Source organism: Bidens hawaiensis, unplaced genomic scaffold, assembly GCF_021521415.1.
Source record: "Bidens hawaiensis isolate Kalapana, Puna unplaced genomic scaffold, B.hawaiensis_p1.1 tig00006295_1, whole genome shotgun sequence".
Lineage (NCBI taxonomy): Eukaryota > Viridiplantae > Streptophyta > Magnoliopsida > Asterales > Asteraceae > Bidens > Bidens hawaiensis.
This window is the reverse complement of record NW_027491420.1, coordinates 64,687-120,415: the sequence shown is the minus strand read 5'-3', so window position 1 is coordinate 120,415 and position 55,729 is coordinate 64,687. Positions and strand designations below refer to the sequence as shown.

Genomic DNA, 55,729 nt, shown 5'->3' with positions numbered 1-55,729 from the left:
AATGCATGGAGATCTTGATTTGATCACGCAAACATATCAAAGTTAGAAAGAATCATTAAGATGATTCAATATGATAAAAGGAAATCTACCCAATCTTCTGATATAGTTTGTTCAATTTATAATACAACTATTTAATTCCTTTTTAACCCATTCAGAAAAACATGAATAATCATGTTTAAGTTCCGATTAGGGATGTTCAAGAAATCCGAACCGAAACCGAAATAAACCTATCCGAATTCTTTTTCGGATATTCTGATCTGATCAATCCGAATATCCGAATAAATAATTCAGATTCGGATCGGATTCGGATATGGAATTTTAAAAAATTCGGATTATTCGGATATCCATTTAATCCGAATAAAAAATATGTTTTTAGTGATATTTTCCCGTTTAGTATATTTATTTAACTATTATATGAAGTTTTAATTTTAAATTTGTGTTCAAGAGTAATTCGTATTTTCTGGTTAGTATATTTGTTTTGATTCTAAACCATTAATTGTTAGGAATAAAATATTAGGAAATTTTTTTAGATTTATTTCGGATTATTCATATATTATCCGAATCCGATCCGAATTGATTCGGATAGATTCGAATCGGATATGAATATTCCTAATTCGAATCGGATCGGATTTCGGATAGGGACCTAAAGTTTTTAAATTCGAATAACCCGAACCGAATAAATCGAATAATCTGTTATCCGATCCGATTAACACCCTATTTCCGATTCTGAGAAATGCCGACCTCAAGCTTCAGGCCTCCGTCGGTAAGATGATGGAATTCTGAAGCTAATATTTAAATACTTTCAACGACACTTGCCATCAGAGATTCCATAGTTCAGAACAGAAGGCCATTGTTTACTGGTTGACAATGGCTGTTGGACTATATTAAATTAAAGCCATTGACTTTCCAAATCCTTTTTATTGGTACCCGTACATTTTATACATTCAATATTATAGCTAGCTTTTGAATCATAATTGTCAAAGAAACTGGTTCTTGTTAAAGGAAGCATGCTCATCTCTTTATTTTATTTAAAAATACATAAAATAAAGAATGCCGACAGAATTTTGAGATGTGATCGTTTTTTCTATTTACTTAATTAACGAGCTAGAGTAGGGTTTGTTGTACATTTGAGGAGTTATATCCAACACTCTAGCTTACTTGTAGTTGGACACTTTGCCAATAAAATAGTAAAAAGTAAATATGCAGCTATGTATTTATATATATACTAACCAAACGCATGGGTATAGTTTACCAGCTATTTTCTAGGTAATAGTGTAATGCATGCATATATCTTACACGGAATAATCATTCTTTTTAACGACTAGTTCACACCCTCTGCACCCTACTATTAAATCTGCACCATTACCACTCGAACCCTCAACATTATGAGAAGGCATTACAAGGAACATGGGCTTTGTTACGTATATGCCGCCGCTATTGCGCCACCACTAATGCTCCTCTGAACGTTTTAATTTTTCGCCCCGTATTTTCGATATTTCTAGTTTCCCATAACTGCAAAACCTGTGTGTTTTCCAATTTCTAGGCCAAAATTACACAAATCTTGACATAGAAAATTAGAACATAATGTGTTAGTTTTTGTGTCCACCCTTATCCTCGCAACAACTAATCTTCATCCTAAACTTAAAACATCATAAAAACTAAACAACTAATCTTCATCGTTGTCCTCCTTGCTGTCATCGTCTTCAACCTCATCTTCATCCCTACTACTACTTTGCCCCTTTTGTGAATTACTGAACTTGTTGAGTTGATCTTTAAAATTGGGGTCTTGAAACAACACGCTGATTAGTTTCTACAATTTAATAAAGGACCTAGGTAACAATTGATGAGGCAAAGGATACGTTACCATTTCCACGTTTGAGGTTTAACCATTGTTTATCATGATATGATTTTACCCTACTACACTAAAGGATAGTGGTCAGTAGTTAATCTCGCTAACAATCTAGAATGTGAAATCATGAATAATAATCACATGTACGCACTCTACATTTAATAATCTATTGCATCTAAAAATCTAATAATTAATATGATTAAAATACGACAAAATTATTTGAAACAAAAGAGAGAGAAGATCGCACGCTAAAGAGATTGATTTTAATTAAATTGTATACTGTCTATTTCACCAAGATATTGTTTATATTAAAAAGAGGCAGGGAAGTTAATATTCAATTGAATTTGCAAAAAAAAATAAATAAGTCAAGTTTTTGATTGGCAACGACCTGTTGGACTTCATAAAATGGGAATCATTGCAATAAACTATCATTCCTGTTACGATTGTCAAAACATATAATATATCAATTCCATGTGCAGCTTCTTTGATTTTGTTTGCTTTCGGGTTTTGAAAGTTTATATTGGCATATTCCTTGATCCAAACACGTCTAATGAGATACCAAGTTTTCCCGATAGTCGGTAAACTCTCAAAAGAGGGCATAAGTTTGCATGCGTCATTGATGGAGTTAGGGCCCGTGAAGCCATAAGAATGGAATATGGATGAAATGGTGTATGTGCGCTTGTAAAAAAATAATTATGGTTTTCAAAAACTTATTGCAATTGTCAAATTTAGACTTAGAAAATTAGATATTCGTATAATAGTATAGGCATTTTGTATAATAAATATTAAACTTTTACACAATAGTATTCTTTTTATTACAAATTTGACTTTTTATTAACGATGATGACTAGATATATAATTAGACATTCAAGAATTGTAATCATACAATAATGAAAACCCAATCGTAATCTCTTTTAAAATTAAAAACTCGAGAACTAATAAAGAAAAATATTTTTAATTTTTTTAAATAAAATATTTCAAATTTTTTTCTTTAGTTATTCTTACATATTATTATTCTTCACAAGAAAAGAAAAATAAAAATATTTTTTTAATAGGTCGATTATTGCACATATATAATGGTGTGATATTATACATAACAATAGTGTGTATTATATATGTGAAATAACGTTGTATTATATGCAAAAATATAAAAATAATAAATAAAATTTGATGTAATGAATATGTGCAATAACGTTTTATTACATATATGAAATAGTGTGTATCCCATAATGTGCAACGGTGTTATATTGCATATATGCGATATTGTGCATTGTAATGTGCAAAAGTGTTGTATTATATGCAATATAACACTATTGCATATATTTAATATACACCGTTGCACATATACGCTACACTGACGGTATCAACATATAAGAAGGATAAACGAAAAAACAAATTATAACATATTTTTTTTAAAAAGTTAACTATAATTCTTTATTATTTATGAGTTCTCACTTTATGAGGAATTTTCTCCTGATCCTATATATATATATATGTGTGTGTGTGTGTATCAAAAAATCCAATATGTCACTTTCTTCTTGTTCTCCATCCTGGCATGCCCTCTCAAGCTACCAGGTTGTTTGTTTTGTGTTTTGAGACTTCTTATGTATTGGACCTGAATTCGTAGGTATGGGTCTCACCAAACTCAGATAATCCTTAAATGGGTTATAACACATCACTTATTTGGAAAAAAAAAAACGTATCATCATCAAACAATAATTTTCACGGGTCATTGGTCTCACCTAACCCGAATAGCCCTTAACTGGGTTGTAACATCTAATTTATTTGTGAAATAATCTCTTAATCATCAAACAATAATTTTCATTGGTCATTGGTCTCACCAAACCCGAATAACCCTTAAACGGGTTATAACATCTCATTTATTTGTGATACATTTTCATCACCAAACCCTAATTTAATTTATCTCCTCTACATATTCTCCTTGCCCCTCCATAACCGGCTAACTTCCGATTATCACTTATCATTGTCAACCTCCCCTCTCATGCATCAACCACTATCATCACATACATCCATCACCCTTTTTTAATAAAACAAATATTTGTGTTCATGTTTGTTCGTTTAAAAAAATCGACGTATGCATGTTCATTTATGTTCGTTCATTAAAAATCTAAAAAATCCTCCACATCTCAATTGAAATCTATCAGGATTGGATTTCTTGATAACAATTAGAAATCGGACAAGATCACATGAAACACAAAGTATGAAGACTTGTAGAATGTGGCCGGTGGAATGAACCATAAACAGTAAGTTGCTAAATTAGGAAAGGACTAAATAACATATTCAACTCAAAAGATTTCCATTAATAATAATATTCAACGAAATACAACGGAAATGCTAGGGTTTTAAGGAATGTCGGCTCTTAATACAATGTGCTCATATGAAAAGTGTACTAGATCAGAGGAAACTAAGTATGCTCGGAATGTTACCTCGAACAAACTTATACTTAGAATATTTTTAAGTGAAAATATTCCTCTCAAGTAGACTTCAGTTTTCACAAGCAATCGAGCATACCAAACTTTGTTCAGAATTCTCCCACGAGAAAACATGTTTTGCTCGAATCTCTTCAGCCTTCACTTAGGATTATTAGAGAAAACTTAGTATACTCGAGTACTGTAGCTTGCTCGAGACTCATCTTTGCAGAGAGTAAGACTTAGTAGAATTTCATAAACTCCCTACCAGCATACTTAAGATTCATCTTTATTCCATCCTTGCTCGGCCCACTAAGTTGCTCGGGAACTTAGTTTAAGCAAAGGTACATCAAGGGTTTGCTCGGTAGTAAACCATGCTTGATGCAAGAATATCCTCGCTCGAAGAAGTGCAGCATGCTCGAAACTAACACTTGAAATATTTTCTGAAGTAAAATCCTGCTTGGATAGGATATCTTGCTCGAGGAAGTAAAAACCTTGCTCGGAGTGTTTGAGTTTGCTCAAGTTCTTTACTTAGACAATATCTAAAAGGTTGAGAAGATTTCAATCTTTCCTTTAGATCCAACAAAAACACCCAAATATTAAAAAGTATAATAAACTTAACAAACTAATATATACGTATTAAATCAAAACAAGGTTACGTTAAAAAATAAAACATATTGTTACAAAATATAAAATAGCAAAAGATTAAAACAAAAACTTAAATAAACCTCCGTAACACGAAGGGTTAAATAAAGAAAGAGAAGAGAGAGAGAACATAATAAGAATTGTTATAAAGGAAATCTACAAAAAATAAAATTATAGTAATTAAAAAAAGACTAATAAATCTCGTAATTACAATAGAATAAACACATGTAATACATTGTACCTCATGATTTATGAAAAGCAATGAACGTTGAAACTTATAAACTTATAAACTTAAAAAGAAAAAAAGAAAACACCGGCTTTTAAAAACTCATGGTTTATGCATGATTGACCTCAGGGGCGGTCCCTAATTTATAAAACCACCGTTCACAAAATTAATCAACAACAATAAACAAATAATTATTCATTAAAATTGATTACAATACATAATTGAAGAAACACTAAGTGAACCCTGGACAGATTATAGATAATCTGGGGGTTAAGTAATGTTTCCCACGAGAATGAGGTCCAACAGAGACGGTTGTTCTTCAGGGGACCTGCAAAACAAACACCGTAAGCTCGTCACTGAGAAGGGGGGGGTTCCTCCTTGTGACCACCCTCCGGCGTGAGAATCAGACTAGATTTCTCTGAATATAAGTGTATATTAAGAGATTGCTAGATAACAGGATAGCAGATGATCTTACCATTCCAAGATGTTGGAGTATTTATAGCCGAAGGTAGGTTTCCTAGAAGGTACAGCCGGCTGAATAGTATTCCTGTTCTACCAACAGTGGACTATGCACAGGCCATACTGGTTGGTGGATAGGTTACGGCCAACAGTAACAAAGTCGGCTGCACTATTCCACCAACTGTAGATTATGCACGTCCCACCTACTGTGGATTATACGCAGGCCATGCTGGTTGGTGAGTAGGTTACGGCCAACAGTAACACTATTCCACCAACTGTAGGCTGCGCACGCCCCGCAGTAAGGGTTGGTGAGTAGGCAGCGGCTAATAGTGACAAACAGTACTAGAGGGTGCTCCTCCTCGTACTGTTGTCGGTGAGCTGTCACCCTGTGATTGGCTCATGGGCTGTTCTGGTCAGATTGTCTGTCCTATCCATACCTTGGTAGGTTACAGAAGATCTTTCAGAATCATACGGACTGGCTCATTTTGGCGGGATTGTTCCCGCCTTGCTCATTCCTTCATGTGACTACTGAAGTATCTATTGTCTTGTGCGTGTAGCCCTGCTGTCTGCGGGTAGCCTTCCCTGATGGCTTGTATCCGCAACTGCGGGAACAGGCGGGGTACTTCACCATTGGGAGGCTTTCCCTGCGTGTACAGCTTGCGTACTGCGCGTAAGGTTCTCTGAGCATGGTGGGTCCTGCGGGAGCAGATGGCCTTTGCGCAGACGTCCCTGTTCAAGGTGAGTCTTGCGGGACCAACTGGGCTCTGCTGGGACCTACATCTTCAAGTCCCCCCAGTCCAATGTTCTTCTCATGAATGTTTAATAAGGTGAGGTGAACTTTTGGACTTTAAGCAAGGGGTTTTGAAAAGGGTTTTTAGTTTTAAGGTTCTCCGTGGGGATTCTTCCCGCGGGTTTCCTAATGTCACTTGCAAAAATTCCCGATTTTTTTGCTTGATCTTTGGGTATGATGCGGGTAGGTATGTAACCTTCTCGCAAGTCAGGAGCGTTGAGTCTTACTTGTATATAGTCTCCATGGGGTTCTGGTGGTTTTCAACATAGTGATCAATTATGCTAAGACCACCAATTCCATCACGGAGTTTCAAACAATATAATTCTCGACGTTCCCGTTATGCGGGGATGTTACTCCTCTATCCGCAAGCATTGCCCAGAAGATCCTTCTTGGTTTCAATTTTCTGCGGGGCGCTAGGTATGTGAAGGGTTTTGCCTTAACACTACCCGCGCTCGTCTTACGGTTACTTTACTTCCAAGGTATTCTTTGCTTCAATTCCCTGCGGGTGCTAGGTATGTGAAGGGTTTTGCCTTAACACTGTACCCGCACCCGGCTTATGGTTACTTGGTTGCCAAGGTATTCTTGGCTTCAATTCCCTGCGGGTGCTAGGTATGTGAAGGGTTTTGCCTTAACACTGTACCCACATCCGTCTTACGGTTATTTGTTTGCCAAGGTAAGGGGTGTTTTCCCGCTTACTTTTGAATCTTTTTGAATTTTGAATTTCGAAATTCGAAGAGTTGGTGGAAAGATAGGAACAGTCCAAACATCTGAAACGTCGTGCGACGGTTTCTTCTGACTGTGTCAGGACGTGCAGGAAGTTATGGTGACGTGACAGTACATGGTCATTCCAGACGCTTTTTCAGGCGCGTGGGCGCGATTTTTCGGGCGCGTGGCCGCGAAATTACTGGCACGCGTCCTTTTGACAGCTGTTGCCAGCTTGCTTTTTGCCACGCGTCATAGTTTCATTGCACCCTCGATTTCTCTCTCCTCCGCATTAAATTCACCGCATTAATTGCGATTAGTATATAAAGGGGGAGAGGGTCCTTTGTAATTCACACCTTCACCCTTCTCTTCTTCTTCTTAGCGATTTCCGGCAAATACTCCCCTTTTCAGGCAAGCATTTTCCCGAAATCGCTTTCTTTCTGCAAGATGTCTTCACATGATCTCGAGTCTACCACCGATGACAGGAGTACTGCTGGCGAGTGCCAGTGTGCTCTGCCCGGCGATCAGTACCGGTATGTTGTTAGGAAGTTCATGCTCGATCCTCTCGAGCCTGAGTTTCCTGAACCCCATCAGACCGTGTACGATGCCCCCAGAGGCAAGATCGGGGTTTATGCAGCATTCTTTGTCTATGGGAATCTTAGGTTCCCATTGACAAAGTTTGTTTACCGTGTCCTCGAGAGGCACGGTGTTCATCTGACCGAGTTGCACCCCATGGCGATCGCCAAGATTCGCCATTTCGAGTGGGTGTGCCGGATTTTGGGCCTCGAGCCCCATGTCGACCGCCTGATGACCTTCTACACTTGGAGGTGCATCCAGGGGTGGTATACCCTGACAACCCGTATCAAGGGTTTAAAGATTTGTGCCACCGAGCGCAGTCTCCGTTCGTGGAAGCGGGAGTTCTTCTACATATCCGCTCGCGCCGTCCCCCTTGCCACGAAGTTTAAAAATGGCCAAGCAATTCCGAGCCTTCACGCCACCAACTACCAGGAGGCGGAATGGTTCTCGAAGATATCCCGGGTCCAATCTCCGGTTTTCCGGTTTCCGGAGTCCGGGATGGTGATGTTGGGGATGAGCCGAGTGTGGAAAGAGGCTGACGCGCAAAAGGTTCCGATCGTCCTCGAATACGGTTCGAACTCTATCCCTTACGGTATGCTCCGTTTCTTTTTTGCTTATACGAGTTTATCTTCTAACTGTTTATTTTCTTTCAGAGGGGAACGACTTGGAGTCGCTCCTGTACCCGCGGGAAGCTGACGGTCCCGCGCGGATGGGTACTCGTGCTCTAGACGAGAACGAGTTGCCCATCCTGGAACAAATGGCGGATCGGTTCGTGGAGGTCTATCCCTTAGGCCACGAGATCCTGAGCCACCGGCGGCCAGGTAAGGCGTTATTCCATCCTCAACCCCTCAATGCTGTACCCGCTGTTGGAATTCCTGACATCCCGTCTTCTTCTGAGGAATCCGCAGATGGTCCTTCGTTGGTGCGGAAGAAGAGGGCTGCCGGCGGGAAGGGGAAGGAGAAGGCGGCCTCCACAGCCGATCCAGTGATTCTATCTGACACCGAGTCAGATAGTGAAGAGGTGGCGGGGAACCCTGGTGGTGAGAAGACCACTGCTCCGGAGGCTACGACTGTTCCCTCCGGAGAGCCAAAGAAGACGACGGTGACCGGCGCAAAGAGGCCGGCTCCATCGGGTCCGTCCCCGCCTCTCCGTACCTTTAGGCTCAAGAAAACCCGTAAGTACAACTCTCTTAGCTTTTATCTTCATAGTCTTTTAACACTTTTCTTCTTTACGCAGGCGTGGATGTTGGCGCATTCCAGGGTGAGGGGCCGAGTATTACTTCTCCGCCAATGACGGTAGGCTTGGTCAGCCTACCTGAGGCGTCGACCCAGGCGCCTGCGCCTGCTTCCGCTGGTTCAGTTGCTCACTCTGAGCCGACTGTTCCAGCCGAGATGACGTCACCGCCGGCGGTGAGTGCGATTTTTACAGCATCCTTCACCGAGCCGGCGGTTACTGTTGCTGCTGACTCCGCGGCGGCGACCGCGGCGGACACCATGCCTCCGCCCTCGACTGCGGCGGAAACCATGCCGCCTCCGCCATCGGCCTCGACGGCCGAACCTTCAGGTACGCGCGGGGCTTCTCGCCGATCTTTGTTACCTTCCCATCTGCCTGACCTTTTGGATGGATTTCCCTTAGGTTCAGGTGATAGGTTCGGTGGCTATCGGCCTGTGATCGACCCTACAGGTGCGTAGGGTTCTTTTGGCCTTTATGCATTTTTTATCATCTTTTCCTAACTGCTTTGTTTCTTTTGCAGTGTCGGATTCCAATGAAGTGTATGTTCCAAGATGGAACATTCGCCGAGGAACAACCCTTCGCACACCTGTGGAGTGCGTGGACTGGGCTCGCCACGCTGCTCCCCATGGTGCGTTGGGGGAAGCCATGGTTAGCTACCAGGAGGGTAGGCTAACCAACGAGCTTCGGGTTCTCCTGGCCCGGATGCAGCCACGTGTCGAGCTGCTTTGTCGTGAAAACGACAAGTTGAAAGCAGCTCGCGTTAAAGAAGTATCTCAGGCGCGTGCTCTCCGGGAGGAGAACCAAAAACTAACCGCAGTAGCTGCGGAGAAGGAGAAGGCCTTCAAGGCCCTCGAGGTTGAGGTTCAAGCGCGACTCGAGGCCCGCTCCAAGGCTGCCCAAGCTGTTAACGAACAGCTTCGGCTAGCTAAGGAGACTGCGAGGAACGTGACCGAGAGGGCCACCAAGGCTGAAGCTGTTGCTGAGCCTCTCCGCCTGGAGAATGAAGAACTTAAAGCCAAATTAGAGGCTCTTCAACAGGCTCATGATGCCTTGGCTATGGAGGACGCGAAGAAGCTTCAAGAGATCCTGGACCAGAGGGGTGTGCTTGCGCACACCGAGCGGAAGCTTAAGGGCGTTGAAGAGGCCGCTGCAAAGGATGTGCTTCTTGCCAATCTTAATAAGAGCGAAGCTGAACGCGCCTGCACCCAAGCTCTGGTTACCAAGGAATGGCTTCTTCGAGAAGCGTTGCCTCAGGTATTTTAGCTTTATGTCTTCACGCTTTCCTTTGTAAAAATAGAAGTGTTTCTTATACTTGTACATTTTTTGTAGGTTGTGCATCGGGTCTTTTCAGAGACATCTTACGACGATGCTATGAGCGCAGCCCTCAACGCTTCTCATGAGGATGGGGAACGGACCGGCTTCCTGCTTGGTCTAGGGTTTGCTGAGAAAGGCGTCCCGCCTTTCAACTTCCCTTTGTATAATGCGGATACTGAAACTATTTACGACCAAGCAGTGAACCAGTATGCTGCCTTCCCGCATCCGGTGGTGGAGAAGGTGAATGAAATTGCTGCTGCTGATGATGGGCTTGCTGTCCTTAGAGCTTTCCTTGAACCGCCACACTCTGCTGATGGTGCGGGTCCAAGTGGAAGTGGTCCTGAAGCGTGATCCAGAAGATCCCTTTCCACCACTAGCGTAGATATTTGCTTTTGTATTTCTTTTGTATGCGGGTATACACCCAGCAATGTTTGTAATATTCGAGTTTTGATGAAATAAAGAATGTGTTTATCCTTTTCTTTGTTTATTTTACGCATGTTTACACTTAGTAATTTCTTTAGTACTTAGATAAGTTAACTTTTTGACGTGGTAAATTATAAGTTTATTTTGCTTCCTCTTTCATGATTGTGCGGGTAGGACCGTCACTTGCACTTAGTAGGATGGCTAAACTTACATTTAACCTGCGTGGAAGTTTTCCTCATCTTTTCCTTTGAAATTTTCTAAGTGTTCAGAATAAGTTAACCTTTGAACGTGGTAGATGATAGGTTGAAGTTTTGCTTCCTTGTTCGTGATTGTGCGGGTAAGACCGTCACTTGCACTTACAAGGATGGCTAAACTTTACTTACATCTGACCTGCGTGTAGGTTTTCCTTAGAACTCTTTTAACATTTCTAGCGTTGTGTTTATGCGGGTTTTGCCGCCTTCCACACGCAACTACTTACTTCTTCACACATTGATGCGGTGAATACCGACACATGGGAAGTTCATAAGTTAAAGGTAAGGCTATCAACACATTGTGAAAGGAGGATCATTTCCATTAGAAGTGGCTCTTAGGCCTTTTCTTTACAAGTTTGGAATTGATCTACATATAACATTTGCGTAATTGAGCTCCATTCCATGTTCTTGGGATGGGAGTGCCATCGAGCCTTTCGAGCCGGTATGCGCCCTTTCCCAGGACTTGTTTGATAACGTATGGCCCTTCCCAGACCGGGGCCAGCTTTCCTGGGCGTTCTTGGTTCGAAGCCTCGTTGTTACGCAGTATGTAGTCTCCTTCATTGAAGTTGCAGAGTTTTACCCGCGTGTTGTAGTACTTTTGCATTTGTCGTTTGTAATTCTCTTCATGCACTGCGGCTAAGTCTCTGTGTTCCTCGGTTAGCATAAGGTCTAACCGTCTTTCCGCATCATTGTCTTCTGGCTGGATCAAGACCCTTGGTGAGGGTAAACCAATTTCGACCGGGACCATGGCTTCAGTGCCATAAGTGAGACTGAACGGGGTTTCCCCCGTACTGGCCTTTTTCAGCGTTCTGTTTGCCCAAAGGACGTGCGGAAGCTCGTCCACCCAGCCGGATCTGTGTTTCAAGAGTCTTTTCTTTATGCCATCGACGATGCTCTTGTTTGCTCTTTCCACCTCACCATTACCTTGCGGGTGTGCCACTGAGGTAAAGGTGTGGGTGATTTGAAGTTCTTTCAGCCACTGCTGTAGCTTCTTGTCAGCAAAGTTGGTGCCGTTATCGCTCACCAAATTCTGTGGAAGTCCAAAACGACAAATAATAAATTCCCAAATAAATTTTTTGATATGTTTTGCGGTTGTTTGGGCTAAAGGTTTTGCTTCTATCCACTTGGTGAAGTAGTCGATGGCTACCACTAGGAACTGAACATTTCCTGCTGCTGTGGGAAATGGGCCTGTCACATCGATGGCCCACTTCTGAAATGGCCACGAAGAAGTGACTGGAACAAGTTCATTCTTCGGGCGATGCGTGTTGGGTGCGTAAAGCTGGCAAGACCTGCATTTTCTGGTGTATGCCAGTGCATCCATATGCATCCCCGGCCAAAAGTATCCCGCATTGTTCAGCTTAGCCACAACAGCGCGGGGACCTACGTGAACTCCACAGATGCCTTCGTGTACTTCCCTTAAGAGGTAGTCAGCATCTTGGTTGTCCACGCATCTTAAGAGTGGGCCAAGAAAGTTACGTCTGTAAAGGGTGTCATCGATGAGTTGATAATTCAGTGCTTTACAGCGTAGTTTTCTTGCCTGTGTTTTTGACTCTGGTAATGTTCCTGCTGCAAGGTAATTTATTATTGGTGTCATCCACGTTTCTGTACCGGTTTGGATGACACAAATTTCCTTGTGCGGGACTGATGGTGCTTCGAGGAGTTCAATGCGGATGTCCTTTCCCAAGTGGGTGAAGGCTAGTGATGCAAGCTTGCTTAACGCATCCGCAGATTTGTTTTTGCTGCGCTTGACATGTATGACTTTACAATCATTAAAATCACGCATAAGGGTTTTTGCATGAGCGAGGTACAGGGCCATTGTGTCGTTCACAGCCGTGTACGTCCCATTTATTTGGTTGGCCACCAGCATGGAATCCACGTGGGCTTCCAAGTTTTTCACTCCCATCTTACGCGCAATTCTCAATCCGGCCAAGAATGCTTCATATTCGGCTTCGTTATTCGTACTTGGAAAATCCAACCGAATAGCGTAAGTATATTCTTGGCCTGCTGGGTTGGTTAATTTTAACCCTGCGCCTGAACCCTCGTTATTGGCTGCTCCATCAGTGTAGAGTCGCCAGACATCATTGATGTCCTGTGCTGGGGAGGGTTGAGCCTCCTCCTGGCACTCTTTCTCCCGCGAAGCGGGGACTTCTGCAATAAAATCGGCCAGGACCTGGCCTTTTATGGCTGGTCTTGGCTTGTACTTAATTGCATATTCTCCCAATTCAATTGCCCATTTGGCTAGACGTCCCGATAATTCGGGTTTGCCTAGAACGTTTGAGAGTTTGAAGTTGGTGAGAATGGTGATTGGGTGGCCCTGGAAATATCGTCTTAACCTGCGTGAAGCGTGTATAAGTGCTAAGACTAATTTTTCGAGGGTAGAGTACCGGGTTTCTACGTCTGTTAGTACACGGCTAACATAATAGATTGGCATCTGGATGCCTTTTCGTTCTATTAGCAGGACTGCCCCGGTTGCTCTATCTGTTGCGGAAAGGTATAGGATTAACTCTTCTCCCGCTTGTGGTGCTGTAAGTGTTGGGAGTTCGATCAGGCGTGACCGAATCTCCTGAAAAGCTGCTTCCGCTTCTGGTGTCCAGCGGAAGTGCGTTTTCTTTAAGCAGTTTCTCAATGTTGACACGAAAGGAAACGACTTATCCGCATGGTTTGCCAAAAAGCGATTAAGTGCGACTAGTCGTCCATTCAGTGTCTGAGCCTGTTTGATGGTGGTAGGTGATTCCATTTTAACAATGGCTTCGACCTTTTCAGGGTTCGCTCTGAAGCCATCTTTAGTAACAATGACTCCCAAGAACTTCCCTTCTTCCATCCCAAATGAACACTTGCTCGGGTTGAGCTTCATGTTTATCTTTCTGAGCGTGTTGAAAGTTTCTTCAATGTCTTTCAACATCGCTTCTGGCTCGGGGCTTTTGATGACCAAATCATCCATATAGACTTCCAAGTTTCTCCCGATTTGGGCATGAAACTCTTTGTCCATCAGTCGTTGGTACGTGGACCCTGCATTCCTAAGTCCGAATGGCATCATTTTATAACAAAATGTACCATCGGGCGTCCGAAATGCGGTTTTGTCCTGGTCATCTACGGCCATGTGGATTTGATGGTACCCCTTATACGCATCCAAGAAGCATTTAAGGCGAAATGGTGCCAACGAATCCACATTAAGATCAATTTCTGGTAACGGATAACAATCTTTGGGGCATGCTTTGTTCAAATCTTTGAAATCTATGCACATGCGCCATTGTTTGTCATTCTTCGGTACCATTACGGGATTTGCAACCCATGTTTGATATCTACTAACGCGTATGATGCCTGCGTCAAGGAGTTCCTTGACTTGGGTTCTACACGCGTTAGTTTGTTCAGGCCCCATTACTCTGCGCTTTTGTACGACTGGCGTAACAGCCGGATCGCACTTGAGCTTATGCTCCGCCTTACTTCGAGGTACACCAGTCATGTCAGCTGGTGCCCACGCAAAGATGTCAGCGTTTTTCTGCAGTAAGCGTTTGAGTAAGGTGCGGGTGGGATCAACAATTGTTGGTCCAATGGTAACGGCCTGGTCGGGGTATTTGCCATTGAAGGCCCATTTTTCCGGTTCGGTGATGGTTGGTTTAGCCATTTTCGGTTTGGGTTTAGATGAGACAGATGCGATGCATACCTGGGGAATGCCAGTGATCATCGCTACACCCTCAGCTGTTGGCCATCCCATCATGCCGTGGACTGAAGATACCACGGCGTTGAATCTTGCCATCCCGTCTCTTCCGAATAGGATGTCGTACGTGTGGTGTGGCTTTCTCATCACGACAAAATCCACGTCTTCTGTGCGTGAATGATTCCCATCGGTAAGAGTAACGGGGAAAGATAGGATACCCAGGGGGGTTTCTGTGCTGCCGTCAAACCCTTCCATTGAAGCGTAGACCGTTTCCAAGCGTTCTTTGTCTTCATCATCCAGCTTGTCAAAGAACTGCCTGTACATCACTGTCGACGAAGCGCCGTTGTCAACAAGAGTGCGGGAAGTGATGTAATGCCCCAGCTGGCTTTTGATGACGATGGGGCCTTCTCTGCTGGGGCCTCCTGGCACTCGCGGGAAGCGCACCTCAGCTTCCTTCCACGCACATGGTTCTGTCACTCGTCTTTTTCTTCCGCCGACCTTGCCATGAACCATGTTGATGCTGATGTCGACGGGCTTTCGTCCGTTACCTCTGTACCGGTTGTCATTCCTTCCTCCCTTCCTGATTGATGCCACGAGATGTGCAAGTCTTCCATCCTTGACAAATGTCTCAACAATATCCTTCAAGGATGTGCACTCTTCAGTACCATGACCCTTTGTCCCGTGGAAATCACAGGATTTGCTTTGATCCGCATTAGGTTTCTGCCGGATCAATGGGGCTTTTGGCCATGGCAATTTTTCCGTGGCAAATATCTCCGTGACGCTCTTGGTGAGTGGCGTCCACCGGTGTTTTCGGTTTGAAGGGTGTGTGTTGTCCCTTCCGCCAACAAGAGGGCGAGAGCTGGATGAGGTGTCAAAGTTTACCCTTGACTGCCAAATACCTAGCCGCCTCTTTTTGTTCTGCCGGGCGGTCCTAACGTTGTTCTCCCTTGTCCTCTGCGTGTAGAGGTGAGTACTCTGGGGAAGATCTCTTCCCAGCTGCTTCTCCGTCTCGGCGAAGCGCTTGGCTGCCGTCATGATGGCATCCCATGTGGATGGCATGCCGTCCTTACCCGTCAATGTGCGGATAAGCTCTGGGTACTCGGCGCCCTGGATGAAAGCTGCGCGAACAAGATCTTCACTTACGTTGCCCAGACTCAGCTTCTTGGAGTTGAAGCGGGTGATGAAGTCTAGTAAAGATTCATCCTCCTCTCTAACGCAGTTGAGGATCGTCCACTGCTCTTCAGTATACTTCCTCTGCTGGCTGAAGTGCTGGCTGAACTTGTTCTGAAAGTCCGCCCAGTCATATATGTGGTGGACCGGTAAACGATCGAACCATGCCCTGGCTGCTCCGACCAGAGTCATCTGGAACATGTAACACCACGTGGGTTCCGTCCAGTTACTGACGGTAGCCCCTGCAATGAACCTGTTCAAATGGTCGTCTGGGTCGGATAGACCATCATAAGTGCCAATGTTGGACATTTGTTTGGCACTTCTCGGGGCAATTGCTTCCGCAATGTCCCTTGCAAATTTTGACTTTCCTGCATTCGTAGCAGTTGGTCTAAAGGTTTTGAAGAAGTCACGCGGGTTTCTCTCCGCATTTGTTGGTTTAAAGGCTTCCCCAAAACTCCTTTTTGGCTGGGAGTCCGTTTCCTTACGCTTCCCTTTCGCCTTATGGCGAGGGTTTGCGTCGGTATCGGACTCCTCCCTCTCGTCGTCCGAGTACTCGCCCTCGCTGTTCATAATGAGGTGTTGGCGAGTACTGCCGAATTCGTCAGCCTGTTGAACTGAACGCAAGCGTTCGTCCAATTCAGCTTGGAACTCTTTCTGACGTGCTTCGGCCCACGCCTTCACTTGATCTAGTGTTTGGCGAGGAACCCTCGTTCTTTTTTCCAGCTGGGTATCGGTGAACCCCAGTGGAATATTTACTGCACTTGCCCCGGCTTGGGTAGTCGGGGTAGTGTTCGTAAGGATTGTATAACCGCCGGTGTTCCCCCCAGTTGCTGGGGTTGTTACCGGGGTTTCTTGGTCGGTTACCGGCCTTTGGACCGGAGTAACGTTAACCATTTCTTCAGAAAATTCGAAAAAACTAAATTAGTTCTAGCTTTTATGCACGGATGGCGCCAATGAAGAAACACTAAGTGAACCCTGGACAGATTATAGATAATCTGGGGGTTAAGTAATGTTTCCCACGAGAATGAGGTCCAACAGAGACGGTTGTTCTTCAGGGGACCTGCAAAACAAACACCGTAAGCTCGTCACTGAGAAGGGGGGGGGTTCCTCCTTGTGACCACCCTCCGGCGTGAGAATCAGACTAGATTGCTCTGAATATAAGTGTATATTAAGAGATTGCTAGATAACAGGATAGCAGATGATCTTACCATTCCAAGATGTTGGAGTATTTATAGCCGAAGGTAGGTTTCCTAGAAGGTACAGCCGGCTGAATAGTATTCCTGTTCTACCAACAGTGGACTATGCACAGGCCATACTGGTTGGTGGATAGGTTACGGCCAACAGTAACAAAGTCGGCTGCACTATTCCACCAACTGTAGATTATGCACGTCCCACCTACTGTGGATTATACGCAGGCCATGCTGGTTGGTGAGTAGGTTACGGCCAACAGTAACACTATTCCACCAACTGTAGGCTGCGCACGCCCCGCAGTAAGGGTTGGTGAGTAGGCAGCGGCTAATAGTGACAAACAGTACTAGAGGGTGCTCCTCCTCGTACTGTTGTCGGTGAGCTGTCACCCTGTGATTGGCTCATGGGCTGTTCTGGTCAGATTGTCTGTCCTATCCATACCTTGGTAGGTTACAGAAGATCTTTCAGAATCATACGGACTGGCTCATTTTGGCGGGATTGTTCCCGCCTTGCTCATTCCTTCATGTGACTACTGAAGTATCTATTGTCTTGTGCGTGTAGCCCTGCTGTCTGCGGGTAGCCTTCCCTGATGGCTTGTATCCGCAACTGCGGGAACAGGCGGGGTACTTCACCATTGGGAGGCTTTCCCTGCGTGTACAGCTTGCGTACTGCGCGTAAGGTTCTCTGAGCATGGTGGGTCCTGCGGGAGCAGATGGCCTTTGCGCAGACGTCCCTGTTCAAGGTGAGTCTTGGGGGACCAACTGGGCTCTGCTGGGACCTACCTCTTCAATAATACTACAGAAATGAAATTGCATTGAAGAATAATATAATAAAACAAGGAAATAACATGAAACAAAATTACAAAAAAAGAGAAGGTGAAAAACAACAAAGCGGGCGTTGGCTAAGGGTTTCTATTAACCGGAGGTACTTTAAAACAGATTTCGCGCTACCCAAGTGAACCCGTATATCTCCCATGATACAATAGCCGAAGTAGTGTGTACTGCTGGGGTTAACCTTGTACACAAACTATACCTGAAACAAGAGTGACGAGTTCGATTGCCGGAGCGAACATCTTGAAAATGAGTTTGGTGAATATATTTGTGGTGTATGATCAGGCGACTTGTATGCATGAGTCTTCTTGTGAATTGTGTCATGATAGCTGCTCCATAACGCCTTCTACTTATAGCGACAACCAGTATTGACTCATCATACACTTGTAACAGATCAGCGCTGTTTATCAAGGGTGATGACACATAAGTCGGTGACACATCACTGTTGATGACAAGTGTCACGCAACAGACCTGTTTCGTTTAGGTGTTGACAGGTAGCGTGCTGATTCATTGCTGACGATGATAAGTGTCTCAATACCCAGTCCCACTACACAACAAAAATACTAAGGCGACTCTTAAAGTGTGCTATCAAAGTGCCATATTACGCACATCTCCCTAGCTCGTACTCGTGCGTGTACGCGTCGGGTGCTCCGCGTATTTGCTAATGCCACCAAGTGTGTCATGTCATACAAGAATATAATCTTATGAGCCCTCCTCTTTATAAAGGGCTCACAAGTTTATCATTCTATCAGTGTGGAATGAACCCATTTTCCATTTAACCAATGCAGGATAAACCCACTTTCCAAAGTTTACATTCTCAAACATACAATTTAGAGTATCGATTTTACATTCATTATTACTCCAACTTGGAGACGTTAATTAACTAATTAGTTAGTAACACACTAATATTTAATTTTGTCCAAAATCTCCAACACAATTTATATGTGTTGCCTGGTGGAAAATGGCAATGACGGGTTGGTGTCTGATTTGAATTTGTTAGGTTTTTAAAAATCGGGGTCAGTTACTAATTTATAATTTGTTACATGGCATCTCACGATAATGATGGATCGGTGCCTCAATTGAATTGGTTTTGGGTTTTTAAGGTAGGGTCAATGCATGATTTGTAGGTTGTTTTGTGGAGACAAAATGACGGTACGTAACAGATATAAGGCCATAGCATCCTTGACAAGAGGCACATCTATAGAATTATGGTGACATGAGCTACACGCCTACAGCTATGCTTGTGACACACGACCATGATGAATGAACACTAGAAGTCAAGAATCCTAAGTCTATAATGTCATTCATAATAACAAAGACCCTATAAGGAACTTATGTGTATTATTACACTAAAAGAATCATATAAATGTGATTATACTAAAAAAAATCAATATATTTCCCTCTCATGTCCGGTTGAATAATACGTTTTTATGCCTTTATCATATATTTTCTCTTTCCTCAACTCACAGCCACTTTTAAAATATATTAAAAAATTATACGATATGAAAGTGTAACCCCAAATTTAACTTTCTCGTATAACATATATTCTATCTTCTCTACTTACAGCCACTAATAAGCATAAGCATAACATATAATTTATAAAGCTCGCTCACATAATTATCGGGCATAGGCTGAGAATGCTCTTAATCAACTATATGTAATAATAATCATAAATATGAAGTAAACCTTATAATTTCCATCTCTTAATTATTTAGTGAGAACCGAAATAATGCTTAACTAATTCATTGTATGCAATATATGAAATGATAAATGTTATAATAGTAAACACATCTTAAAATTGTGGGACATATATATACAAAATACGTGCCTTGAAAAGTCCAGTTTAGACGTTGGAAATTAATCTATATTAGTTTAACTTAAAGTCTTCGTATGAACCTTTATTTAATTCTCGTGGGGTCTGGTAGCAAAATTTAAATATTTAGATAATGCGTAGACGGCCGTTGGTCTATTTAAATTCCAAAGTATATAAAGTCAGTTGTTCATAACATCATCCATCATCAAATTCATTCCCTCATCATTCTCTGGAAACATGCGGTGCAAGCCATCAGAGAAGGCAAAGTTGAAACATAAGAAAGGGTTATGGTCTCCTGATGAGGACCAAAAACTAAGAGATTATGTGATGAACTATGGTCATGGTTGCTGGAGCGCTGTCCCGGTTAATGCAGGTAACTTAAATCTAAATGCGTTTGTTTTCCAACCGTAGATTTGACTTTGACTGTGTTAGTGTTCAAGTCGATCTCCGCTGTATATAACAGTTGATGGTTAATACAGGACTGCAAAGTTAAATTTAAGAATGCGTGGCAAGTGAATTAATATACTAACTGTAAAACTAGGAGCATGCATTGTGATTCTGTTTGGTTTTTGTTTTGGAGCAATATGCGTATGGATCCTGATAGTTTATACTAACACATTCAGGACTGCAAAGGAATGGAAAAAGCTGTAGATTAAGGTGGATAAACTATCTTAGACCGGGGTTAAAGAAAGAGTCATTTTCTATGCAAGAGGAAGAGACCATCCTAACCCTTCATGGCATTTTAGGCAACAAGTAAGACCTACTCCAATGGTGCAAACAAAGGGCATGGCTCTCTCTTCACAATGGACCGACCATAGGCGTGGACGAGAGAGCCCTCTTGTTAGCATGCACTAATCATTTTTTTATTTTCATTTAAATGCATTTAGTGGCAATAAAAAGATATCATTTTAATCATAATTATATAATTAGGTGGTCTCTAATATCACAACATTTGCCTGGTCGGACGGATAACGAGATAAAGAATCATTGGCATTCTTATCTTAAAAAGAAAATGCCAAAATCAGAAGATCTTGAGGATCAAAGCAAGCCCGAATGCAAGAGCTCCAACACAGGACATACAAAATCATCATTTACACGAAACCAGAGTTTTGATTCATCAGATTTTTCGAAAAACAACAAACTACCCAAGATTTTATTTGCAGACTGGCTTAGCCTGGAAGAATTCCATGGACATGAGAGGTTAGTGTGCAAGGATGAGATTAGCAATGGGTCAAACTACCAAGATGCCCATGTGAATGGTATGCTATCAAATGAAGGATTCACATATAGTAGTGAGACAATCAACTGTCTAAGTAATTATTCAAATGACGATATCTATCATACCCAAATAAATCCAGATCAAGCTTTCAATTTTAATGGTGGAGATTTCAACATTGAAGAGTTCTTGTATATGTAAGGAGGGAGAGCAACAACTATGCAATTTAGCAAAGTGACTGCCATCCATCAATAATATCTTGTATACGTTTATGCATATAATTTTTATGTATATAAAGAAATCCATCACCGGCTATTTCACTATTAAAATTATATGTTTCCTACGAGAAATTTCGATGACATGTGATATGACAAGTTATCGATGAAATTCGTCATCAGAAAATTACCTGGCCCCCGTTGTTTGAACAATTAAAACAAGATCTTTCGCTACAATTGCCAAGTAAGATTTGTTCAAGAAAGGAGATCCTCATATGTGAATCAATGAACTTCATAGCAATCTCTTTTTCCGTGCTAAAAAAATACACTTTATAAAATTTTGTGACATAAGTTACATAAAAACAAACAATAATGGCGATGCATAAAGATTTAAGATAGTTCTGGTGTCAAGGACATATCACCTAAGAGCCTTATGAACTAAATTGTTAACTTTCTCTCTCATTTTCACATAAAACAACTAACTTCTCCAATAGATCTGTATATGGTGAAAAATCGATAAGTTTTCCCTCTCTTCCACATCTAAATAGGCCCTCCCTATCCCTCCCATCACATTCGTGATTTTATGAGGTTGACTAAAATCAATAAAGGATGCAACTATCAAACCCATATGTGTGTTTTTGTGTGTGTGTGTTGGGGGGATCCCACTTTTATCATAACTTCATCGATAGTGATTGTGTTCACTAGGGTTGACTCATTGTTGAGAAAAATAAGTAATGGCTTGACTCATTCATGGACAAGCCACTGCATTTGGTCTTGGAGTAGCAGCTTTGCTAGATTTCCTTTAATGTTGTCTAGCGACAATACTTGGCATAAACCGTAATGCGTACTCTATTGCAATCATAGTCGACCTGTAGACTATCAACAAGCTAAATTAATGAGAGCTCTCCATTTTGAAATCAAGCAATCTGGTAGCTCTACTAAAAGGGGCGGGGAGCAACGTAAGAGCGATACGTAGGATTTTATGGTAGACAATTATATAGATAGTCCTATGGTAGACAATTATATAGAGGGTTGAGTTATTCTACAAAGGCCAACAAAAATGAGAAGTGTGAGAAGTCATAGTTGATTGGCATGTGTCAAGTGGGGAACAAAGGTAAAAGGGTATAAAAGTAATAGTACATATTTTCTCTCTCCACATGCAAGTCGAATGTCAATTCCCCCATCAATTTAAAACGCCCATAATTTTTTCATGCAACATTATTTTTTTTTTAAATTTCACCACAATAACAAGCGTTTTTTTATCTTTAATATGAGTATCACTTTGTTATATAAAAATTAAAAAAAATTTCGTCATTGTGTCTTTCTGTTTGTTATTGTGTTTTTTTTTTTGTCATTATGTCTTTCAAATTATCCTTATGTTTTTTTTAAATGCTAATAATATGGTTGTGTAATAATAATATGTAAATATAATGATAAAATAGCAACAAATTATCTAATACATAAAACACAATGATTAATGCATATTACACAATTACATGAAACGTAATACACAATGATGAATACATATAACACAATTACCTGAAACGTAAAACACAATGGTGAATACATATAACACAATGACATGAAACGTAAAACACAATGAAAATTACATATTACACAAGGACATGAACGTAATACACAAGGACTAAAACACAATGATAAGTAGTAAGACAAATGATGAGCACAAAGACACAATAATAAACAAAAAGACACAATGACGTAATCTTTGTTTTAATATTGCTATATTTAATATGAGTATCAATTGATAACACAATGACCAAAATCTATAACACAATGCATAGAAAAAACCCAATTAAAAATCATAATAAACAATTAATAACACAATATAAAAAACTCACTAATTTTTTTTTATTTTTATATAACAATATAGTACTCATATTAAAGATAAAAAAACGCTTGTTATTATGGTGAAGTTTTTTTTTTTAAAAAATAATGTTGCATGAAAAAGTTATTGACGTTTTAAAATGGTGGGGGAATTGACATGTGCCTTGCATGTGGAAAAAAAAAAGTCAACAAAAGTGAATTATTACCTTTATGCCATTTTCATTAATTTATTTTCTTAAATTAATCTCCACCATTCAAATATAAGATCAATAGATTAGATTCAGTATCACTCTTCTCAGTTTTGTTATCATTTGTATTTTAACTTTACCCATATTTAATGAATGATAAAATGAAAAATATGTTGTTGGTGGGAATTAAACACAATGCTTTAACTATTTTAAAATGTTTGTGACTTACCAACTCAACTAGGATGAATTGATGTTAACTTTTTATTTTTCTTAACTAGTATAGATTCACAACCTTCCATTTTGATTTCTTTTAAAATATAAATACAAAATATTCTTACTAGTCTATGTATTTTAGAAAATTATTTATATCTTATAAATCCATAAGATATGTTATTATAGATATTATTAAATTTAACTTTTTTGTTTACTTATTATCGATCCGTGTTATATTAAAACAAAAAAAGCGCATAGAGATATAATTAAGATTTTTCAATTGATAGATACCAAACGGAAATACATATATGATACTATTATCGCATGACTTCTTAATTCGATAAGAGGCTAATAATAAATCTAGGTTACGTGTGTGTATTAACACTTAAGTCGAGACTTCATGCTAGATTTTAAGGGTTCATCGTCGGAAAGCATCCATAACAGATTAACAGGTATGATTAATTGCTGATTAAAATTATCCTCCTAAATCTACATTCCATTCTTATAAATCAACCCAAAAGGTATATATATTTTATGAAAAAGTTTGATCCAAAAGCCAAATTGTAATCAGAAAGAAAGGCCCTCTGAAAAAGTGGATCGTGATGTAAACAAGTGAAAAATGCTCAAATCAGGAAGACGGAAGAATCAAAACAAGGTCAAAATCATGTTTCAAGCAACACAGGTATTAATCATATTATTATTCATGTGCATGTATTCACAAAAACAGAAAATCATACGTAATTTACCTGTGGGTGATTATAGGTGCCAAAGATTAAAGGAAAAGGTCTGATGTTAGCTTTGATTCCGGCAGATACCGGAAAACCGGTGGCCAAACTGAAGAGAGTTCCAGTAATTGATGGGACTTGTACATGGGAAGAACAGGTTTATGAGATGGTTAAATTGGTTAAGGATCAAAAGACAGAAGCCTACAAAAACAAAATCTATTACTTTAGTGTGGAAACAGTAATATATTTATTTCTGAAAAAGGGTTTATTGAATTTTGTTGTGATGTGTTTGTGGGTTTATTCTCATAGGGATCTTCAAAATCAGGGTTTGTAGGAGAAGTGGGAGTTGATTTTGCTAACTTTGTGGATATTGCTGAACCTATTCAGCTTTCTTTGCCACTAACAACTTCAGACAATGGTGCAATTCTACATGTAAGTTTTATTTTGCGCTTATTATTGCCACTATGATCGAGTCGGGTTGACGATGTTGTAAACGAGTTGGCGTATTGCAAATGGCTTGACGGGTTGTAATCAAGCTGTAAATGAGTTCAACTAGTTGGAGAGTTGTGCACTGGCTATAGCAAATAAGTTAAACGCGTCCTAAAGAGGTTAACCTTATAAAGTATTTCTTTTACTTCTTTTATTCTAAAAACAAGTTGACGGGTCGACCTTTTTACTTAAATGTGTTTAGCATGTCAAATCCGAACACGACCCATTTAGATTATCTAAATGAGGTTGTAAATGGGTTATAGCTTGTCGTAAATATGGGTTGACTTGTCTGTAAATGGGTTAAGATGATTGTAAACAAGTTGTATAAATGAGTTAAACCTGTCGTAACGGGTTGACCTTATGAATTAGTTTTTTTCACCTCTTTTAAGCTAAATTTAAATGGGTTAAGAGGTCGACCTATTTAATTGAATGACTTAAACATGTCAAACCAGAACTCGACCTGTTTATTAAACGATGTTGTAAAAAGGTTGGTAAATGGATTGTAATAAAGTTGTAAATATGTTAAACTAGTTTTCAGATTATATACGAGTTGTATAAATAGTTGACTCTATAAATTAGTTTTTTCTTTCTATTTTTTACCTTTTTAAGCTAAATTTAAACGGGTTGACCGGCCAACCTGTTTAATTGAAAGGATTAAACATGTCAAACCCGCACGCAAAACCCATTTATCTAAACGAGGTTGTAAATGGGTCGCTGTGTTGCCAATGGGTTGACGGGTTGTAAATGAGTTGAAATCAAGTTTTAAAGAGGTTCAATTGGTTGGAGAGTCGTAAACAGGTTGTAACAAATGAGTTAAACAGGCCATAAAGAGTTGAACTTATGAATTATTTATTTTACTTTTTTATTCTAAATTTAAACAGGCTGACGGGTCAATATATTATATGAACAGATTTGAATGTTGTAGAAATTTACTAATACTGTAATATAGAGGTGCACAAATCGGGTTCAAATGGAAAACCCGAACCGGTTCCAAACCGGTTTTTTTACACCGGGTTGTAAAATGGCACCGGTTCCAATCAAGAACCGGTTCGGTTCCCGACCCGAACCGATGCCCAGATATGCGAACTTTTAAGAACCGGGTAGGGTATGAACCGGAACCGGTTTTTACGTAAAAACCGGTTCCACCGGTTTTTTTTGAAATTTAAAAATTAGAGCCGTTAGGAACCGGTTCCAACGGCTATATAGCCGTTTTTGACCGTTGGAACCGGTTTTTTAACTATAAATAGGTTATTTTCTTACTATGAATAGCAAGGTTTGTTTGTTTACTTGTTAAACCACTTCCAAAACTATAAAACACACTCCAAACCACAATTAACCTTAAACCGACAACAAATGGCAACCAATGATGACGTTGTTATGGTGATCGAAACAACAAGATGCCCCGATGTTTGGGTTCATTACGATTTGTGTCTCATGACCGACTCACATGAGTTGGCACGTTGCAAATATTGCTCGAAGTTTCTTAAAGCAGGGTCTAACTCGACATTACGAAAACATACGAATAAGTATTGTCGAGAGAAAAGAAGATTGGAAGCTAAAAAAACGGAAGTGGGAGAGTCGTCCGGCTCTACAACCCAAAAATAAGTATTCCCGGATTAAAACGACGGACTTTGTTTTTTATGTTTTAGTTGTTATGTTTAGTATCGTTTATGTTTTAATAATGTTTGTAATAGTTAGTTTTTAAATAAATAAAATGTTCGTCGTTATTAAAAAAGTAACAAAAATTAATCATGAGTAAAAAAAGTAATTATAATAAAACAAATCAAAACTAAATATTAGTTGAACAAGTTACAAATAATTTTACCAAAACAAATAATTACAACTCTTCTTCGTCTTCATTCTCGTCTTCACCCTCGTCTTCGTTATCGGAAGAAACCCCGTCCTCCGCCTCCTCATCATGAATATGACGCTCTATTGGTATTTCGTCTTCAAAGTTCGCCTTGTGTTGTACACGATCCACCGCATCCAAATGGTCCTTTAGGCAAATGCAAACCTCTAGAGACTCAGGAGTTAGTTTTGTTCTTCGCATAGATAACACCCTCCCACTAAGAGAAAAAACCGATTCGGAAGCAACCGTTGAGGCTTGTACGGCAAGCAAATCACGAGCCATGGCGGATAGAATGGGAAATTCGTTTTGTTTACCTTTCCACCAAGCCAACAAATCAATATTGCGAATTTCGTCGACCGTTGCGCCCTCAACATAGTTTGCTCCACTATATCGACCAAGTTCGCTACTTGGTGTGTTTCCTCTTTGCCTCTTAGATGCCGATTCACGAATCCCATTCATCAAGTTTATAAGTGGGTCATTGCACGGCCTACCAGTTGTTTTTTTCACAAAAGACGATCTCGTGCTTGGACAATACATTTGAAAATAATGGTCATAAAGGTCTTGAAGGTTTTTGTTGAACTTGTCCTTCGCTTCCGTCGACAACTTCGGGTCAATCTCGTGCATACCTAAGTTGTCGAATATTTCCTCAATCGTTGTTTCAACCCCATTAACATTCCAATAGGGGTTTAATGCGGCGGCACAAGTAAAGACCGGCGGTATGATTTCAAAATATTTTATGAACTTTTCTTTCATCACCGCAACAATATTTTCGAAGAGTTTGTTCTTCTCCGCAAAGCTTTTAAAAACACAAGACATATAGTACAATTCTTGCAAAACCCAACAACTAGTAGGGTAATAGACTCCCGATAATTTTGTTGTTGACTTTTTGAACACATCAAGATACTCCAACAAATAACCGACTTGGACCCAAACACTTTCCGGAAACATATCGGCCTCGCGTTCTTCAACAAGATTGTTATGAAAAGCTTGTAAAGTTTGGCGTTGGGCAAAAGCACACTTTAACATATGACAAGTTGAGTTCCAACGGGTTGGAACGTCCCAATTCGGCCCCAAATACTTTCTTTCAACCGACTTGCAATAGTTCTTATATTCAAGATGTCTTCTTTTACCACTTTTGAAGACATCTTGTAACATAAGTCTAAAGTATTTTAAATCATCACAAATGTGTTCATTGTCAAGACCTATTTGAACAACCAAGTTGATGATATGTGCAACACATCGGACATGAAAAAAATCCCCGAAACAAGGTGGTGAATATTTAATGATAAATTTTTCAGCCGCCTTAGTATTGTTTGAAGCGTTGTCAAACGAAATCGAAAATATTTTATTTCTCAAGTTGTAAGTCGTTATAACTTCATCAAGTAATTCAAACAATTTTTCGGCGGTATGTGGGAACGGGAAGTTTTCAAAAGCGATGGTGCGTTTCATCAATTGCCATGTCACCGGATCAACCCAATGAGCGGTGACACATATGTATGATTCGGGCAACCCGTGTGGTGCCGACCAAACATCGGTAGTTAAACTAACCATGGCTTCTAAAGAATGAAAAGACTCGATTAACTCTTTTTTAGCACACTCCCACAACCTGATACAATGACGTCTTAAGGTAGTACGACTTACATGTGTGTATCTCGGTTGTAGAGTTTCGCGAATCAACGACGTCAACTCCGGGTCATCAAAGTGGTTAAACGGCAAACCTCGTTGAATAACGAACTTTGTCATTCTATCTTGAACTTGAGTCGTGTTGTAACGAAATAGTGTACCATCTTTACCCAAGTCAATTTGATCGGTCGCGCCAATCCCTTTCAACGCCTTGCAATATGGCTTCTCGATGTGCTTTCTCAAAGTAGAGTTGGAATCGTGCTTTAATATTGAACCACATAGTTTGCAACGAGCCTTTTGATAACCTTCGTCATCCACAATCAAATCCCAATTCTTCCATATGTCTTGGTTGCGGTTATGGTTGACTACCGTAACAACCCTTGGGTCCTCCGTAACAGGAACGGGGGCAACAAAAACACTCTTCTTAGCCTTGTTGTTAGTTTTTTTGATGGGTGCCATAATAATATTTAGTTGGATGGTCGGGTAAATGAACGGGTTTGCTAAAGGAGTAGTATTTTAGTTTGTTTTTGAGTTTGGTGGTGAAACAAGTAATGGAAACAAGTTATATATAGGTTTGGGCATCAAAAACCGGTTCCAACGGCTATATTACCGTTGGAACCGGTTCCAACGGATCTATTGTCTCAAAAACCGGTTCCAACGGCTATATTACCGTTGGAACCGGTTCCAACGGCTAATTGGTGTCTAAAAAACCGGTTCCAACGGCTATATTACCGTTGGAACCGGTTCCAACGGCTAGTTTGACTTTTGTTTGACCCTTCAAAAAAAACCCGTCGGAACCGGTTTTTCCGGGTACGAACCGAACCGGTTCCAATTAAGAACCAGGTAGGAACCGGGTTGGAACTGGTACTGACATACAAATAGGAGAACCGGGTACGATTTTCGGGTACAAAAATACCCAAACCGGGTATTGTTCCAACCGGGTTGGAACTGAAACCGGTTCCGGTTCGGTTCCACCAGTTAGGTTCCGGAACCGGTTTTTTTGTGCACGTCTACTGTAATACATGTAACATGATACAGGTTTTCGTTCAAAAGATGCAAAGAACAGATGAAACAAGGTATAAGTAGTGTAATTACTCAATCTATTCATCTAAACATCGATTTTATGTTGAATAAATTTGAGGGGAATTTTAGGGTTTTCGGAGAAAACGAGTCTCAACTGTCTGAATCATTCAGATCAAATAGTCAAGCAAGTGACAGCACTGAAAATGGGAACTCAAACCGTGTGAACAAACAAAGATCAAGCACTGACTGGTCATTCGGTTCTCGTTCAGACAGAAGCATGATTGATATAATAAAAAGCCCGGATTACAACTACACTGAATCATCAAAAAATGAAGTACACATGTTGAAAAGACGAGCAGAATTCTCTGAGCTGGAATTAGAGTCTCTTCGTAAACAAATCATTAAAGAGAGTAAAAGATCACAAGATTTGATGAGAAAAATGAGTGAAATAAAGGAAGAGTTAAATCATGAAAAGAGTTTAAATAAAAATATTGACGATTTGCATGCTCGATTAGAGGTTGAAAGGAAAGAGAAGGAGGAGTTAAAGATTCATATTGAAGATATGTCACTCGATTATAACTATTTACTGCAAGAAAATAATGATATGGATTCAAAGTATTTAACAAAAATTAAAGAATATGAACTTCAGATTAAGAGATTAGAGAAAGAATTAGAGGAACAAAGACATGAGTTTGAAGATGATGTACAAAAGCTACTGAAAATCAAAATAGACCAGGAGGAAAGGGTTGACCAAGCGGAAGAGGCTTTGAGAAAGTCAACGTTGATCAATGCTGATGCGGTTGAGAAGTTAAAAGATGCACACAAGCAAGAAGCACAGAAGCTTTGTGACCAAATTGATCAAATGGCATTAGAGATTGAAGCTTCTAAAGAACATGGAGAATGTAACTATAATTTGGAGAAATTTAATTCGTTAAAGAAGGAATCGACGAGTTGGAAAAGCTCGGTGAGTGAAAAGAATGTTATGATTAGAACTTTGAAGTTGGAACTGAAAATGGTAAGAGGCGATTATTGTGCATTGAAAGAAAAGTTGTCGGTTATCGAATCCGAGAAGGGTAATTTACAATAAGAGGTTTCTAAATTAGAGAAAAAACATCAGAACCTGGTTAGGGTAAATATCCATCAGATATCAGACATGCATTGAACATATTCTTAAAAAAATTGAAGTTACTTTAAAAATATATCTTTCTACATGAATAGCACAAATTCAGAATAACTAGTATTAAACTCACCTCGTGATTGATCTTCAATATGCAGCAAAGTAAAGTAGCTTGTGATGTCACCAATGGCAAGCATGATGAAAGCAAAAGGTACACATAGTTAACTTTGAAAAATGTGTGTTTGACCCATTTACTTATAAATCGGTTCACTTAAAAGAATGGGTAATAGGGTTATGATCTATCCCATAGTGTTAAACTGCTTGAAAGTTGTCATAAGTGTACTTCTAATGTATATTACCTTTAAAGGATTAGATTATTATTGAAATAATACAAATTTTATAATCATATTTTACACGTTAATTATATATAAACTTTGGACAAAAAGTGTTAACCCGGCCCAGCCCATTTCGGCTAGAGTATAAACGGGCCTGACCGAGCTCGAGCTCGTTTCAAGTTCTATTTTTAAAGCTCAACCTAGGCTCCTCCATTTAGCAATGTTAGACGTTTGACTTTCATAGAAACGAAAATGAAACCATATTACTTTGGACTAAAAGGGTTATTTTGGCCAAATCACGCAATCGTAGTTCACTCTACAATTTTATATATAACATAATATATATTATTTAGTTCTTTTTATCATAATTTTCTATAAATATTTATTATATTAATATATGATCAATAATGAAAGAAAAATTATATAAATTATGGGCTCGTCTTGAGCTCAACAAGTGAAAGCTCAAGCTCGGGCCCAGGCTCGTTTATTGAACTAGCTTATTTTTAGATTATTAATAAAAGAATATGATTTTTGTAATCATATTTGATAGTTGATTCACCATCGTACTTAGTACATCCCACCAATAGCAAAACTATGGTAGGGTCTAAGGAGGGTAAGATGTAGACAGCCTTACCTCTACCCTGTAGGAATAGAGAGGCTGCTTCCGGTGAGACCCCCGGCTCGAATTTGATAGCTGATTGTATATATAAAAAAAAGTTCAAATTTTGGACAACAAGTGTTAACCCAACACAGCTCGTTTTGACCCGTACCAAAGTTAGTCATTTTGATCCATACTCATTTTACTGCATAAATATAAACTAAAAGACTCTTGATCTTTTATGCTTTCCAGCAATGAAGGAAGATGCTATGAGTCAATGCACATTTTTAAATATAGTGAGGAGCAAAAACTGAACAACTTATTGTGTGAAATATCATCAATGGATGAAAGGAACAAACACATGGAAAATGAGCTGAAAGAAATGCATGAAAAATATTCAGAAGTAAGTCTTAGATTTGCTGAGGTGGAAAGTGAAAGACAAGAACTTGTAATGACCATACGTAATCTGCGAAATGGTAGGATGAAATAACACTATTCTAGATGCATAGATTTGTAGCAGTTTAGACAAGGAAATAAGATAGGTCAAGGACTCAATAACAGATTTAATTCAACATTATTTGTTTTAAACATGTCATCTCATGGAACAGTTTATGCCATACCAACATTTCTTTTATGATCAAGTTGAAAAATCAGTGAGCGATCAATAGTACCCGTTACAGGTTTAAACTTGTAATAAAATCAACATATTCAGATGATGAACTGATATCTAAACAGGTTTACCTGTCCTTCATTCTCAATGATGTAAGATTAGAATCTTCATTACAGAGTTTGATTAGCCTTATCACTCCAGATCAACTTGCTTTGGCCCTTGCTTCCATTGGTGACAAAAGTTAACTTCTGTCACATAAGTAAAAACAACTTTTAGTTAGATCTAATACACACACACACACACACACAGACCATCCAAGGTGTATTTTTAATAAACTCCCTGCATTTTATCAAAAAGTATATTACTATCAAAATATCATAATATCATATTTGATTATTACAAAATAAAAAATTGGAAAAAAAAAATTCACCTCAACCCAACCCAACCTGTTTCAACCCAAACCCATTTCAACTAGGGGGGTGAAAAAAAACCGAAAAAATCAGAAAACCGAACCATATTGTGAATTTTCAGGTTTCAGTTTGGTTACCGATTCCACAAATCTTGTTTACAGATAATCAAATCCAATCAAACAAACCGAATAATAACCGGTTTAATCGAATAACCGAACTGAATAAATCGGTTTAATCAGTTGGATTTGGTTCGGTTGACACATTTCTAATTCAGATAAGTTCGGTTATCAGTTAGGGAAATAAAAAAATCAAAACCGAATAAACCAAAAAACACCCCTAATTTCAACCCATTAAATAGAAGTACGGCTGTACAGACTGTACAGATAACGCACCCTTTTTGCCCTCTTATCAATTGGAGTCCATGTCTGTGATAAGGAAGGTGCTGTCTGTACAACTTTTGATGAACTTGGTGGTTGTAAATGACCTTTTTGCGCTTTGTGTTCCATACTTTTCACAGTACTGCCACTCGTGTACCTGTAGAAGTCGAGTATAGACGGGCTTTTCCTCTTTCTAAACTTTGCTGAATTCCCCAAGGACCCAAAACACGGGGCAGATGGTATGTTTGGCATAGATTGTTGTCTCATCCTGCTCTTTTCCTTCATTCTGTTAAGAAAATCTATAGTCCAAGGTGAATTATTTTGTGGTTGATCAGAAGATATGGCTTTTGATAGTGGTGTGAAATTGTTCATTAAATCTGTTTGTGAATTTTGTATAAATCGTTGCCTAAAAGATTCACATATATTTTTGGCGGGAATACATGAATCTAAATCAGAGTTAATATCAACAGTTGGAGAAAAAGTTGGCAAATTGAACCACTCAGATGACATAGCATCATCATCAATGTCAATAATTTCCCCCTTATTAATGGGCATATGCACTTTCTTGCGTTGACCAAATGATGTCTCGGTCAAACTAGGATGATCCAGCACCATACGGGTATCAGATCTTTGATTTTTACTAAAGTAAATCCCATCAATGTCAATAATTTCCCCCTTATCAATGGGCATATGCGCTTTCTTGCGTTCACCAAATGATGTCTTGGTTAAACTAGTTTGATTCAGCATCAAACGGGCATCAGATATCTCATCACCTTCTGAATTCCAAAATCTATGTGAATCAATGGTTTTTGGAGGGTCCCATAAAACATCATTAATATTCTCAAACTGGAACATATGATCCACAGGCAAATGTTTTGTCTTGGGACTCTCGTACTTTCTTTTCTTTTGACCATGGTCAACCTTAGGACAACAATAGCCGGAATCATGACCAGAAGACACTGAAGAACAACAATCTGTCGTTCCGGATCTAGAATCTTCTCTCTCTCCATATCTGCACAAAGCACTAAATAACTTGATACTTGCTTCTGGAACAAGGTACTTTTGCAGAGCACAAACCCTTTGCTGATGTGGCATTTCAAAAAAGTCAACAAGTGTTTCGACAGAAGATAATATTGCAAGAGCCGAGTGTGGATTGAGTGAAGGAAATTTGGATAGAAATGATTCTGCTAGGGATTCTGATTCAGGCATTTTATGATATTGAACTTTAGTGGACTTTGCAGCATGTGTGATACAGTTTAATATTATCTCATCAGTTGTCTCAGATGAATATGAATAAAAAAGTTGCAAGTCAATTCCTAGGCTTGCTGCTGCAGCATATAGTTCATCTGATGATTCCATTATTCCACCAATGAATCCCACTTCTCCTTCAAATATCTACATAAGTTTAAAAGCATAAATACATAAAAACAAGAGTAAATTACAGATTTCTTTATTTATTATATACCCAATTGCAGGTTAGATCCTTAGTCTATATTAACTACACTGGACGTCCTTAAACTAATGGCTTTGTAACACTTTTAAGTCCTTTACACTAACTAGTGTTAGAACTTTCAGTTAAATCCATGTTAAATGAATAATATGCCCTTACCTATTATACCTTCTCAAATGAAAATAAATATACGAAGAAATAAAACTCTATATTGAAAATTATACTTTTTATCAACTAACTAAATAAATTTAGAACAAGTTATAAAATAAAAGTCACGAAAAGAAATGTAAAAGAAAGACAACAAATCAAAAGAAAACGAAACAATTATAATAAGTTTTAGTCCTTCATGGGTAACAGTAAAATTGCCATTTCAAAAAAGTAACTGAATTTTCTAACGGCAGTTAGTGTAAAGGACATAATTTGTTACAGAAGTTAACAGAAAGGATGTTCAGCGTGAATTTTGAAGATAAAGGATGAAACCTGTAATTCTATATAAATGTACAGGATTTTCCAGTAACTTTGTCTTATTTAATTGAAACCTGTAATTCTATATTAAAGAGTAACATTTAATTGAAAGGGAGTAATAGGTAAGGGCATATTGGTCATTTGACATGGATTTAACTGAAAATTCTAACTAAGGACGTGAAGTGTTACAAACCCCTTAGTTTAAACCTTTAAGGATGTCCAGTGTAGTTAATAAAGATTAAAGAGCTAGTGTAGTTAATAAGATTAAAGACCTACTCTGTAATTGGATATATACATAAAGGATAAAATCTGTCATTTATGCTAAAAAGAAACTGTTGATTAATATTGGATAAACACATATGACTTTAATATAATGCTTACCAGAATACAGCTACTGAGAGAAAAACTGAGTGATGTTAAAACATTTGCTGCAATATTTTCAACACATGAAGGTAATGAAGAAGCTCCGTCTAAAGAATTTGTCTTTTTTCTAATGTTGTTGATGTCATACAACACTAAACAACTTGCAGCACTAATTATAACATCAACTGGCAGATTTAGATCCCTTTCAACAACCTGTATACCTTCTTTTTCCATTGCAAGGATCTTCTGGTATGTGCTTCTTCTGGAAATTATCATATCTGTTTCACCATTTAGGGTGTTCACAATTATAGGCATGTTTGTGTCGACCTTCTTTGACTCCATAGGTAAGCGTGGTTTTGGTACTTCATTTGTTGGTTCTGAAGATATTATGCTATTCTTTCCCTCAATCTGTGTAGAATGTAACGATTCTTCAAAGTTCTTGCTGCTCTCGTTTGGTATTGAAGTAGAATGAAAAACCTCTTTCTAAGACAAATCAAAGACATATTCAAATGAGGACGAGTAATTAGCCATCAGTATTAATATTAAAATTGGTTCAAACCAGTGGCGAAGCTTGGACGAAAATGCCAGGGGAGGCTAAAATTTTCGGTCAAAACGGGAAAACTTACACTACAAATAAAATTTTTCAGACGAAAAATGGGTAAATTTACACTATTGTGCAAAAAAACAGGGGGGGCGGGGCCACCCCTGGACCTCACTATACTTCAACACTGGTTCAAAAGAAAGAAAATTGATTATCACCAATTATAATTGGGTTCAAACAAGTGCCAGATTACATAAAAATTAGGCTTGTAAATGAACCGAACAGGCCTGAACAAAGCATATTCGTGTTAGTTCATTTAAATTTAACCGAATAAATGATTGAAAGTGAACAATTAAACGAACAGGGTTTTCTTGTTCGTGTTCATTCATTAAGAAAATGAATATGTTCGGGTATGTTTATGTTCGCTTGTTAATAGTATAAACGAACGGTTTACGAACTAACACAGATGGACTAATATAACTCAGCGAGCACCATTTAGAAGTAAACTGAATATCAATCTATTGTGCATAAAGAAATAACAAAATTTCACTAAACTATAACAATTGATATCTTAATTACATAAACTACACTAAATCATGATGGTCCTAAAAAATTAAGTGAGTGTATGAACGAACGTTCACGAATATAATTGAACGAATGACTCATGTGTTCATGTCTGTTCATTTAACTAAATGAACAAAAATAACTGGTTCATGTTTCTTCCTTTATTAAATAAACGAGCATAAACGAACTACTCGCCGAACAGCTCACAAACGGCTTATTGAATTTTCGGTTGTTTACAGGCCTAAGTGCCAGAATACATAAAAAGTGCCAGAATACATAAAAATTAAACTTAATGCAAAGAAAAAACTTAACTGAACGGATCTCGTTCTCCATGCTCTGCTGCTGTTTTCTGCTGATATCATGTGTCTCAATTGGGTTGTTCGCAGATTTTTGCTTTTTTGCATAAGCAGCCTCTAAAGGGTTTAAGAAAAAGTCAAGATCATCAAACTGTGAAATTGATTCAACAAGCTGATGACTCTTGTTAACCTTAGTTCCAACTAAAGCTTCTCCACTTTCCATCTTCTTGCATATTTGACTTGAGTCAACTCCATCAATAACCGCATTCTCCATCAAATTTCCAAACATTTCTAAGTTCAGTACCTCAGTGTTCTCTTTGGTCTTCTGCTCATTTGAACATGCATCAGATAAAACAAACTCCAAAACCACCATTAGACTATCACATGACTTGATGTCTGCATCCATGTCAGCATTTATACAATAAGTATCTATATCTTCAAACATTTTCAAAGACGCGTGTTTACCACGACTGCAAATATCTTCCTCTATTAGATGCCAGTTCAAGTATATGTCATCTGAAATAGAGGAAGGCTGCATCTTCAACTTTACAAATATTTCCTCAACAATCAATTGTACTGACAATATCGTTTCATGATCAGAAATAATAGGAACAGGGAGTGAGTTGAAAGAGTCATCCGTTAGAACAAGTTCATGTGTGACAATTAACTCATTGAAAGTGATTAACGTTGTGTTGCCAAACATCTCTTCACAATGTTCTACTTCACTTATAGTTTCAGTGTCAGAGAACACTTGAGAAAAATGTGAAGTGTTTATATCAAAGAACTGAAACTGTTCAAATGCAAGTGGGCTTAACAGCTGTTCTATGGCGTTTATTATGTACTCTGGATCAAAGTTCACACATGGCACCTCTGATTTATAACATTCGAGTGAAGAATGATTTAAAAGATTTTCCGATATGTCAAATTTCATGGAAAGCAAAAGCTCCTTGGAAACACATGTGAGTTCATCTTTCTGCATCCATTGTTGGACTTCATTGGTTTCAAATATCATATGTTTGTCATCAGATATATAGCTGTTAATTCCCAGACTGATCTCGTCTACTTCCAAAAGAGGGAATGATCTAAGATCAGAAGATATTTGGCCCTTAACCGAATTTCCATCTTTAAACGAATCGGATTTATGTTCTTCCTGGATTTCTAAATGTATATCTTCAACAGAGAAAATTGCCTTGTGAATATCCATAAGTTTCTGCACCTCAATTGAAGAATCAAAAAGATCCTGTGAAAAAGTTAACATCATAAGTGAAGCGGCTCTAGAGCTTCAGCACAACGAAAACTAACTTTTCACTTTTGATGACAACTAAAATTCAGAGAGCAACTAATTATGCAAAAGATAAATTGATAACTATTTATGCAAAAACCTAAACAAAGAAGAATTGTATGGACTAGTTCTAATATCAAAATCATAGACAAAAAAGTTAAGTGAACTTCATACCGTAGGGAATTCTGCAGCTGTAACTTCAAAGCAAATCTTCTCTTCATGCAAAAGGCAAGAATCTTCCTGCAGGCGATAGAGATAAGCAGATAATAAGATATATGGTTGCATGTACATGGCGCGTTCGGTCCTTAAGTAATTAATACACAAATTAACTATGATTACCAAGGATGTGCAAAGCTCGGGAGTTTCAAATTCAAGCAGTGTAAAATTGGCGTTAGCGGTACCATCTTCTTTGATTTTCTCCTGCACAAGCATATACCATGAGTTAAGAGGTTACCACAGGTATAAAAAGTGATTGAATAATGAGATAAATCTATCAATACTGTTAGAAAATTTAATTTCTCAAGCTTTCTAGCACAGATGTTGCTGATTCTCCTGGTTTATCTCATCACATGAAACTAATCTAGAAATTTATACTTGCAAAGAACGGTAACAGAGGTACTTAATACACCAATACATAACTTAAGCACAATGAAGCATAAGATTGTCAATGGATGGAAATGAATCCATGCTATTTTGTTAGTTAATGTGTTTAATTCCAATCGCAGAGTACAAAATCCAATATATCATATAATCAGTCTGCGTGATTAACAGCAACAAAAGCTAACCGCAAAATAAATACTTTACATAGATGCCTAAAACTTCAAGATCACTAGTGTTAAACTGCAATACAAAAGTTAAACCTATATTGTAAGACTAGTTTGCATATAATCTACTGATAGTCTCAGATAATAAAAATTCCTACATTCAAAACTCCGTATCAGAGTTCCTAGTAAGTGACCTTCATGAAATTAATTAAAGTCAAATTTTGGAATCCTACTTGCGATTACATTTACACTATATATCACAGCAAACAATGATCTTCGTAACAATTAATTTAAAAACAACATTCTACATTGAAGGATTCTAGAATTCACACAACATTTCTAAACAAAATAGCATATGAACCACTAATTATTCATACACGTACACCAAAATTATAACAAATAACCTAACTAAGTGACGGAAATCTACTTGCGATTACACCAGATATCACAGCAAACGATGATCTTCATGACAATTAATTTAAAATCAACATTCCGCATTGGAGGATTCCTAGAATTCACAAAACATTTGTAACCGAAATAGCATATTAATCACTAGCATATGCAAATTAAACTCATTATAAGCAAATTATTCATGCACGTACACCAAAATTATCACAAATAACCTAACTAAGTGATCGATCTCGGTACTTTGTAACTCATCATAGCAAGAAATTAAATTAAAGTCAAAATCTGGAATCCTACTTGTAATTACATTTACACCAGCTATCATAACAAACAACGATGTTCGTAACAATTAATTTAAACTCAACATTCCGCATTGGAGGATTCTAGAATTCACAAACGTCTCTAACCGAAATATCATAAGAATCACTAATAGATAGCAAATTATTCATATGCGTACACCAAAATTGTAACGAATAACCTAAGTGACGGAAATCTACTTGCGATTACGCCAGATATCACAGCAAACGGCGATCCTAGTAATAGTCAATTCAAAGTCAACGCTCCGCATTGGAGGATTCTAACATTCACAAAACATTAGTAACCGAAATGTCATACGAATCACTAACAGATGCAAATTAAACTCATCATAACGAATGACCTAACTAAGTGACGGAAATTAATCTACAAGCTCGTAACCTCTTCAGTCGCAATTGGCTGATCGATCTCCTGAGGAAGAACGTCGGATAAGAACTTGCTGAGCGATTCGTTGACGGAAAGCCTCGAGAGTTCTGGTGAGACGGTGATGGAACTGAGTAGATCGAAACACGAGATGTGGTCGAAGATCAAGTGATCGGCGGAGGGAAGGTGAGGAGGTGGAAATGGAAGGAAGTCTAACGACGGAGATGCGACGGAGGAGGAGGAGTTGAAGAAGTCGGTCAGGAAGCGAGTTCTCATGGCGGAGAGTGTGAGCTCAGTTGTTCATATCTTTTTGAGCATCTAATTAACCGATTTGCCGCCCATGTACCAGGGCCACCTTTACAAAAATTATATATTAATGACACATATTTGGCAAAACTAGCGAATGGCCGGAAGCTGGAGGGCGGTAGCTTTTTAGATATATTTAGGTGTTTGGCAGAGTAGCTGGAGCTTTTAATAAAATGTATAAAATGACCAAAATGGACATAACTAAAAAACATAACGGGAAACGTAATCTCTCACACACACACACATATATGTGTGTGTGTGTATAAGGTTTTTCTCAAATAAATAAAGCATGGTTATTTTCTATTAAATAAAACATAGTCATTGGCAAACAGTCGAGAATAAAATATAATATTATTAAATCATTATTGTCGTGTATTCCATATCAAAGTAGCAATATTGTTGCGAACATGTTTCATCTCATTTGTTGTTCCTTCAAATAGACCGTTGGTGCTTGTGTCATGGTTACTAACATCATGAAGTTCATCTCGTGGTATGTAGTTTGGATGTTGCTCCATTGTAGTAAACATGATATCTTCTTGAGAATTACGTATATAGTTATGCAATGCAAATGTTGCCATGATAACATCAATTTGTGTTTGCACGCTATACTTGGGCATTGTACCAAGTATCTTAAATCGTTTCTTCAAAATTCCAAATGACCTCTCAATATAACTTCGTAAAGATGAATGTGATCGGTTGAAAGCTTCTTGCATATTATTTGGGGGCTCCTTTTGAAATTAAGAATGATGGTATCTTGTCTTGGAATATGGAACAAGGTACCCTTTTTTGCCTGGATATCCTTTATCAACCAAATAATATCTACCTGATAAAGGAGTTGAGAAACAAAAGACGTTGGAATTTATTAAAAGTAACATGAAACAGTTCCAAATACATGTGTAAAAAATTATAAATATTACCTTCAGGTGGGTGTGGGAAGTTGAATTTACTATCTTGGGTTGCGTTAATGAAAACGCATGTGTCATGTGCTGAACCCTCCCATCCGGTCGATACGAATGTGAAACACATATCAAAATCACATGTTGCCATTACGTTGAAAGTTGGTACCCCTTTTCTATCAATATAAGGTAGTTGTTGACTCTCTAGGATGCAAGCCCCTATGTGTGTACCATCAATACATCCGATACAATCCTAAATATAATTTGAAATTAGTTAATAACAAAGTACACAAGCATAAATGACATTAACCAATTTAATACCTTGAAATACGGCATGTATCTTTTGTCGTTCAATATTTGAGGTGGTACAAATTGAAAAGTTGGATCTTTTGGTCTTATAATGTCGCGTGCTAGACCTTGAAAACCTTTATCTCTACCAGCTATTGCCTCTAGAACTTCATGAAATGCTCTACTAATAGTCTCCCCAGAACGTTGAAAACACTCCCCAACATCCCTACCTTCTCACAAGTTGTCATTCTATCACTCGACTGCAATCCATAGTTTGATTCAAGCTCTCTACATAATTTCATAAACACGTTTGGATGCATTCTAAATGCATTTACACATCGTATAGGATTGCCATTTAAAATTTCCATTATCCAAGTCTGCCCCGTTTGTGATGATGTCATGCATGGTTTCTTGTATATATTCTTATAATAGTATGCAACAACTAGATCACTTGTATAAGTTGAATCCAACAAAAAGTTATAACAATGTAATTTGTGCTTCTTCTTGCTTGTTTCATCATCCGTAATAACCCTGATAATAAATTCAATATCAATAAATTCAATATCAGCTTAACATATAAACACGTAAATAGCTAAAACATAAAAGCATATATAGCTTAACATATAAAGACGTAAATAGTATTCTCGAATAAATATAAATTAAAATGAAAATATATCAAATAACTTCCATAGTCGAAAGTTATAAAGTTTAAATAAATAGAAACAATAATGTCTTCGTAACATGTCCTTAAAGAAAACTTTAGTCGGTGAGCCTTTGCTTTCATTGCAGCCACGCTAACCTACTAGCATCATGTCGCATATTTATAAACATTTCTCTTTTAACGGGATCTTCAAATAAATCCATTGCAAATAACCACAACTCCTCATCTTCTCTCATTAATCCTGCATCTACCATCTGGTTAAGCACCCCTATAGCAGCTTCAATACTAAACTTAGTACTTTGACTAAGTTTGGAAGAATCTGATTCTAATATTTCTAGAGCACGTTGTTGATTCATGTTACTTTGAGTTAAATGGTCTTTAAGCATTGAAGCTCCCAATGAGTCTCTCCCTTTACGTTTCATCTTAACTGGTTTAGGTTTAGTGTTTACTTTGGTAGGCTTCTCAAAATTTTTTGCTACCTCACTTGGGCTTGATGTTGATGCATTAGGTTGACGTACTTCATTCATCCAGTCACCGAAGAAATTATTTTCTTGAGTTTCCAAGTTTTCTAGATTAGAAGTTATATCATTGTATACTTGATAATCGCCTGTATTATCACCTCCGTCAACATTGTTATCCTCAAGGTTCTCAATATGCACCTCACTGAATGTGGTTGGGTCCATAGAGGGTGCCACACAATTTTCCCCACTAGCAACCGCATCTCCAAATAACTGATCCCACTCTTCTTGTAGTTGTGCAGATGGTTGATTATTTTGAATTGCTATAACTTTCGAGTTTTCCTACAAAATATAATGGTGAATCGTTAGTTATCATCATGACTAGAATATTATACAGTATTTACATGTTAAATGAGTTATATTATGTCACCTTAATTTTTCTACTCCACCATTCATCACAACAATTAAGTTGCCTGGTACTTTCATTCCAACCTAGAACAGTCTCTCCGTTCTTAAGTGACTTCCAAAGGTTGTACTCTTTTCTCATACCATCATACTTGTTCTTCAAAGCTTTGTCACTAACGAATTTTTGATTTATAACCTTTTCAAACGCTGGCTGAAGAGAAACCCATTTGAATGAGGAAGTTCGACCATGTATCGTGATGTATTTGTTTAAGAACCGACAGAATTCTAATACCATTTCTTTTGTCCAGTTTTCTCTTTTCCCTTTTTCTTTTTTAGAATCCATCTAGAAACCGTACATACATATATACACAATTGTAAAATCAGTTAAGTAGCTAGATTAGGAGCTATCTATCCATCCTATAAGCTAAGGGACTAGAAAAGCAAACCTAATCGAAAGTTTCCTGATAAATTAAATTATAATCACTTAAGTATAAGTTTTCATCAGGCAAGATCTTATATAAGATGACCTATTTAACCAATCAAGTATTATAACTTTTAACTTTTCTGTGCACTAATTTGGCTACATGCAGAATTGATTTGTTGAATCATTAATCGGAAGGTTATAAATTATCTTCTATTGTATTTAAACTAATGGGTTTATTTGCAAAAGCAACATCATAAACATAGATAATATGCTAGTAAATTAGGTAAAGGCTAAAGAGTTATGCTCTATATAATTGATTATTTGATGAGTTAAGTTTTATCAAACCTCGATAGATACCCGACGGGTTTTGAGCCGGGTACACCCGACGGGTATTTTTAATAAATTAATGGGTATACACAAAACCCGCGGGTATGCCCAATACCCGACGAGTTTGGGACGGGCTTTACTAATCAGGTAAGGGGTAGGGTATACCTAGACCCGACCCATTACCATCCCTACAATAGCCTACGCTTCCCCGAAAAAAATCTAGACACAATTCGCATAACAAATTTGGAACAAAATAGATATTCAATTTATTAATCAATTAAAATTATATGATCAAGCATAATGAGGAGATGCATATCATGTTTTCTCAAATAATACAAATATATGCAGTTTGTCTATCAATTAAATAATTGAGCATATACATGTTTTCTCAATATACGACGAATTATATGAGGAGATGCATATCATGTTTTCTCATATAATACAGATATATGCAGTTTGTCTATCAATTAAATAATCGAGCAGATGCACATGTTTGCTCTATATAATATAATTGAATTATATGATCAACCATAACTTTCAAAATATATGCAGTGTTTATCAATTATAATAATCGAGCAGATGCACATCATGTTTTTTCAATATAATACAAATTATATAATCAATCATAACGATCAAGGCATATCCAGTTTATTTATCAATTAAAACAATCGAAAATCAGAATCATACATTTTATTTCACTACTTTTAGATCACGCAGAAACAGGTAGAACAAGAAGCATGTACGTCAGATTGATAATTGATAAGAATCGTGAAGGTAGGTTTTGATATATATACAGGATATAGAATAAAATATATATTGGAAGGTTAATTAGGTAATTATAAACCCTAAAAGCTTGTAGACTTTTAGAACGCTACTAATACAAGCGTTTCCATGTAGAGCTTTTTATGCTAATCTAAAAGCTTCAAGCCCATTTAACCAAACAAGGCTAGAAGCTGAATAGGAGTTTTTTCTTAAAAGCTTGAAGCTAAAAGCTCCTAAAAACTACTTGCCAAACATACCCATAATATAATACGGATGGGATGAGCTCGGTATCATACCTGAAGGTCTCAATAACTTGGTACCGGTATCGAAAATGCTCGGTAAATGCCGGTATAAATCCAAAATTTTCTGATCCTAACTTTCATAAAAACCTGATACCGGTACATAAATGTTCATTTCAGTATCGGTACTGCCCATCTGCTAACTCTTTTAAAAAATATATAACAAATCACTGACCGATTAGATTGGTGTTTTGGTCATACATACTACTATAAAAGAGATTATACAGGTCTTATGAGTATTATAAGTATTACAGTGGCTAATTATACAAGCTATAATGTTGATGGAATTACAGAGATTGTGCTTTATGTATGTATCCAGTTTTAGTCGTTGTTCTTTATCTTCAAAATTGATTTGTTTTGTCAATTATGTTTCTAAATCCAACAGTATTTGTGCTTTAGCCCTAACCGAGTTAGATTTTTTGCTCAATTAAGGTCATGCAATGCATATGAGGGTACCTTTGTAATTTTACCTATTAAATTACAAATATATGTTACATAAAAAACAAAAAATTAAAACATTTATTATTTCAAAACTCTTTCTCTCTCTCCCTCAAGACAGCCACCACAGGTCACTGTCAACCTACCACCAGCCAACCACCATCACTTAGTCCCCGTCTGAACACCGCTACTTCTCCACCACTGTTCAGCTGCCATCAGAAACCCTGCACCACCTCATATATGTATGTCCGGATAGTGACAAAGAAAATTTGGGATACTTGATGGTTGCTAATAACGGTTGCATAGGCCTTAATAGTGCTATCCGGAAACTACCCGCCAACCCACAGCCTGGATCATCATTATCTCATTAACTAAAGCGATCATCATAGCCTGCATGTAAACTCATAAAATATATAAAAGAATATACCAAAATGATCCTATTTGGATCGCAACTTCAGAGAAGCCGTTTTTGCTATTGATCGTCAGTGCCAACAGATCCCCATTAAAAGCACAAATTGAGTGCCAAGAACCCTAAATATTTATCATCTAGTTAGTATAAATGAGAGGTTTGGCGCCGCAAATCCTCTTTGTACAAATCAAAAGAACCCAATGTAACACCTTAGAGTAATGTTTAAAAGCACAAATTGAGTGTCAAGAACCCTAAATTTCAGTCACATGTTAAGTTTACAAAGCCACAGTCGATGATTGAAAAGCCTAAATTGAATAGGGTTAGATGTTAACCCTTGAACTAAATCAAAATTAGTAACAAAATGTTACATTGCAGATAAGCACATACAGAAGGTTTCCAATCTCGGGCGGTAAGCACTCCCGGCCACCACACCACCACCACCACCACGACATCGCCACCACCTAGGGTTCCAAAGAAGGACCTTGCAGGAACGGTCACCGATAATGAAGACGGAGCGACTAACAGGAGAAGAGATACATGCTATCTTGCATCATCGGTGTTACAAGCCAAACAAAAGAACTCAACCCAAAAGACTAGTCTGATAGGTGAGGGAACCCATTTGGCTTATAAACCCCACAACAATTGCCCATACAACCGATGTGGGACAAGTCCCATAACTTGCAATGGTGTCAGTGAATACACCCTCCTTAAGGGCCAACGTCCTCGTTGGTCAGGGTTGGCTTCCTCCAGGACACCACTCCGAGGTTGGCTCTGATACAAATGTTACAAGCCAAACAGAAGAACTCAACTCAAAACACTAGTCTGATAGGTGAGGGAACTCATTTGGCTTATAAACCCCACATCAGTTGCTCATACAACCGATGTGGAACAAGTCTCATACCTTGCAATGGTTTTAGTCCGTAACAAAGTCGCATGGCTTAGGGATTGTCAAAAACTTTCCATTAGGACTGCTCTTGATATGATAACAATAGCAAAATATGTTGCATAATCATTAAAGGTTTTTTTTCTCTTAAGAAATAACTTATTTTAAAAAAAGATTATTCCAATTAATAGGATATATATATCTAGGGGAAGGTTATTGTACAAATTAAATTAACATACTAAACATACAAATAACATAGTGTTACAGTTCTTAAGTAGAGTAATTATGCGACAAAAAATAAAATAGTGTACTAATAATTACACTACTAATAAACGTAATTACACTACTAACACAGATAATTACTATATACTATTACACCAAATTATACTACTTATTTCAACTAGAGTAATTATTTTGTAAGTAGAGTAATTGTAGTATATGCTTCTTCCTCCTCAAATTATACTAGTTTCAACTAAAATAATTATTTTGTAAGTAGAGTAATTGTAGTATCTGCTTCTTCCTCCTCAAATTACACTACGTGTTTCAAATAGAGTAGTTATATTGTAGGTAGAGTAATTATTGAATATGCTTCTTAATTTTCTTCAATTGGAAATATCAATTAGCTTCAATTGATGTATTACTTCGATTTGCAGGTTTCAATTAAGCAATCAATATTCGCAAAAGATTCAATTTGATTCACAAAATTGTAACCTAGGAATGAATGACGACAATAAGAAACGACGATCGACGATGTCCGGTGGCCGGAATCTGATGAATGCGGACAGTGACGAAATTGATAAGCGCTTGATGGTTGGGAGTTTGAGGAGGAGGCGTGGTGGCCAGAGGATCAATTGAATTAGGCGGAGGCGGTTGCGTGGTGGGGAATTGAGAAGGTGCTGCCGTAGGGAATTGAGAAGGCCGGTGCTGCCGTGGAGAATTGCGAGGCAGCGGAGCCTTGGTTGAAGGAAAGGTGGCGGAGGTTGGCGGTGGAGTGATTGGAGTCCGATGATTTTGTGATGGATGAGGAAGAAGATGAAGATAGGGTCTTGTGGTTGAATGAGGAAGAAGATGAAGATGTGGAGTGGTGGTTTATTCGGTTCATATATTTAATACAAATTTTTTATTTATATTTAATCCATCTCGTATATGTCTATATCCATATCACATTTATAATTCATGGCAACCATTCATATTCTTGTACTCTCTCTCCATCGTCAGACGCCTGTATATTTATTAGGGTCACCGGCCGGCGACTTTTCTTTTGTATTACACTCCGTTTACTTCAATGCGCCGGTACGGTTACATAACATTGAATCCTCCATTCAATTCGGTTCTTCAATTCACTACAGCGAACGTTTCACCCCGATTCTACATAATGCATTCCCCCAGCAGTCAGTTCTTTCTCTAGGGTTTTAGTTCGTACCTCAACGGCACGCACAAACAAGTGAACCGATTGATTCACTTCCGATTAGGGCTGGATTTCTTGTCGTCGCGCATAGTTGGTAATTTTTACACCAGTTCCGATTGGGGCTGATTTCTTGTTGGTTATCTTGTTTCACAGTTTGATTGGTTCTACTCACCGGTTATTCATTTAAACAAACTTAAACGAGATATAAGATGGTAACATGTCAGAAACAAGATTGCTCATGTCAATTTCAGTAATTAGGGGATTCGGGCTGTATGTCTCTTATGATTTCATCATTTTATTTATTTATTGCAGTATGTATACCGGAGATAGCAAGGATGCCACTGATTAATTTAGGGTGGGCACCTACTAAACCACTTTATGTTCCATGGTGCAAAACAGCTTTTTATTCATGGAGGTAATTTTGTATCTTACATTTTACTCGCATCATATTCTATATTCTATTAGTTTAATTATAACTTTTCTTTTTCTAGCCTTTAATTTGGTTATTTCTCAATGTTCTTGTGGCTTTGTAACAACACATAAATGGAGTAATACAATCCAGCCTTTCATATATTTAGAAACTTCTGGAGTAGTAGGGCTTGATAAATAGTTGGGTCTTAGTTTTGGTTCACTTCTTATTGTGAAAGATTATTTATTATTCATGTTAACAATGGATGTATGTAACCATTTTTAGGCACATCAGTTAGTAAAATCTTTAGTTAGAAATTTGTGTGAAACGAACTACATGAAACATGATCGTTGATGTTGTGGTCTTTAACATGGGCCATTGGTGGACTTATGAAAAAACCATGAAAGGGTCATCGATAGCCTTGATTTGAATGTTTTAATTAAAGAATTTTTTTTTTCTTTTGTGATTATAATTGCTTACAATACAATGATGTTGAATTTGTAGGTAATTGCTATCAAGAAGGTAGCCATGACAACACAGGAAAGATGGGTTGCTACTATTGTAAATTCTAGCAAACCTTTGGTCTTTTTTCGAGCCTATTCTGCTTCCTATTTCATATAACTCATTAATATATAGATATGGCCTGTGTCAAGTGTTAGACCCATATCATCAAAAGTATTTGTCCTAACTTTTATCAAATTTGTGAATTATTAAAGTTTATTAATCATAGTTATAAAACTATGTTTACTCACTTTCAAGTTATATGGTAAAAGAAAGTCAAATGATGAAAACTCAAGTCGGGCTGAACTCGTAAGCAAATTAAAATAAACGGGTCAGATTTGGGTCAACCGGACATTTTCACAACTTGGTGTTTTTTTTTAAAAATTTTAAATATTATGCTAATATGTCATATAAATAAATATAAAATGATTATGATTTTACTTATTTACAAACTTTTGCCGTATTGAAATTAGTTCGTAACCAAAGTGTTATACTATTTTTTTTAGTCCGATTGTTGTATAATCCTGTAACATATGAACCTTTTATGATATTTATGAAGAACCCATGCCCACTTCTTAATTAATGGACACCCAAAGTGATTTGCATGTCATAAAATTTACCCATTGTGACCCAAATGTAACCACCATTGTTTATTTTGCTAGCGATACTGGAAATTGGTAAGGAATATGGTTGTCAAAACAATGGTCAACTGGATTGTGGTAATCTATTATAAAGATGCACTTTGATATATTGAGAGTTAAGAGAACTTTACTTAAATATTATTGGACAATTTCTTAACTATAAAAGTCAACTGTACATTATAGTCGAATGGTATATAAAGAATTTGTCTATCAACGTAAATAATAGTGTTTTTTGCTTCAACTTTGAATTGGTACTGCAACTGCTTTGTTGGGAGGAAGTGTTATTGTGAAACAATGTGGGTTTACCTAATTGGATTTCTTATTTTTTATTACAATTTGAATTACACAACATGGAATTATTGCTTTTGGTTCTCTCGTCATCAACATTAGAATAGTGTTTCCTTCATTGAATTTGTATGTGCAAGTTATGAATCTCATTTTCCCCTAATTTTAGTTTTTGTGAATTGAACCTTAATCTTATTTTGTCGCAGGTTGAAATAAGTGATAGTGTAATACTTTTGGTGTTTATGATTCATATAGTGGTACGTAAATTCATTGCATTTACAATTTTTTTTAATATTTTCAACTATTATTTGCATTGAAATCACAACACAATGTATGTAGCTCGATGATTGGAGCATCATGTTGTAGCGCAGATGACATCGTTTCGATTCCCTTGTTGATCTGGCATTGCGTTTCTTTTTTAATAATTTTTTAATCTGCTAATTAGGTTCACCATCAATAAATTTAACTTGTAAGGGTCGATACACAAATTTCTAGGCCAAACGGTATCAACTCTTTCTGCAGAAGAATTGTTTTCAACTATTGCAAAAAAGAAGTCATGGACCAGGCCACCAATATAGATGGAGTTTCAGGTAATAATAATTTAGCTCAATTTATTACTAAAAGAAATCATTAGCTCAACTGTATTCTTAAGTTTTCGTAGGTTCCAATGTTTACAACATCCGAATTTAGAGGCAGGTTTCTCAAGATACATTTTTATTTTACTCATGATAGATGGTGTTTTGAATGTGGCGAAAGCCCGGGTCCTAAACGGGTTCGGGCCAAAACAGGTTAATTAATCGTTTTAAATGGGTTAACAACTACACGACACGTTTATTGTTAGGTATTAAACAGAGTCGGTACGCAGCGGAATGTAACATCCTAAAAATTTTAATGATGAATAAAGGAAGTTATGTTTAGTGTTTTCGCGTAATTGATTAGTATCGGGTAGGGAGCGGGTCTTGGACGTGGATTAATTGAGATGGGTTAAATAAGAATGGGATTTCAGGGATATAAATACCCCCAAAATCCCAAAAATATCTTCATTTACATCTATTTCTTCACACACTCAAAACACACACATTCTAACCAATCAAGATTCGAAGCCGAGACCCGAGATCTTGTTGATAGATCTGAGTTGGTAAGGTAAGAACAAATCCAACAAAGCTAATATTACTGAAAATGGTTAGGATTGGATGGGTTAACCGGACCCGAAACCCAAACTGCCCAAATCGGACCCCTAAAACGTCGATTTTAGGCCGATTTGATGGTTGGGATTTGTAGGCGCCGGTCGTACGATTCCGTGGGTACCAAAATCGAGTTATTTGGCTAAGAAACGAAGGATTTATGGGCAAACAGATCTGCAGCGCGATAACTTCGCCTGCAAGATTAAGTTCGCCTGATGAACTTCGCCTTCAAGCGTAACTTCGCCTTCAAGCGTAACTTCGCCTAAGGATAACTTCGCCTACGGCCAAGTTCGCCTAAGGATAACTTCGCCTGAAGCCAAGTTCGCCTAAGGTTTAACTTCGCCTGAAGCCAAGTTCGCCTAAGGTTTAACTTCGCCTGAAGCCAAGTTCGCCTAAGGTTTAACTTCGCCTGAAGCCAAGTTCGCCCGAGGTTTAACTTCGCCTAAAGTGAAGTTCGTTTAGAAAATAAATTAAAAACCTAATGGAAAATGTGTTAAGACAGTTATTGGAAATAAAATTTTTCCAAGCTGACCTGGCAGCTCGACCCCAGCCAGGGGCTCTGCCCCTTGGACCCTGCTAGGGGCTGCCGCCCCTAGACCCCGCTGCCAGGGGCGCTGCCCCCGGACCCCCGTTCGTTGTGGGTAGTAATTAAGACTAGAAAGATGTTATAAGTAGTGATAGTTAAATTGATATGTATACTTGTTATACAGTCAGCCGTGCACAACTGAAGAAAGGGATTACGATCAACGGAGAACGTAACCGTGTTCAGGTGAGTTTCTAGCCCCATTTATGTGTTATGTTTTCGGGGCTGTGCGCATACTCGATATGTTTGTTAATACGCTTATCCTAAGAGATAAGTGTATGCCTTATGTGAATGATGTGATATGTATGAATGATTGCTTGATGGTACGTGAACGATCTTCGGATATTGCACGTACTGTCAGGTTGTAACGCTATGTATAAGGTAAGTATGTTATGTATGTTTATGTGTATGAACATGATAGAGATAATAGAAGAAAGAAATGATAATGTATGGTTGTATGGTTACGAAGAGGGTACCGAGCCCTAATAATACTCGAGGTATGATGTATGGTTGTATGGTAACGAAGAGGGAATCGAACCCTACTAATATTCGAGAACTAGGGAACCGAACCCTACTAATACTCGAGGAAAGAGGGTACCGAGCCCTAATAATACTCGAGGAAAGAGGGTACCGAGCCCTAATAATACTCGAGGAAAGAGGGTACCGAGCCCTAATAATACTCGAGGAATGTAGGGCGTAATGCTCTTTATAACATAAGATAAGAAAGTATGAAAGTATGAATGTAAGAAAGTATGAAAGTATGAAAGTATGAATGTAAGAAAGTATGAAAGTATGAAAGTATAAAAGTATGAATGTAAGAAAGTATGAAAGTATGAAAGTATAAAAGTATGAATGAAAGAATATAATGTTATGTGAATGGTATGATTATGTGATTATCTAGAACTCACTCAGCGTAGCTGACTTTTAGTATGCATGCAGGTGAGTAGGATGAGGCAGCTCGCTTGAGGAGACACATGGCACTGGACAAGAATCTGGCATCTGAAGACCTATGATGTGTTAATTTTAATGCTTTAATGTGAAAGACAATAAATGTTTTTAGACGAGTTATGAATTATGTAAAGACTTATGAAAGTTTTATTTTCCGCGTAAATGTTTTAATTAACTCTGATATTTAGAACTGTGTTTATGAGTAAATCCAACACGAAAGTAGGGTTACCGGTAACGGGGCCTTACAAGTTGGTATCAGAGCAAAGTTCGAGAGATTTAAGCATCCTACATGCTTAGACTCGAACAGAGTATGGGATATAAGTAAGAAAGGAAAGAAGATGCCAGTTCAAGAATGCCATGTGTTGCTCAAGCAAGAACAGTAAAGGTAAGGTGTATGATTAAATGATATATGTTAATGAGAAAGGAAAGATATGTGAACGGCAGGGATAGGAATAATTGATTGTTTACTTTGACAAACTGCTTAAGTAGAACCAGCACAAATAGACTCATAAAGGGAAGTGTATAGGACACGGAAAGTAACGTGATCAGCTAGTCACAACTGGCCACTGTTATTACCTGTTAGCCTTACTATCCTTGTACTAAATAGTTCCTTGAGTGATGATGTTTGTGTTTTCCCCTTTAGAATACAAATGGCTGGAGCTGGAGAATTTGTTGAAACTGGGGGTCGCACTGGGCGTCGTGGCAGGCCTCGTCTTGTCCGGCAACCCTCGGTAGGAGAAGCTTCCCACACCGAAGATGAAGGAAGCGCAGCTGGGGGAGACCAGAACAACAACGAGGAAGTTCAACTTAGCCCTGCAGTTCAAGCAGCCATTGTTCTGGCTGTAGTTGCTGCTGTGAAGAACCTGAATCCCGAAGGATCTGCTGGAAGTCTTGAACGAACTGCTGAAGGGGCGGGTGGTGATGGTAGGAAGGATGGGGAAGGTGAAAGAGGGGCCTCGAGTGGGGATAAGTCTGTGAAAGTCGATGATAGGAGAAGAGGACAAGGTGGGTGCAGCTATAAGTCCTTCAAAGGATGCGACCCGCCAAAGCTGACCGGGTTGGGAGACGCAATCGCTACTCTCCAATGGATAACCGCTATGGACAAGGTTATCCGCATTAGCGAATGCCGTCCCGACCAAGCTGTGGGTTATGCTACTCAGTCATTCGTAGATGAGGCTATGTATTGGTGGGAGAGTGTGGAGCAGAGGAAGACCCGTGAAGAGATCAAAGAGATGAAGTGGGATGATCTGAAGGAGTTAGTGATGATGAAGTTCTATTCTGACGCCGAGGTTGAAAGGGCGGAGATGAAATTCTTAAAATTTGAAAGCTGGGACAATGACACATCGTGAGTACACCACCGAGTTCAATCGAATGTCCAGGTTGGTGCCCGATATGGTCAACACTGAGGCAAAAAGGATCAAGTGTTATGTGAGGGGATTACCACAGAGAGTTCGCATGTTAGTCAGAACAAGTAAACCTACTACTTTCGATTCTGCTGTCGAACTCGCAGAAATGGTTTATGCAGACTTGGTTGCGGATGATGTGGTGGTGGGAGATGAGAAGAAAGAGAAGAAATGGGTCGCTCCTGCTAAACGACCCGGTACCCAGATATGGAACCCTAAGAACAAACAGCCGAGAGTTTGGGAGAACAGGTCGTGCAAGACTTGTGGCAAGGCGCACAGTGGTGCGTGTAGGTGGGGAAAGGGTTCGGATACATGTCATAAGTGTGGAAAGATACATGCCGGGGAATGTAAATTTGGGTCGAATGTTTGCTACAAGTGTGGGAAGGCAGGTCATTATGCTCATGAGTGCAGTTCTAAGCCTGCATGCTACAAGTGTGGTAAGACAGGTCACTTTGCTAGGGAGTGTACCGAGAGTGAAGCTGGAGGTAGTGGAAGGAAAGATGCTGATCAAGCCAGGCCAAGAACTAGAGCCTACATGCTGACTCAAGAACAAGCCAAGCAGATTCCGGATGTTGTCACAGGTACGTTTCTAGTGAACGGTGTTTCCGCTACTGTATTATTTGATTCGGGCGCAAACAAAAGTTTCGTAGCCACACCATTTAGTAAACTAGCTAAAATGAAATGTTGCCGAGTGTCTGAGACCCTTATAGTAGAAACCGCTAGTGACACTTCGGTTAAAATAATGAAAATGGTTAAGAACTGTAGGATAGAATTGGAGGGACATGAGTTCCCTGTTACCTTGTACGTTATGACCTTGGGAGGGTTCGATGTGGTTTTGGGTATAGATTGGTTGTCTGAGTTTGAGGCTCAGATAGTATGTAAGAGTAGGATTATAAGGTTAAAGTCTTTGGATGGTAGCGCGGTAACGGTCTATGGTGATAAGGAAAGTTCTGGGCTTAATGTCATTTCGATGATGAAAGCCGAGGGTTTGCTAAGGCGAGGGTGTTGTGCCTACCTGGCGTATGTCGTCAACGCTACGGCCGAGACGAAAGAAATGAAAGATGTTCCTATTGTGCGCGACTACCCAGAAGTATTCCCTGAGGATCTTCCGGGGTTGCCACCAGAGCGAGAGATAGAATTTCAGATAGATTTAATACCAGGAGCCCAACCTGTCGCGAAAGCGCCTTACCGTCTAGCGCCGTCCGAGATGAAAGAATTGATGTCACAACTGCAAGAACTCCTCGACAAAGGTTTCATAAGACCGAGTGTTTCCCCGTGGGGCGCACCAGTATTGTTCGTGAAAAAGAAGGATGGAAGTATGAGGATGTGCATAGACTATCGTGAGTTGAATAAGCTTACGGTAAAGAATAGATATACGTTGCCAAGGATTGATGATCTGTTTGACCAACTGCAAGGTTCAAGTTGGTTCTCACGAATAGATCTCAGATCAGGCTACCATCAGCTGAAGGTGAAAGAGGCAGACATCCCTAAGACAGCGTTCCGAACGCGGTATGGACACTACGAGTTCCTCGTAATGTCATTCGGTCTAACCAATGCTCCTGCAGCATTTATGGACATGATGAATAGGGTGTGTCGACCGATGTTGGATAAGTCGGTTATCGTCTTCATCGATGATATATTGGTTTATTCAAAGAGCGAGTCTGAACATGCTGAGCATCTGAGAGAGGTACTTGAGACTCTGAAGAAAGAGAAGTTGTATGCCAAGTTTTCGAAGTGCGCGTTCTGGTTAAGAGAAGTGCAATTTTTAGGTCACGTGATTAATCCTGAAGGGATTACCGTGGACCCAGCTAAGATTGAAGCGATAACAAATTGGAAGACTCCGCAGAATTCGACTGATATACGAAGTTTTCTAGGGTTAGCTGGCTACTATAGGAGATTCATCGAAGGTTTCTCCAAGATAGCCGCACCGCTGACCGGTATGACCCGAAAGTCGATAGTATTCAGTTGGGGAAAGTTTCAGGAAGAAGCCTTTGAAGAATTGAAGAAGAGGCTCACGCAAGCTCCAATCCTTACTTTGCCCGATGGCGACGAGGATTTCGTTGTTTGTGCTGATGCCTCGCATCAAGGGTTAGGTTGCGTGTTGATGCAACGGGGGAAGGTAATAGCTTATGCGTCTAGACAGTTGAAGGTCCATGAAAGTACTTATCCGACACATGATCTGGAGTTAGCAGCTGTAGTGCATGCTCTTAAGATATGGAGGCATTACCTGTACGGTACTAAGTGTACTATCTATACCGATCATAAGAGTTTAAAGTACTTCTTCGAACAGAAAGAACTGAACATGAGGCAGAGAAGATGGTTAGAATTGATAAAGGATTACGACTGTGAGATTAGGTATTACCCCGGTAAAGCTAACGTGGTCGCTGATGCGTTAAGTCGTAAGAATGAGGAAGTCCTTGCAACAGTGAAGACATATAAGTTGATCATGAACTCAAGTCTTTTTGAAGAAATCATCAAAGTGCAGTCAGAAGTGTTAGTAGACGAAGGGTTAGTAAAGAAAGAAAGGATTTATGGCCAGCAAGATGAGTTGATGGAAAACACTCATGGAGTTAAAACTAGATTTGACCGTATGTGGATTCCACGCCATGGTGA

The 55,729-nt window shown here is 38.6% G+C and overlaps 4 protein-coding genes across 5 annotated transcripts; 2 read left to right on the top strand and 2 right to left on the bottom strand.

Annotated features, from left to right (window-relative positions):
* Positions 1-19,731: 19,731 nt before the first annotated feature.
* Positions 19,732-20,977, top strand: LOC143631947 (transcription factor LAF1-like). Its single transcript, XM_077100560.1, has 3 exons — positions 19,732-19,930; positions 20,181-20,310; positions 20,488-20,977. Exons 1-3 carry the CDS (start codon positions 19,795-19,797, stop codon positions 20,972-20,974), a joined length of 753 nt encoding a protein of 250 aa, XP_076956675.1. The 5' UTR covers positions 19,732-19,794; the 3' UTR covers positions 20,975-20,977.
* Positions 20,978-23,986: 3,009 nt separating this feature from the next.
* LOC143631955 (uncharacterized) lies at positions 23,987-31,546 on the top strand. 2 transcript variants are annotated; one of them, XR_013153461.1, is made up of 6 exons: positions 23,987-24,197; positions 24,269-24,391; positions 28,959-28,996; positions 29,073-30,072; positions 30,219-30,271; positions 31,246-31,546. XR_013153461.1 is itself a non-coding variant. In XM_077100566.1 (4 exons), the coding sequence occupies exons 1-4, from the start codon at positions 24,024-24,026 to the stop codon at positions 30,028-30,030; spliced, it is 1,293 nt and encodes a 430-aa protein (XP_076956681.1). In that variant the 5' UTR covers positions 23,987-24,023; the 3' UTR covers positions 30,031-30,086. The 2 variants fall into 2 exon arrangements, 1 of the variants encoding a protein (XP_076956681.1); XM_077100566.1 differs by lacking the exons at positions 30,219-30,271; positions 31,246-31,546 and having other exon boundaries at positions 29,073-30,086.
* Positions 31,535-39,474, bottom strand: LOC143631954 (protein SHORTAGE IN CHIASMATA 1). The gene is made up of 7 exons (XM_077100565.1): positions 39,217-39,474; positions 37,691-37,771; positions 37,526-37,591; positions 36,086-37,309; positions 34,687-35,151; positions 32,406-33,785; positions 31,535-31,851 (listed from the first exon to the last, which is right to left on the bottom strand). The coding sequence occupies exons 1-7, from the start codon at positions 39,472-39,474 to the stop codon at positions 31,774-31,776; spliced, it is 3,552 nt and encodes a 1,183-aa protein (XP_076956680.1). The 3' UTR covers positions 31,535-31,773.
* A 1,994-nt stretch (positions 39,475-41,468) lies between these two features.
* Positions 41,469-42,507, bottom strand: LOC143631945 (L10-interacting MYB domain-containing protein-like). Its single transcript, XM_077100558.1, has 3 exons — positions 42,238-42,507; positions 41,969-42,149; positions 41,469-41,917 (listed from the first exon to the last, which is right to left on the bottom strand). The coding sequence occupies exons 1-3, from the start codon at positions 42,505-42,507 to the stop codon at positions 41,469-41,471; spliced, it is 900 nt and encodes a 299-aa protein (XP_076956673.1).
* Between the last annotated feature and the right edge of the window lie 13,222 nt (positions 42,508-55,729).

What these genes read in the sequence shown, in the direction of transcription:
- LOC143631947 (XM_077100560.1), top strand. Translation starts at nt 19,795, where the DNA reads ATGCGGTGCAAGCCATCAGAGAAGGCAAAGTTGAAACATAAGAAAGGG. An exon ending in CGCTGTCCCGGTTAATGCAG is followed by an intron (nt 19,931 to 20,180) that starts GTAACTTAAATC and finishes TAACACATTCAG; the next exon opens with GACTGCAAAGGAATGGAAAA. An exon ending in CATGGCATTTTAGGCAACAA is followed by an intron (nt 20,311 to 20,487) that starts GTAAGACCTACT and finishes TTATATAATTAG; the next exon opens with GTGGTCTCTAATATCACAAC.
- LOC143631955 (XM_077100566.1), top strand. Translation starts at nt 24,024, where the DNA reads ATGTTAGCTTTGATTCCGGCAGATACCGGAAAACCGGTGGCCAAACTG. An exon ending in ATTACTTTAGTGTGGAAACA is followed by an intron (nt 24,198 to 24,268) that starts GTAATATATTTA and finishes TTATTCTCATAG; the next exon opens with GGATCTTCAAAATCAGGGTT. An exon ending in CAAAGAACAGATGAAACAAG is followed by an intron (nt 28,997 to 29,072) that starts GTATAAGTAGTG and finishes GGGGAATTTTAG; the next exon opens with GGTTTTCGGAGAAAACGAGT.
- LOC143631954 (XM_077100565.1), bottom strand. Translation starts at nt 39,474, where the DNA reads ATGAGAACTCGCTTCCTGACCGACTTCTTCAACTCCTCCTCCTCCGTC. An exon ending in AGCCAATTGCGACTGAAGAG is followed by an intron (nt 37,772 to 39,216) that starts GTTACGAGCTTG and finishes ATGCTTGTGCAG; the next exon opens with GAGAAAATCAAAGAAGATGG. An exon ending in CAGCTGCAGAATTCCCTACG is followed by an intron (nt 37,310 to 37,525) that starts GTATGAAGTTCA and finishes ACTTTTTCACAG; the next exon opens with GATCTTTTTGATTCTTCAAT.
- LOC143631945 (XM_077100558.1), bottom strand. Translation starts at nt 42,507, where the DNA reads ATGGTATTAGAATTCTGTCGGTTCTTAAACAAATACATCACGATACAT. An exon ending in GGTGGAGTAGAAAAATTAAG is followed by an intron (nt 42,150 to 42,237) that starts GTGACATAATAT and finishes TATATTTTGTAG; the next exon opens with GAAAACTCGAAAGTTATAGC. An exon ending in GGATAACAATGTTGACGGAG is followed by an intron (nt 41,918 to 41,968) that starts GTGATAATACAG and finishes CTTCTAATCTAG; the next exon opens with AAAACTTGGAAACTCAAGAA.